Here is a 68,787-nt window from a genome sequence, read left to right on the forward strand (position 1 = left end):
CTTGTTCATGTCCAAATCCAACGTATCGAAACATCGGAAGGATTGAGATGAGTGCACTTATGCAGCATACAGGAATAAATGAAAAGGTGAATAGACAATGAGATGAATGAAAATTAAGCCATGGAGGGCTCAAAGAATGAAATGCGTAACGGCTGTAAAAAAGGACTTTGAAGAAGCACAGAGAAGCCCATGAAAACTCGGCGTTTAGCGCTCACCTGCCTCAAAAGCCCTTTAACAGTCAAAGGCTCACCACTCTTTTCTCCCGTTTCCGAACAAAATCCACAATTTGTAGCGGGCAAAAAGCGGTCCCCATTCACTCCCGTGCGGCTTCCGGCGGCAGCTCGCGGTCCATTGAGGAGCCGGCGGCGGCCGGTCGGCAGCTCGCGGCAGTCGGCCGCCGTCAAAGGGTCGATTTGTCAGTCGCGCCGGGCCGCGGACAGACTACCGACCCGGCACACCGAACTGGAACCAACCCGGTGATGTATCACAGGACGTGACCAGGCGACTCGGCGTCCGGCTTCCTGACGTTCCGCCGCCGACCGCTTCAGACGGGTGACAGAGGGCTCCCTCCGGCTCCTCCTTTCTGAGCTGCTCGCCTCACTTCTGGATCCTCTCTCTTTCCTCCCTTACTCACCTCTCTCGACCTTTTGGACCGCTCCTTTCCTTTTGCTTGCCTCTTCCTTTCCTCTCCTCCCTCTTCACTTCTCATTATCTTCTTGCTTCTTTATCATATCTATTTTCTGTTCAGCTCTTTTCTCTTCTCGAAGTTTTCTCCTTTATACCTTCTTTACAAATTTAAGCAAAGTTTCTTTATTGCGAGTCAACGCTTGACTTTCTTCGTTAGTCTTCATATATAGGTAGGTCCTTCTCTGATCTCCTACCCTCTCTCTCCCCTTCACCCTCTCTCTACGCACGTCGTCTCTCCTGCTGCTCCACTGTCAACAGTCGCTCGGCGGTAGGTCTCCCCGACTTCACTGGGCGCCCGCCACTGTGTCCACTGTCCGCTGTTCGGCGCAATGGCATATTGCCGGCTCACTTCGTGGGAGGCCGAAGGATTAACTCGGTGAGAAACAGCTTAGTCGGCCCATGGGAGGATTGGAGCGCTGAAGTTGTTTCCGGCCACCCTCGGAGCCGCTTTCATGGCGCGGCGAGAGCGCAAACAAAACGCCTTTCGAGGCGGACGGTAAGTCAGAGCTGACCCAGCTATTTAGTTGGCGCTTCTCGAAGGTTAGATAACGAGGGATGTTCTTACGAGTAATTTTGCCTAACTCGCTGATAAACGATTCGCTCAGGTATGCTCGTTCCGGCTGTTTTTCCAGTGAAATGGCACCACATTGAGAACACGTGTTCTCGTGTAACATCATCGATCAACCCTGCAGAGGCCACTCACCAGCCTCCGCGTCGACAAATCGCCAATTGAGACGCGCCTAACTGTGCCCACCAGTGTGTCGAGGACGCGGCACCTTTCCTCGGGTCCTTGTTGGACGTCCTTTGGCGGCCGATCAAAGACCAGCCGCCCCCATTGACCAGCGCTGCGGTCTGCCGCCGGGTCCGGGGGTAATCCTTCCGGCGCGCACGGGCAGACGGCTGGGCGGCGGCGGCCCCCCGGCTGACGGCACGACCACCGCTCGGTCCGTCGGCCTTTGTTACTGCTCGGGCGGTACTCTGTGCCGTTTGGGGCTATTCAGGAGGCTCCGAACGGCCTCCGAACAGACCGCGAAGGGCTCGACCCGAGCACAGAGCGCGCGCCGCCGCGCCGCCGCTGGACTCGGTCAGCTGAAGGAGGGACACGTGGACAGGTGGCTGAGGGGGCAGTGAGAGGGACAGGAGGGACAGACAGCCTGCCGCCGAGGGATCGGCGGGTCGGCGGGTCAGCGGGTTAACCGGACACTGGCTGGTCTGACCATGGGTGAAGTATTCCTTACGGAATGCCTCATCGATGGTCTACCTACTATGGTCTACCGTAGTTCTTAGTCATATATGGTTGGCCGTTGGCTGAGTCGACTTTCATGGCACAATCGATTGGCGACTTTTGACTGTTTGGCTCTTGAGAGGGGATATTATACTTACGAATGGTTGCAGGTTATTGATAAGCCAAAAATGCAAGTCACTGTGGTAGTTTAAACTTGTTTATACCTTTTGGTGGGCCTTTGAAGGTTGCTTGCATGAAAGCATTATGTTGTGGTGCTGATATTATCCGTTTTCACGACGGACATCTGCAGTACACATTTGGTGCACATCTGGTACAGATTAGGTGCAGACTTGGCCAAATCAGGTTCAGTGTGTCTCTTAGCAGCTATCAGCTAGGGTTACACTAATTGCTTATATGCCTGCTTTGTCGTATTATCAGAGAGCATAACCGATTAAACACTGAAATGAATTCATAAAATAAAGATATTTGCTATAAAAGAGATTAGGTGCAGATTTGGTCAAATCAGGTGCACTCGCCGCATAGCCCGTTGTGAAAACGGCTATTTAGAAGATGCTCCTTTTTTGCATTTCCCAAATAATTGGAAGCAGTACCCAGACCACAATACAATAAATTTCGTCAGCGAGCACATCACTTATCACGTGACTCGTCACTTGTTTTCGGACACGTGACCAAAAACGATTTTAGGACGTTACCCCGGACCTCGTTGACTGCTCAGTGCGCGCGTATATCGATAATATTATCAGAGAGCATTCTGAACTCTAGACAGAATAACAAAGGCAAAACGTCCACAGAAAAGGAGAAAAATGTACCTATGCCCGACAGCCTCGTTAGCTACAGCTAGCTTAGCTATCTTAGCAAACTAGCAGGCTTTGCTCCCTACAATACGGTCTGAGCCTAATGACAGTGCGGTTAGCCGACGTCCGGCGAGACCACGGAATGAAAAATCGGAAAACTTTTTGGCATAATAATGGTAGAACCAAACATTAGCGGTAATTGATGGTAAAAATGTGTGGTAGATATTTTGTTATAAATTTGCAACTAATGTGTATGGTTAAATTAAGACCTGAGTCACTAGTCTTATGAAAAATTTATGCACCAGCAGTCAATTCAGATGCAGCCAATGAGCGAAACTTGTCAGTTGCCAACCCATTGGGTCCAAGAACGACGGTCTCCTACCGGATCGAGATGTGCCGGGTCTCGGCCTGGACAGTTCCGCCCTGGACCCCCGCACGCCCGGGTATGGGCGAATGCCGCAGACCCGAGCAGCAGCGGCCCAGGCTGCTTTGTAGAGTCGCTTTCAGTGACTTCAAACGGGGCTGAGCCGCACATATCCGTAGATTAGTTCCAGTTTGTAGACTGAATGCTGCGTGACGAAATCACAAAATCGTTCATTAACTGTTGTGATCCGCAAAAGAAATAAAATATAAATAGCCAAGCCAATAGACGCAGCATGTTAGGATCATATGCCGACGGGAAAATCGGTTGCATAAAGTAAGGACGTCTGAACTAGAAACGGTGCGGTACGGTACGGGAAAAACGGCAGCCAAAAGAAAGAAACTTTGGTAATGATGTTCAGCTTGATAACTCAACACAACGCTAAAGCAATCATATAGGAGCCAATAATCAAACGGATATATACCTACAAAATGTATCACCATCTTGAGGCTATACGACCAGATAATGCAACCAAAACAGTCAAAACAAACATACCCAGCATTCTCTTGAAGCTATGCGCCAGCTTGCTGTGCCCACAGCTAAACTTCGGAAGCAGCAAGACAGAGACCCCCTAGACAAGCGCGGACAATGGACCAGTCTAGGCCTCGGCCTCTCTCCGCGCTGGAGGAGGCCTCCGCGGTCGACCGGGGCCTCCGGGCCGAGCCTCCGGGCCTCGCCTCACCTGTAGTCCTCCTCCGAGTACATCTGCGGGTGGTGCAGCGGCTGGCCGTGGTGCTGAGGATGGTGCATCTGCTGCTCCTGGGACCAGTAGTAGTGGGCTGCCGCCGCGTGCTGCTGCGCGTGCGACGGGTGCAGCTCCGCGTGGTGCTCGGGCCGCATTGCCGGGTGCATCTCAGGGTGCATCTCGGGGTGCATTTCAGGGTGCATCTCGGGGTGCATTACCTCTGACGGCTCCGGCGGCAGGTCGGCCCGCTCCTGCTGTAGCTCCTGCTGCGACTCCTGGCGGTGCAGCTCCTGGTGCTGAGGATGCTCCTGGTGATGCTGGTGATGCTCCTGATGCTGCTGATGATCTGGATGTAGCTCCTGGTGCTGCTGATGTTCTGGGTGCATCTCCTGGTGCTGTTGATGCTCTGGGTGCATCTCCTGATGTTGTTGATGTTCCGGGTGCATTTCCTGGTGCTGCGGATGCTCCTGATGCTGCTGATGCTCTCCGTGCAGCTGCTCGGTGTGCGGGTGCGGCTGGCTCTCCAGCGGCATGAAGCCGAACTCTGTGAGCGGCATCTGCCCGGTGGCCGGCACCGCGGCCCGCTCGTCGTAGAAGGCGTACATCTCCTGTCGGGCCGGCTCGGTGGCCGCCGCACACGCCATGGGTCTGTCTCCGGCCGGCGCCGTCAGAAACACCCCTCGCCGTCAGAAACACCCCTCGCCGTCAGACGCGACCCCTCACCGGTCACCCGCTCTGACCCCTCCGACCGCGGCGGTCCGCCGACTGGAGAGCCAAACTCACCTCAGCTGGGCCAGTCGGAAACAGTTTCAACCAAAACTGTTTTAGGTTTTTGCGACGGTGCCGCTTCCTGTGAGGATGCCCTCCGTTTCTTCCCTCTCAGAGTCCAAAGTTCAGCCGTGGTCCCCAACTAGGAAGCCTTGACCGCTCCAGTATTTCCCAGTCTGTCGTCACCGCCGCTCTCCGCCGTCGGTTACGATTCTCCCTCCAGGCACTGTGGTGTCACAGTTTCGTCACAGCTCCACCCACAGTCCCGACCTTCTCAAGCCGTCACACTTCCTCTGTGACTCACAGTGTCGGCAGCCGTCACGACCGTGACGCGTCGTCACACTGCTCCGTGACGCTCGCGACGCTCGCTGACCAGTGCCCACCCGGCGGCGGTTCCCGACTGAGTCCGCCCCAGGTGAGCTGAGAGACACACTGGCAGAGGCGCCAGTCAATAAGATAAGATAGTGGCCTGCCGATCCGCGCCTATCGGCCGCCCGCCGCGGATGGCCAGGCAAACAGAGCCGTCTGCCGGCCACAGAACGGACGGCCCATACATAGTCGCCGACTACGGGACGGCACATAGTCAGCATAGGCGGCACATACGAGGGATAACTGGGATGGGGCGGCTCTTAGTCGGCATGGCCGGCACATACCCGGGATAGGAGGGGGCACGTAGCCGGGATGGGGGCTCACTGTCGGTATGGGTGGCACACAGCCAGTATATAGGCGGCGCATACCGGGATAGGCGGTAGTCGGCACATACCCGAGATGGACGAAATACATACCTATACTCAGGACGGCCATTGCGACACATACTGGGATGGGATGCACATAGTCGGTATGGGTGGCATATAACCGAGATAGACGGCACAATAGTCAGGATGGGACACATACCCGGGATGGGGAGGCACATTCCCGAGATGGGGAGGCACATGCCCGGGATGGGGAGGCACATACCCGAGATGGGGAGGCACATACCCGGGATGGGGAGGAACATACCCGAAATGGGTAGGCACATACCATGGATGGGGAGGCACATACCCGAGATGGGGAGGCACATACCCGGGATGGGGAGGGACATGGGGTGAGAGGCACATACCCTGAACGGACGACATATACCCGGAGTTCCATGACACGGCTCGACACTCCGTGACCCACAGCACCACAGCACCCACACCCACAGCACAGTGGTGTTGTACTGTGTCGTACCGTACCGTGTTATACTTACCATGCCGTGTCGTACCATGTCGTGACGTATTGTACCATGATATACTACATCGTACCTCCCGTGTCACGGTGCATGTAATATGTCGCATTGTACCGTGTCGTACCGTGTCGTACCTCCCAGTATCATGTTGCATATACATACATACATATGTGTACTGTGTCCTACCGTGCTCACTTACTCACTTATGGGACGAACATCTGAGGCCAGAGAGGCGTCAAGGCTTCGGTAGCCTCTTAGCTGAAAGCTTGTAGTTACTGGTTGTTCATAATCAGTGCATGCCGACCTGGACAGTCAGATCCTCGTCACCGCTTCTCCAGGTCCCGAAGTTTCTCGGTCGGCCGTCTCCCCAGCTGGGCCGGTGGGTCTCCCCAGCTGGGCCTATGGGTCTCCTCAGCTAGGTCGGCAGGAGCTGACATGGTCTATCCACAGGAGCTCAGCTGGCCCAGCGTCACCCTTCCCCGCTGCTAACTGACTGAGCTCCCGGCTGACTGAGTGGGCCTTCAGCTGAGACAGAGCTATAGATCGAGACTCTTATCTTTTCGGGTCCCCTGCTGATCAGGGGCTGGGGAGGGGGCGAGTTCTGTGGGCACCGACTCGTATGTCGCAACACCCAACGGCCAACAGCGGGCTGGACGGAGGGGAGGAGACTGGGGTCTGGGAGTCATGATAAGCGAGGGATCTCTGGAATGATCCTGATTGTGTCATCTTTGTAGTGGCTGTGAAGAAAAAAAAGATCGTGTCCGTCATAGCCGACCATAGTAGTGCGTTAATCTTAGTTTAACGTTATATACCTTGATTTCATCATTTTGTTTTATCTTCTTTAAGCTATTTTATCATGTTTTTCATTTAATCTAACTTACTATTCAAACAGAATCCGTCTGTGAGTCTGTGAGTCTGTGTGTCCGCACATCGTGTAGTGGGTTCAATTAACCCCGCCCACAGGGCAGACGGTATGTCGTAGGAAGTTGAAAGTTGCACACCTTATAGGTGACAGAGCGGGTCAGCGCCTTTTCTAGGTTTCGGCTCGCTGGGGTGCACGGTTCGCGCGTGGGGCGCGCTGGAAGAACGCCAATGAAATTTTGATCGGTTCGTAGATCTTCATTGAGAGCCGGGGTCGACAAACTTTGTGGACTAAATGCATGCCGATCGGTGGCGGGTGCCTCGCATTGGCGGATGGGCAAGTTTTTAATTTGAATGAAAAGTGGCGAGATAATGTATAGATTATAAAAATGCACCGTGAAAGGTGACCAAGTATAAAAATGCACCGTGTTTGCCGCAATGCGTCACATTGGTGACAACTGGCGTCATTTTTGCCGCAAATCGCACAGTTTTGTCAAATATGGTCCGATAAGGGTACAATTTGTTGCCAGGATACATGCTCAGCCAACAGGTTCAGATGCGCCGCGTTTGTCGCAATGCGCCACATATGCCACAAAGCGCCATTTCCGACAAATACGATTAAGCGTAATGGAATGGCACGAATAGGGGCAGGGCTGGGAACACTTTAAGTCTGATATTTAAGTACTGATTGGATCCAATTATTCTGTGACCTGACATGACCCGGCGGTGTTGGTAGGGGGGTAGGGGTAGGGGTAGGGGTAGGGGTAGGGGTAGGGGTAGGGGTAGGGGTAGTGGTAGGGGTAGTGGTACGAGTAGTAGTAGGGGTAGGGGTAGGGGTAGTAGTAGGGGTAGTAGTAGGGGTAGTGGTAGGGTAGTGGTAGGGGTAGTGGTAGGGGTAGTGGTAGGGTTAGGAGTATGGGTAGTAGTAGTGGTAGTGGTAGGGGTAGTGGTAGTGGTAGTGGTAGATGTAGTGGTAGGGGTAGGGGTAGGGGTAGTAGTAGGAGTAGTGGTAGGGGTAGTGGTAGGGGTAGTGGTAGAGGTAGGAGTAGTGGTAGGGGTAGGGGTAGGGGTAGTGGTGGAGGCAAAAGTAGAACAGTGGCCCGGGCTGATCCGATCGGACGAGAGGCGACCTATGTGACCTGGCCTGACCTAAAGTGACCGGGGCTGACCCCTTTGGCCCATCTTGACCCCGTATCAGCGAAATTTCATCCAACAAAGCCCCCAGAACAGCTCTTTTTTTCTCTTCACATTTCCGTCCATATCTATGCTTCTAGCCAACATATCGATTTGAAACGAACACCATTCGAAAGCAAATTGGCTGGTGCCGCAATTTTTTCCTACCACGCAGCAAAGCAAGTGGCGCAGCCGCTTGTCTATATTACTATTTGAGGAGGGTGCGTCTGTCCGTTACCGAGGTCCCGACTTGGTCGTGCTTTGCGTGGACTACAGGCCAGACCGGTGCACCTAGCCCGGTGAAATTTGCACAACTTATAGATCAAGGATGCGTGACGTGCCTTTGAGGGGTCTCAGCTCGATCGGATTGATAGGGAGCGCGTGGCGCGTGCTCAAAAAGTGCAAATTCGCGTCATAGACTTTACATGTATAAATCGGCGTGCGAAATCGGGCGAAAACGGCTAATTTTGGCCGACACGGGTCCAGTTCCCGTGCAATATCTTGGTGACCAGGGGTCCGACCGGCACGGGGAAAACAGCATCGTGTACAGAATTGAACGGGCTATTGAATGGTGTGCAATGCAGAGGATAGCACGCGCCACGTGCACCGGAGAGGGCACTTTTATTTGAAAAATTGCGGTTTTTGAGGGATTTTGGAATTGATTTTATTTTTAGGTGACCGTTAAATGGAGCGAGTTGAATCAACGCCTATTTGCAAGAGAAAGGTACCGCCTCTCATATAAAAATTGTGAAAAGCTGATTGATCCAAATCAAGGTGGTGCAAATCACAGGAGAAAATGGTGTTTGTCAATTTTGTGCCACTTTATTAATCACACGGGGTTTGCTGCATAACCTGATACCTTTGGCAATTGAATATGGTACCATTGGATAGAGCATTCAATTCTGTCCAATATTCACTCTTCATTTTTGCATGATTAGCAACAGTATCCTTAAAAATGTAAATGTTCCAAACCATTACATTGTCATTTTTAGCGAAATTCATCGATGGCCCTCAAAAGACTTCGCGCCAGTTTTCGAATCATTCTAAAGTAGAACGCATGATAATACGACACGGGCACCTCGATGCGATGTATCTTTTTGTTTTCTTACAAAATGCTTGGCCGTCAAAAAGCAATCGAACGAAATGGATATCTATCAACCAAATCGACACAGACCAACCCAATACCCACGGGTAAAAAATCCCCCCTTCGCGTTGCGGAGCACGCGGGTAACCCTAGTCATATACCATTTAATGAAGTTTATTTATCATTATCAGTTTCATTGCTCTGCCCTGAGCCGCAATATGAGCATTTTGCGCAAATCAATGTGAAAAGTCAGTTAAAGAAATAAAGTGAAATTAAAATGTCTTTGCTAATGTTTACTAATAGATACGCAAAACAAATAAATCGAAAACCAATTGTGCCTGTACGGTTGTGCCGTCCAATTTTAGCGACTAATTTGACGTGTTTACTGCTCGGCTGAATTTATGATGCGGTGCCCCGTTATAAGGTTACTCGCTGAATATTACGGCTCCGGTAAACTGGTAAATCACTAATGCCTTGACACCGAGCCACGATACTGAAGTTTGCTCTAGAACTGAATCGAGCCCATGACCAGCTGATAAAGACGAGACACGTTTTTATCACCGGAACACCAGAAATCCTATAGAGGGAGGTAATCAAAGGTCACTTTATATTCCAACAAGCCATCCCATCCCGTAAACGTTTCCTGAAAAAAAAAATGCAAGATTAAAACCTGACGATTCTGGTTCAGCCATGGTTAACGCCCGATTGCAGAATGCCATCCTAGACTCCAATTCTGTCCGCTTTACTATGCTCAAGTGATAGCAGGATTAGTCGATGAATGCATCGGTCGTTCCCCCGACTCTATCTTTATTTGAGTTGAAACGCACATATCAACTCACCGTCAAGCTCATATCACACATGACACTAATGCCATAAATCAAAACATATCGCTTCGCTATGCAATGCGTCATTCTTCCGTCATCATTAATTCCGTTTCCCTCTTTCTTTTCCTTTGCATTTCCCCCTTTCTATCGTCCAGTTAGTTCGTACCCGTTCGTTGGTGTTTGTAAATCCGTTAGACCTTTGTGTGATTCGTTATCGGGTCGTTCTGAAATACGCCGATGTGCGGCTGTTACGGAGTTTCTGCAGTAAGCGACTGGCTGGGTCGGACGGCCGACGGTCTGCCGGACAATCACGCAGTGTTCACCGGTGGGCTGAGTGCGGCGGCTCTGTGTTCGCTGCACGGGTGTGCTCGGCTGTTGTTGTGGGAAGAGAATGCGTTGAGCGCGCTAGTGAGAAAGATTGGTGCATAGCCCATAGGTGAGTGGAGTAAGTTGATTCCAATATTATTGGAGATTGACGACCGACATCTTTTTTAGACTCGTTAGCCTCTGCGTTATAACAGCGACATCTCGAGACTCACTGAGACTTAAAAATAGATGACTTCTATTGTTATAAGACTAGCATTTCATTTGATCTCAACGTCGTAAATCACAAGCGTCACATGATTTTGTCACATTGTAAATGCCAATTTCCGTGTGTGACCCGCACTCTGAAGCACCAAAGAACTTGGACCGAGTTGGAAACATTTAGCGATATGTCATGAGCCAGTGCACTATAAACAGCCATGACTGGAATGTCTCTCATCAAGTGCGGCACGTACGGCGTTTTACGTCGTCCCTGCCACTCGTCCTTGCCACTCGGTTTGCCGAATCCTTCACAAACTCGTCAAAAGAAAACATCTCTTGACGTGAATGGTCTTCGAAGCGTCCTCAAGTCTGAAGTCCCTCCTATTGACATCGAGAACTAGCGGCTTCTTGCCAAGGAAGTATTTGATCTCCACTTAGAATCTGAAGCATGCTCGGTAAAGATTTCTGAGCCGTTTACGACCCAGCCAATTAGGTACTCCAGCTTTCAACTCTACCTGTCCGCTTCGGACAGCCGCTACTCCGCAGCCGCACGCCGTTCAAACTCATGAACTGCGGTGCAAAGGGCGATCTATTCATAGCACAAAATGCACGTGAGCATGGCTCTCTTGATCCGCGGTGCCCTTGCTCTGCCCTGGGCGGCCCGTAATCCCGCGAGAGGCCCGCTCCGTGTCGGACTTTGACACCACGCGCCGACGATAATAAATCTCCGATCAGTATGTTGATCTTCGGGCCTATTTGCCGGCGCCCGTGTCCAAGTCCGTATCGGCTCCTGTGTAAATCATGGTGTTTATCCTCCGCCGGCTATCGCATAAAAGACGCGGCTCTCACTTAGCCGCCGAGGCTATCGGGCCAGATTGGGCTAATGTTTCGGCCTATCGAGGACGGCGGCAAACATTGCATTATCGAGGTGCGGCGCGGCCGGCGTCCGACGGTGGGCCGTCTCGGGGCCGCGGGCGGCGCCTCGACTGGGTCACTCGGACAGTCGGGGAGCAGACTCGGGCGCACAGATCAGAGAGGGGTGTTAGGAATAATAGAATACCCCGCACAATGCGAACAGCCGCTCTGATTGATGTCTGGGCGTCCGACAGCTGCGACTTTTCCCGTTGTGCGACTGTCGAGTCTGATAATCCCAATAATCGCAGAAGAATTAGTCGGAGGCAGAAGTTACGACGCATGTCGTGATTACGTTATCTCTCCGGTTATTCACACAATGCAATGATTGAAACAGTCAGTACATCGTCGGCCATTTTCTGCGACGCTATCTCGATAGCGCACGGCACTAACGTAATGCACATGACCACAGCTCGGCGCGGCGATAGGCGGTGCACACGGCACTCGCCGCCGCCGGTGAGACGGTACATGCCCCGCAAGACCCCCCGCTGAGCGGAGAGGAGTTGGGAGGACGGCCGAGCGGGACGGCCGGTAAGAGTGCGCTGGCTTATCCAGATGTAGTTAATGAATGATACGAAAGTCAAAAATGCATTCTGATGAAACTGTAGGTATGTGGGGATAGTTTGATTATCTATATAAGACAGTATTTTATGTCAACATACCTTCCTCCAACTCCCGTGAGCTCTGCCGCCACCGCCACGTCTACACTCTCGTGCTGTGATTCTCGTTCTGTATTTGCCGCTCCAGAATACCCCGTCCCGCGACCTTTTGACCTCAGACGTCACAGATGTCAATCCGGACAACTGCGCTGGGCAGCGGTCCCCGTGCAGAAGGACCCCAATACAACGCATATCACCGTCCCTCTTCAAATATTTTCATATTTAATTTGGTTCATAAGCTAGTGCTGATTAATACCGTCGAGCAAACAAAACCGACGCCAAATTCCAGTCCGCTTACAGACGATAGCATACCTATGCATGACCGTCCCACGCCATCAGCAAATTCGGCCGGCGTTAGCTGACCACTGAGAAAGCGAACACTTATCTACCGTCAACAGGCCGGGCCTCTTGAGCGGCCGGCCGACTGTTAGCGAACCACTCGGGGGTCTGTACTTAGCCGTATCATCGCCGTGTTCAGACAGATAGCAGGTCTGATGCGCCGGACAAGAGGCCGCGCTTAGCCAGTGGGCAGTCGGCGTAGATAGGCCGCAGATTTTGTATTTGTAGCCGATGACCTAAGCAGAGGCGGATCCAGCTCAGAGGTTTGGGGGGGGGGGGCAAACCATAAAAATTTATCGATTCTTTCCATGCATCGTCCATAGGCGTAATGTTAAAATCATGCCTTTTGGGGGGGCAAATGCCCATTTTGCCCCCCCCCCCCTGGATCCGCCACTGGACCTAAGGAGTGGGCGAATGGGTTCTACGTCGCAATAACCATGCATGGTGTTGTTCAATGTTGCTGAGCAGGATGGCCCTATATGGACGGATAGGTATAATATAAGGTGGCGTGCATTAGCCCGTACCGGCGCCGTGGTCGTATCAAATCAAAGCGAGGGGAACGTCACGTCCCCATAACTTCGTCGCTAGGCCAAGCAGTGGCAAACGGTAGCCTTGACTTTAGAAAGGATGGCGAGGAAAATTATCTAGAATGTTGTTTAGTCAGAGATCAGGATTTTTTTTCGCTAGTTCGATGCCTTTGGGCAAGACGGTTCTTTCGAAGTAGGTCACCAGACATGACCTGGTGACCTGACCTCAGGCAACCTAAAAATCAAGTTCGCAATAGCTAAGAAGTGCGGAACAAGAGCGTGATGAATACTCCGTTAAAGATATTCACAAGAAATGACGAGAGAGGTCGTAACTCGTGACCCCCCCCCCCACCCCGACTAGTATTTTCACCTGCCAAAGTTTGGTAGGATTCTCCGAGTCTCATCATTTTAACTGTGTCGGAATAACTCGACACATGCCCAGCTAAGTGCATATGTTACAGAGCGTATGGAAACCCAGTCCGTTTGCAAACGGCCTGGCCCAGTCAGGCCGTTTGAAAACGGCCTGAAAAAGCCGGCCGTTTGCAAACCACCTGAAATATCAGGCCGTATGAAAACGGCCTAGGCAGTTTGAAACGGCCTAGACATTTTGAAAACAGTCTAGTCAGTTTTCAAACGGTCTGGCGAAGTACAACAGCCTCTGAAGATTGAACTTAATGGATCCAGGTTGGTCGATGATCAGGTTACATCCATGTGAATGCTTGCGCATTCCATGCCGAATGACTCGTCTACATGCGTCGAACATTTTCTTACTGTGCTGATGCTCGGCCCGGACGTTTTTCGACAATATTACTAATGATACAAGTCCACGGTCCGCCTGTGTACGGCCATCCAGTTGATGGAGCCTGGTGAAGCCACTACTGGTGAATTCTGGTGAAACGTATCACTACAAGACTCCCCGATTATTTTGCGGCATAAAACGCAGGAGCGCGCAATAGACATCAGAGTTCACATCAGTGGCGCGGGAACCGGGGGGGGGGGGGGGCTAGCGGGAGCTGAGCCCCTCCAACTTTTCGGCTGGGGGGGGGGCTCGTAATGTATTTGAGCCCCCCCCCCCCCAGCTGGAGGAATCGCCAAATCGGAAATCTACCAACATAATTTCATAGATTCATACGCACCGGTGAGAAAACTAGATTTGGAGGTACCCTAGGTTGATCTCTATTATCATTCAGCCCCCCCCCCCCCCCCAGTCTGGAAGAAGTTCCCGCGCCACTGGTTCACATTAGAGTCCTCACCGCGCCCGGTCGACCGCCGGCGGCTGGCCGGTGCAGTGGCGTACGCCGGCAATACTTGACCATTGCGGTGGAAGGCGAAACTTTGAAGTCCGGGGGAAGCCCGGGTCGACCGGGCGCTATACGGGCAGGGTCTCAGTTCTGCCAATCTCTTTCTGACCAGGCCTGCATTCGTCATCGGGAAAATCAGGGATAATTTTCCAGAACTAGCGAGAATCATCAGGGATCACGAGGTATCGCGATAACGAGACATGCTGAAGATGGGCGCTCAACAATAATTTTCTGACGGAGAATATCCGAGTGACAATATTTTTCCGGATGCCGAATGCACCTTAGGATTTCATGGTGCCATGTAATGTCATGAAACGGTCGTGCTTCAACAAACTCAACATTGTCCAGCTGTAACTTCATGCAGACCAGATTGTTTTCAAAATGCCTAGACCGTTTGCAAACGGCCTGGTGTCTGGAAAGTTGTCATACGGCCTAGACGGTTTGCAAACGGCCTGAAATTTCAGGCGGTTTGCATACAGCCTGGAATTTCAATTTTCAGCCCGTATTCAAACGGCCTGACTTTTCAGTCCGTTTGCATACTGACTGGGCTGTCCAGGCCGTTTGCAAACGGCCTGAATCGGGTCAGGCCGTTTGCAAACGGACTGAGTTTTCATACGGCCTGTAACACATACATGCCTACCCGACTCAATTATCTAGACGTTTATCGCTCTGCTCATTTCAATTCAAGACGGTACTTACCTATAAGAGCATAATAAAACGAACAGCAATCCAATCACCAAACAGGTATCACAAAACACCAGCTGAGGGCATGCCATTGAGGCACTCATCGACACCGGATTGTTTTAACAGCTGAATCGGCAGGAGGTGTCACAAGTGCCGAACAATAAACGGGAACGGTCAAAAGGCCATTGAGCGCTGACAGGCTCTCCACGCTGATCCGACACGCCGATGACGTCACCAGTGTCCCAGTGTGACGTCACAATGTGCCAGGGTGACGCCATTAGCATACATAGTGTGACGTTTCTAATGCCTTGTTGCAACGCCATCGGTTCTCTATTTTGACGTCACTAGTATCCTGAAATAACTATGGTTCCTCATTTGACGTCACCAGTGCGTTCGTTAATTTGACGAAGCGAGTGTTCAGTTTTATGACGTCACCAGTGTCCTGTAATGACGTCACGATTGTCCTGGTGTTTGACGTCACCAGAGCCCTGTAATGACGTCACCAGTGCAGTGTGCCGATTTTAACGTCCCCTGCCTATTACCCTCGGCTCGGCCGTTCGCAGCTGACCGATGCGCCCCCTGTGCAAACATTGTCATTTTACGGGGAACACTGCAACTGAGCTGGTTGGATGAGTGTATCGGCAAACAGCGGGGATCGAGAGGCCACTCCAGCTGAGCGCCGACCCTTCACACTGGAGGCCACTCCAAAACCACCGGGTGTCACAGGTGCGGGACTGGAGGCCACTCCAAAACCACCGGGTATTACAGATGTGGGACTGGAGGGCACTCCAAAACTCCGGGTATTACAGCTGTGGGACTGGAGGACACTCCAAAACTCCGGGTATCATCGCAGCTCTCGAGCTGGCGATCAGTCAGATCAGATCCAGTTTCCAGCAGGTACTCGATTTGTGACTACAAACGTTTAGTGCAAACTAATGAGTCTATTTTCGGAGATGACAAGTCGTGAAAATTCGTATGCCTACCATTTCGAAGAAGTAATTCGCCCTTAATGCAGAAATCTGCTTGAGATATCCTTACTACTCATCCAGCAGTATTGTTGACTTCAGTATATCAGGATTACTTGATGTTTGCGTTTATCAGTTTTGGGCTAACTGCGACGCTCTTGTGTAATTCAGAACACTTGCATGACATAACGGTGCCATAAAGTGGGGTTACGCCGATTGCCTTTGTACCGTTATCTTGCTTAGAGTCCTGATAAGCTACACAAACGGCGGAAACAGAAACCGTTACTTTCCTATCCCATGTCAACTAAACCATTTACGACGCATGTGGATGCTAAAAAATCGACAAACTTAGCACATTTGCAGCTCGTGTATTCAAACAATTTGTTGATACAACATGTCTATATTTGTCATCTCACTTTTCACTCAAATGCACTCTCAAATACTACAATTTGTCAGGTTGATCATATCGGTTACAAAAATAATTACACACGTACGTCATATGTACAAGGCACTTTATGTGGCATCATTTTCAACAAATGATATGCGTAAACAAAATGTAATTAAGCCTGGGAGTAATGCTTCGCAGTTGGGCGGTCGCCGCTGGGGGGAGGGGTCGGCGGTCGGGGTGGGGGGAGGGGGGCGGCCCCGGGACCGCCGGCGGCGACACGACCGGTCTCGGCGAGATCACAACACTCGGAGCGCCACACGCCGGCCGGAAGACGGAGCGGCGCGGCGCGGCGCGGCGCCCGCAATAAATAACCACACCTGTATCACGTCGGACTGAACGGAGCGCTGTCAAAGGTAGAAACTCGCGGTGGAAAACAGGGGTGGCGCCCGAGCGGGTCCAATATCGACAGGGACCTCCGAGACACCGACAACAAATAACAGATCTGACTGACCGGGCACGGCGGCTCGAAGCGGAGTAACACAGCATCTGCGGCCACCCAGAGCGGCGGCCCGCGCCGCCCGGCACTATGAACTCGGCGACCGAGGCCCGAATAACATGAGAGGAGGCGCCGCCGCCGGCACGACGCCTCCGAACAACCTCACAACGCCGCTACAGCGCCGGCCAAAACCGGTAGAAAAGCACATCCACCGCATCGCGGGCGGACTTGAGCATGAGTCGCCCGGCCGGTGGTCCCTCCCCGAAAGACGGTAGATTTCGGTGGAGGAGGACCGGGCCTGGAGCGACTCAAAACACGCCCCGCGGCTTGCTCAGACAGCCAGCGGACTGACGTGCGATGTCAGCGCGTAAAATCATCAAAACTCGGTCAGTTCGACGGCCGGCGGCCGCAGACCGGCCACCGGCAGACTAGTCAAACAATAAGTCCTTTAAGATCACTTCTCTTGCTGAGACGGTCCGATGACTCGGCCGGAGCCGTTCACTCCGGTGGCGCCGCGGTGCGGCGGGCGCGCGAACTAACGCTTCAGGTACAGTTCGCCAGGCCCGAGCGGCCGGCCGGCGCGCCCGCCGCGCGCCCGGTGGCGCCATCTTTGGACTGGAAGAGGGGAGCGCAGGGCCGGAGGGGGACGCTCAGTCGTCCTCCTTCTTGTCCGGCTTCAGGTCCACCATGGCGTGCAACTCCTCCGGGGTGTACCTGCAGAGAAGAGAGAGGGGACGTTAGTCGTCAGTGGAGGGAGAGAGGGGGAGCCGTCAGCAGTGCCCTAACTGCCCGACAGAACAACGGGACAGAGGGCAGCCAGGGTCTAACAACACATCCACAGCTCGGTGCGTAGACCTAGCACAACACGATAAACCTTATGATATTAATATCAATTCGTAGATTATAAATCGAGCGTACCATACCGTCGCTCACCGTCAATTACCTATTCAGAGCTGAGCTAGCATCAAAAGAAACAGCCTGACAAGAGCAGTCTCAATCATCGACGCAGGTGAGTAGCTAGCGCTGTAGTGACTGTGATTCTGAGTTGCGACTGTGGGTAGTGATTGTGAGTTGTGACTGCGAACTCACCCGAGTAAGCTCTGCAGGTCACAGACGAACCGGTAGACGTAGCGCTTGCCGGCCGTCTTGTGGATGATATTCTTGTCATAGTAATATCGCAGCCCCCGGCTCAACTTCTCGTAGTTCATCTTTGGCTTGTTCTTGCGGTTACCCCACCTTCTGGCCACCTGCGGTCACAGAAACACGGTTAGATGTGCCGGTATGTTACAAGGACTTGACAAATATATGCAGGGACGAATATATCGTACGAGCTGTCAAGCACAATGATGAAAGGCAAAACATCTAACTTTTACAGTTTATTTTTGCGGCTAAATAACGTTTCAACTTTATCATCAATCATCACTTACGAACTTTAAGAAACAAATAGAACCACTCCGGATAATGAGACCTAATAGATAAAAAGAACAGAGCATCTCGAGCAGCTCTATTAGTTCCCCTGCCATCCACCAGAGCTCTCGCTAGTTCCCTATCATCCGCCAGGTGTCTCACCTCGTCCGGGTCGGTGAGCTTGAACTCCCAGCCGTCGCCGGTCCACGAGATGAAGTTCTGGCACGACTTGTCCGTCAGCAGCTCCAGCAGGAACTGCCACAGCTGGATGGGTCCGGAGCCGGTGAAGCAGGGCCCGGCGCCCCCCTGCGGGTACCCCGGCGTCATCATGCCCGGTTTGACCTCGGCTTGCAGCGGCGAATCGAGAGCCCGGTGGTGCGGCGGCAGGAAGGCCGGGTGCGGCGGCCCGTGGCCCATCAGCTCGGGGTGCCACTCGGCCGCCTGCGGTACAGTCTGGTAGTGCTGCTCGCCGCCGAAGCCGCCCGCGCCCGGCCCGTAGTGGTCGGCGTAGCCCTCGTAGCGCGAGGCGGGCGGGTAGAGCTTGTGCGGCGGCCGGTACTTGAGCTCCAGCCCCGAGGCCGGGTAGAACTCTGGCGAGCCGGACTCGGCGTACGGTGGGTGGTGTGGGTCGGCCATGTGCGGGTACTCGGGCTCGTAGTGCTGCGGCACGTAGGCCGGCGGCTCGTCGCCCATGCCCTGCATCGGCTCGGCCATCTGCGCTCCGTATGCACCTGTCGAGAGAAGGAGAGAGCCGGTCAGGTCAGGTCAGGTCACCGGCATCGGGTGGTAATTTCCGGTAGAAAACACGGACCGAATGACGGCTGATTTCAGACATCATCACTCACAAAGAGGTCACCGGTTTCATGTCGCACGGAGTTTACAAAACAGTACGTCATGCTGCTATATAAGGTCAACAGTCAACGGTCGAACATCGGGCAAAGTCTCATGACACAGCTCAGGTCACATCGACAGCTCATCAAAATCTCTCCCAAACACCGGCTACCCAGCCGGCAGGGCCTGAGCCCCCTCTTATTCCCCCTTCTCGGCGCCCCACCGCTCAGCTGACCGCCAGTTCACCACACGTGCTCTGGGCCCGCTCTGCACGGCTCTGCACGCTCCTAACGAGCGGCTGGGCCCGGCGCCGTCCCGGGCAGACCCCACGGACGGCGGCGGCTCACAGACCTGTCCGACCGCCACCTGGCCGGCCACTACACGACGGTGTGAGAAGATGGATGGCTGCGGGTCGGCTCCAAGGCTGTCCAGAAACACGGCGGACTGGCCGACTGACCGGCGCTCGGAGCACCTCAGTAATGATCCGCGCCGCGCTGTGCCGAGCTGCGGTCCGCCGCAGTGACGGCGACAGGCCAGACGTCGCGACACCGTCCGCCCCGTCCCCAGACACATGTTCGACATGTCGCCACGGTCCGGCCGGACCGGACCGGTGAACGGGGTGATATCCACCGGCCCGGTACCGACTACCCTCTCGCGCGTACATCACCATGTACCGTGACCGGTACCGAACAGCGCAGCATGGCTGCAGCGCTGAAAGCCGCGCACCGAAGCGTGCAAACGCGATACAGCCCCCGACAGACGTCAGGACATTATGAGAGCAGCATTCACCGCAGAACGGCCGTCGGTGAAAACATTCAATTCGTCCGATATAGCGCAGAATAGGCAAATCTAGTGCTGTGTTGGGGATAGCTCATTATCTTAGCAGTGAAATGACCGTGCAGCCACGCCCAGATAAGCCCTGAGGTACCCAGAGACATAAGACACTTCATTCCAATTCTGTTGAACTGAAGGAAAGTGTTGGATAAATCAAAACAGAGACGACGCTATCTGATCTGAGGCCGAGTCTCGGCGCGACGTGTCACTCGTGACAAAGCCTCCACCCCCACCTCTATCAGCACCAGAGAGGCAGCAGCAGCGGGGCGAGGAGCTCCCAACAATGGCCCGGCCCGCCGCCGGCCTTGGCTCCAGAGTCGTTTAATTAGATCGCAAACAGACCAGCGCCGGTGCAATTACCGTGCGAAAAACGAGCAGCGGCCCCGAGCGGCGCGGCCGGCGGCGGCGCGCAGTTGACGTTCCCGGCGCGGGGTGCGTCAGAGTCGCCGCAGAGCCCTGAGTCGGCAAAATCGGCCCCGAGCGGCCGGTCGGACGGTCGGTCGGTCATTCATTCGGGACGGGCGACGCAGGGTCCGTGGACAGGGTTTACGGTGCGAGCAGGAGCCGCCGGCGCGGCGGTGGGCCAGCAGGACCGACCACTGAGTGAGACTTTGCAAGGTTCAGCGGCTATCAAAATATCGGAATGGGTTGGGGACTGACAGCGACGTGTACTCACACGGCTCCGAGAGTTGGTCACACACGTCACGGAAGCGGCCAAATGCAACACCGGGACCGCCACCCACCGCCGCAGTCGGCACTCCAGGCACCGCTACCACCGCCGCCGCCGCCGCCGAGAACGCCACTACAACTCATTCAAGCCCCGCCGGCGGCTCCGGCGGCCGGTGGTCGGTGCCAACACGGCCGGGAGTAGCCCACCGGAGGGGGGGGGGGGCGGTCACTGCCGTGGGCGCCGGACGGGTCAGCGGCCAGCTGCCCAGCGGCTGTCGGCAGCTCGGTCAGCCGGAGCTGAGCCGAGCTGTTTGGTCGTCAGAGAGCAGGCAGTGAGCGGTGTTCTACATCAGCGATCGGGACATTACACGGTGATCCTCACTTATATCGACTAATAAATTCGATTTCAGCTCTTAGACCTAAAACCCCCATTCATTGTCTAGGGGTAAGACAGTCGATATCCATTGGCAGGCCGGCCCCAAACAGCTGACATCAGCGCAGTGGCCTGCGCTGTCCGGACTGTGTTTATCTGTCCGAGACCGGACAGCGACGGGCGCGACAGCTGGATACACTCGTAATAAATATGTCCGTCTACCTGTCTGAGTGTCTGTCACGGCCAGGTCCATATCTCTTCACCAGCCACGGCGTGGTTGGGAGGGAGCGTAATCCAAACCGACTGCAGGAATCTGCCAACACCGTCTCAGCTGTTCCACTGGTCTCCAAAACCCTCTCCACCGCGTCCCACCGACCGTCACCGCACCCCACCACCCCTCCAAACCACTCCCGGGCCGCCGCGCGATGAGCAGCAGCTCCCCATTTCACTGTCCCCGGCCCGCCGCTCTCCACCCGTCCCCTCGGTAGCCGTCTCCGGTTACCCTGGATTTAACCCTTTTCCCACGGCGCCCGGCCGCGTCCGGTCCACCTTCATCACATCCGGCGGGGGAGCAGCGGCGCCCAGACGCCCGAGCGCGGCGCCCGTTCTCACGGCGGCCGACAGCCGCTCTCTCGGCCGCGCCGACACTGTTTTTGCGCCGCTGATTGGCCGCAGAAATGACAAATTGACGGAGCGCTCGCGCGCAGACGGTGGGCGGCAGCGGCCGGAGAGGACCGTCATTACCGGTGCTTCTCGGCGGCGCGGCGGCCGGAGCGGCCGGCCGGCCGGCGCGGAGACCGGCACCGGCGCCTGACCCACAGACCGGCACCGGTCGGCCGGTTCCGGCGCACGGCGGTCGCGCGCTCATGGGATCCGGTCGGGCGACCCGCGCGGCCCGGCGCGCCAATCGCCGGCTTCCGGCGCGCTGTTGACGCCGTGCGCCGCGCGCGAGCCGCACTGTTTGACCGCGGCGGCGGCAAACAGCGGCGCACAGCGACGGAAGCGGCGCGGCGCGCAGCCTCCGAGACTCGGCGACCACCACCGCCGCCGCGCGGCCCGCCTGCCAATTGCCGACGTTTATGAGGTGCGGGCGTGCAGCGGGCCGCCGAGGCCGGGTAAAGTTACAGCGTCATGGGCGCGCCGGCGCGCCGGCCGGCCGCACGTGCTGCGAGGTCAGGCGGCGAGATCAAAGACGGCGCGCCGGCGGTGCGTTTGATCCGCCACCGCCAAACGCCGAACAACCCGCTGTTTGTCCTTTTTAGCAAATGAAAACATTTAAATCCCGGCTGTGCTTACATTCGAGAGAAAAACCGCGCGCACCACCGTAGACGACATCGCAATTGGAACAGACGTCAGCACCGCTGAACGGGATCGCGCCCTGAAGTTTACCGGCGCCGGACGCTAACTAACCGGCGAGCCGAGCGCGCGGCCGGGCCGCAGCTCCCCTCAGCGGCTGATGACACGCCATGAGAGGTTATCGAATCAATGCGCCCATAGAGAGCGCGCTGCTTTTGATCTGGCGGCGGGGTCTCAGATCGGGCCGCTCAGTCTGATACAGAGTGTAAACGACAGCCGAACTCTGCCCGAGCGACGACGGACGGCGCGGCAGTCGCAGCCCTCAAGAGTTACACGTTAAATCAGTCGCATCGCGGGCGACGCCGCGCGGAATACTTGCCACGGGTGTCGAGCGGCAGCCCACAATGGCCTCCAATCTGCGCGTCAACGAGTCGCTTCCGGCGCGCCGGCGGCGGGGGCGAGTCGCGCTGCGCACCGCCGAAAAAACGGCCGCCACATCGCATGAGAATGAATGGCGAGCCTCGGCTGTGTCTGCGGCGGCGGCGGGCGGCGCGGGGGTGACAGGCGGTACTCCAGGGACCGGACCGAGCGGGCCGAGCGGGCAGACCCGGCGCTGAATGGAGTGGCGAGTCCATTCATCAAAACAGGCCCGACCGGCCGACCGCACAGCTCCGCCGAGAAGGCACAAAAAGACGGCTCAAATTTGTCCTATCCACGAGCGTGCCGCGCGTAAATAAACACCGTAAAATTGACGTCCGACCGGACAAAGGGCTGTGAATTCCGCCCTGGCCCGGCCGGCGGGGGTCGGGAGGGGCTCAGAAGGGGCGCGGACCGCCGGTCGGCAGATGGAGAGGAGAGGAGAGGACAGGCCTGACGGGCCGGCGCCGCCGTCCCCCTGGACCGGGCAGTCATAACAAGGTGACAGTTATGGGGCCAGTGAGGCGCCCACATTCCTCGGGGGCCTATTATTGACAGACGGCCGGCCGCGACTGGACACCACCCGCAGCTGCAGGCGCGAGGGAGCGAATGGTCTGGAAGGACCTGTCACCACCGAACGGCAGCGTCGTTATTAGGACAGTCTGATTGGCAACTAACGTCCATCAGCTTTTGTGTCGTGGATTTATTACTTCATCATACGTCTACTGGCCGTAACAAACACTGGAACAGGGGCAGATCTAGACCGGATGTGCCTCCTCTAGAGAAAGCCTGAGAACTAAGGCAAGGTGAACACCACCTGACCCTCGGTCCTTCGAGGATAACTCGCCGCATCGAACCCATCCACCACCGTGCGTGCCCGCGCCAGGACAGGTCCCCCACCAATTCAGACTTCCTGTGTGCCTAATTATACTACAACGGTCGAGTTTAATTATACCAAAGCCAAGGCTATCATCCTAGTGTTTTCGGGAGCAATTTACTACAAAATATGAGCCGGAAATGGGATAAAACTTTACAAAAATGAAACCGTAGAAGGAACGGAAATGATAATGCGTCCTATTAATTCGAACAACTAACTCCAAATGCTGACGAAAAGACAAAAACATTCTGCGGCGATCACTCTGTGCCGGGGAACGTCCACAATCCCGCGTTATTAGTATCTTCATTGTGTCGGTCCCGTTTCCATTGTTGTGCCCGCGACACAATGGTCGGCAGGATTATCCGAGCTCCCCGCCGGAGTGGGTTCGAGCACCTCACACAGGGGCCGGGCCCGGCCCAATTCAAACGTGACCACGACACGGCCATCAGCCCTCCAAATCAAACCCTCGGCGCCACCCCAGTTCCCCGCGCCCGACAAATCCCGCCCTCCCCGGCACACCGGGGGAGAGCGGCACACCGGGGAGAGCGGCCAGAGGGGAGTAAACGCGAGCTTCCGCCGGAAGCCGGCCACCGCCGCACTCCCCGGCACCTTGAAATTGGCGCCGGCGCGCAAAAACCGCCCTCACACCTGACCGGGCGGACTGGCGGGACAGGGGCGGGGACGGCTGGGACATGAGTAGGGACGGGGACAGAAGCGGGGCGGGACAGGAGCAGGAGCGTTAATATCTGAAACGCTACTGTCTGATGAGAGAATAACGCCCGTGACCGTTCACCAGAGTAGATCAGCGGTCAAACCAGACCCGTAGGACGGTCACCTGTTGCAAAGCAGGCGCCTGATTCAAACCCTGGACAATGAAACTACCGACCTACACTGCACTATAGACCCGTCACACACAGGCGTCACGGCGTGACGTCACTGCGTCACGTCACGGTCCACGGCCGGGATTACTGGGCCGGGCCACCTGCCGGAAACGGCGCACCAGAAGACGCCGACCAACGGCAGACGCACGAACCGTCGGCGGCAGACACCGAGCCAGGCGTACAGACACAGGGCACACACGGGACTACCAGAGACGGGCTGCTGAGACTGCTGAGTGCAGACGCCGAGCTGACAGAGCCAGACACGACAGCCGGGGTGACAAGGAATGCCAGCAGAGGGAGACTAGCGGCAGGGGGAGACGGGGATTCCGACACAAGGGGTGGAAAGGGAGCTTTGGAGACGCTCGAGACAGACAGCGACGAAGAAGTCTCAATGAGCGCTTACTTTGCACCTGTTAGCCATGGAAAAACAGCCGAAGGAAGAAAATAAGTAAGCCTTTTCTCCATTCCCCCGAATACCTTCGGACCCGTTCGACGACTCTAAATCCGACCGGTCTCCACCGGGGCCCAGTCATTCCGTCGCCAGGAAAGTCCAGCCGCCGTCATCGGCCGCCAATTACGACCCGGTCCGATCCGCCGTGTCACCGCGCCGTCGCCCTGCCGCCAGCCGCGACACTGCGGCGGTCCCGAGCTCGGCGAGAGACCCAAACAATGCCCCCGCCGGCCCATTGAAGCCGCGCGCCACCCGCGACCACCTGGTAGGGCCGCCCGGACCGCCCCGGCCCGGAGCGGCGCCCAGGATCCGGCGCGACCTTACGCTTCCGGCGGCGGGGAGGAGCGCCGCGTGCGACGGCCACGACGCGTGCAAAAAAGGGCCGCCGGTGTACCGTCGGCGAGGGGCGGCGATCGACTCCGGCTGGTCGGGCCTGGGAGCCTGGAGGGGCCGCGGGTGCGTCTGGACGAGACGGAGCAGCCGGCAGGCGGAGCAGGCACCAGCTGGTCGGCGGAGAGCAGGCCGACAGAGGGGAGCGGGCCACTGGGGCAGCGCGTCCAAACACCGGCCCGGCCCCGACCGGCGGCCACGGGACGAGCAGACGCGCACCGCGGGACGGGCGCCACAGAGAGAACACATAGGCCACTGGGAGTCGGGAAGCTCTTACCCACAACTCATATTGAAGGCAATTTTAAAAGCTACATAACTTTTAAAAAATATTGCTTCCCAAAGACATGCTTTAAAAACTTAAGCTCTTGCGATCCGAAAATCGTTAGCAAGGGTCTGAATGGATTCGCCATCGTATCGGAGCCCCCTAGATTAGTCTGTCGACTCGGAGTACCTGTCTGTCGACTCGGAGTACCTGCGCGGGCGAAGAGATCGGCGGCGATCCTCGGTGCGGCCGTCAGCTCGTGACGCCAGTCGCGCTTGTGAGTGGTCAGCATGGCGTCGTCACGCGGCCGTCACCGTCACACTGGTCGCGTCACGTCTCACGTGTAACGCGCGGCGGGGCGGCGGTGCGCGCGGCTCGGCGGCTGGCGGCCGTGTGGGTGCCGGGGAGCGGCGGCGGGCGCGACCCGCGCCACAGAGTCGCCGCTCTTCCGGCCCGGCCCATTTCCAGCAGGCACACTTCCCATACTCACTGGGTCATTGGAGCCCGATCGCGCGCGTCGGTAGCACCGCCGTGTCGGCCGCCGGGTCTTCCGAGCACCTCTGTGACCCGAGACGGCCTGGGGCCGACCCCGCGCCGACCCGCCGCTGACCTCTGGCCATTGAGGCGGCCCGGCCGGCGGACAGCCCGGCCGGCGGCCCACAACGCCGCTCCGCGAATGAAGATATGTGTGTGTAAGTTCATTGTGGGGCCGTATTAGAGTGGCCTAATGACCACTGGGTGCCCTACTGACGCCGGTTAGAGTTCGACGCGCACGGTTCGCATGCTCAGTCAATTTTGCACAAAAGTAGGACGCTCATCAGCGCGCACGATGCACGAAACTTTCTGAATGCCCGGCCGGCGGCCGCAAAAGCGCGGTGATGAATGACGGTCACGATAGATCATCTGTCCGTCAGAACGCACCCCATTGACGAGCTGGCCAAAACTCATGAACCCCACTTTCCGGCCCAAACCGGCCCCAGAAAAACGCTCATTTCGTGCTTCAGCGCGGCCGCACTTGGCTTTTTAGCCGTCACACAAAGCCCGGGCAGTGCGTGTCAAAAAATCGCCGATCGCGCAACCTCTGCACCTTTTTACGGGGGCGGGGCACGCTGGCCCCGCCCAGGGGCACCGAGCGTGACGTCACTTCCGGCGCGGGACAACATCCGGCGCTCGTTACCGGCGGCGCGGCGGCGGGCCACTGTTTTACAGGGGAGAGGCGCGCGGGTCCGCCTGGGAAACGGAGGGGCTCCGCCGGAAACCGGGGGCGGCTGGCTCCAGCTGGCTGCCGCCGAGAGGTGGAGGAGGCGCGCACCCGGCACTGTCAGCCGGAGCTGTCCCTGGCCGTCACAGCCGGCGGCAGACAGACACAGACAGCCACCGGCGCCCTCCCATCAGCCACCGGCAACTCACATCCTCCCCGCAGGAAGGACGCGGCCGCACCGCCGCCGGATCTGTGCGTCGCTTCCGATGGAGACCAGTTTCACTATCGTTCGTAACGTGAAAACGCTGTGTGACGCGTTACGGCGCGGCCGTCACGGCGGTCGTCACGGAGGCCGGCTCCCACGGTATTCTGTGGCACCGTGTCGTGACGCGGTGCGTTACAAGCCGACGACGATCACGACGAACAGGCTCCAACCTGAACTCGGCGCTTATTCAAAACGAGCCTCGGACGAGAACACTATCGATGAATTATTTCCTCCGCGGCTTATTTCAGATGCAAACTCAAGTTCACGTTTGCGTGCTAAATTTGGCATTATGTCTTGTCCAATTTACCGGCGTGGTTGGCGACAGCGTTTCAAATGTCAAGCCGTGCTGCCGCCAAAACTGAAAGCCATGCAGAGCGAAAAGTTCAAGGCGGTTGACCTTCATTCAAGTCAGTACCCGGTGCGTCGACAGGCGGCGGAAACAAAGAGTCCGACCTCGTCCGCCGAGCGGAACCCCCCCCCCCTTCGCCAGACGCCGGCGGAGGGGGGGGGGGGCACCTGCCTCCCACCTGTCACCCTCGCCAGGCCCGGCGGAGGCGCCCGTTTTTGCGAGAGGGACGCGCCGTGAGACGCCCCGATGGGTCCAGCGACCGTCTCGTGTGAGGGTGACCATATCACGAGAACGGCCCCCAGTCAGGGGAACGGGAAAGTCTAGAGGACAGAGAACGACTCACGGGCCGGCAGGTCAGAGGGTAGCCAGAGACGGTGGGTGATCGCCAGCCCAGCGATGTACCGACAGTCAACCGAACTGCACGATCGGTGGTGCTATACCTGGCAGGAACGAGCCCACTGATCGACTTGGCATGATGTCGGAAATAGCTGGCCCGAGCCCGGAATGAGGCGGTGTCCAGCAGGTGGGCCGAGCGAGTAAATCAACAGTCAACTGATCCGCCACTTCCGATCGGAGGAAACAACTATGCGACGCGGCTGCCAAGCGGGTCGGAGTCGGCTCAGAGACCGCGGGCGGAGCGTTGTGCGGTCACTGAGGAGCTCAGGGTCGGAGTCGGCGCCGCCCCGGCCGCTGCGGCATTACCAGCGACAATGGAGAGCTCAAAGCTGATTCCGAGTAAGCGCCATTGTCTGTGGGAATATCGGTGGACGCTGCTCCCAGGCCGGTCATCTGTACCGAAGGACGCGCTACTGGCTGTGCGGGGAGCCAGCGGAGGGTCGGACCAGCGTGGCCAGCGGAGTCGGACCAGCCCAGAGTGCCAAAACTGGCAAACTGGAGCGCCGGAAGCCGGGCCGCTGCGGGGCCACGCGAGGTGACCGGCATTGGCGCGCCAAATGGCGCTCTCGCCGGCCGGAAATGGCGCGCCGGGCCGACAGTTCCGGAGCTGAGGTGACCCTGGGTCGTGTCAGGTCACCACCTCGTGACACTTATTTGTACCACTTAGACACGGTCGAACCGAGCGAGGAGCTCATTAGCGAAAATGCGGCGCCGTGGTCACAGCCGCTCGCACTCATCAAAAAGCAATTAAACGCGAAACTAAGCCATCGCAGGTGAGGGACTGGCAGGGGCCTGTTCGCTCGCACGGTCCGGTTAGACGCAGCTCTCAGTCCTGCCAGCAGGCCTGACGTTCGTGGGAATCGACCCGACGTTCTGACATTCACGGCCGCATCAACGCCGTAACGACTGCACAATTAGGACCGCCGCTACGAGCGGTGAGGACTGAGAGCCTCGACTCCACAGCTCCGGTACCGGTCGAGCAGGGCTCAGCCTCGGTGACAGCCCCCCCCCCCCCGGCGGACCCGCCGCCCCCGCTCTGGTTGCCACGCCCCCGTAGCATGGCGGTGGGGGGACGACCCCGGGGCATTAGGTCCGACTGCGATCGGCAGATTCCGTCAGCAGCGGGCTCGGATGGCACCTGACGACGCGGCGACAGCGTCAGCAGGACGCGGACAATCGGGACAGCGGCGGGCGGCAGGAGCGATAGGAGCGGCAGGAGCGGCAAGGGCGGCAGGGCAGAATTAGAAGCAAGGGCGGCAGCAGCGTCAGGGGCGTCATGGTAGCGTCGAGAGGCAACACGAGTACGGGCAGTGGCAAGATCAGGGGCGGGGGGCAGCAGGGACGGACTAGGGGCAACAGCGGCAGGGGCGAGGACGGCAAGAGCGACAGAAGCGGCAGCAACAGTAGGGGCGTCAGTAGCTGCGGCAGGGCGGTGGCGGCATAGGCGGCGGAACGGGGGGGGGGGCACCGTGCCCCCCCTTGAATTCTGCAAGGGGGGCACCAATAGCAAGGTGCCCCCCCCCCTTAAATTTGATGTATTAGTACTAGGGGCAGATTCGGGGAAAACTCCAAGGGGAGGGCCATGAATCGAAGTGGTGCCCCTACCTATGCCCAAAATTAAAACCTCAACGGATTTCGGCCACTTAATTTTGGTGGTGCCCTATTTTCAGTTTTTTTTATTTTCTTTATTTTTGGTTAGTCATGTGATGACTGGTGCCCCTGCACCTGCTAGGCCGCTGATGCCCCTGGAAAGACTGTGGTACCTACCTACCCTGCCCCCTTACAAGCCTACGGTGGGCCCTGACATGACTTAGGTGCCCATGGGCCCTGACAGGCCTGTGGTGTCCTTGCTAAGCCTGTGGTGTCCCTGGGCCTTGGCAGGTTTGTGGTGCCCCTGTTAGAACGCAGGTGCCCTTGACAGGTTTGTGGTGCCTCTGACAATCCTAAATTGCCAACGACAGGCTTGTGGTGCCCTTGACAGGCCCATGGTGCCCTTGCGAGGCCGGTGGTTCCCCTGCGAATCCGATAGTGCCCCTGGCAGGCCTCTGGTGCCCCTGGCAGGTCTGTGGTGCCCCTGGAAGACCTGTAGTGCTTTTGCTAGGCCGATGGTGCTCCTGACAGGCCTGTGGTGCCACTGACAGGCCCGTGGTGCCCCTGCTAGGCCTATGGTACCCCTGGCGGGCCTGTGGTGCCCCTGTCGGCTGTCAGGCCTGTGGTGCTCCTGGCAGGCATGTGGTGACCCCAGGCCCTAAGTCATGACCCATGTGACCTCCACCCTGGGATTCGCCACTGATTAGTACCATGCGATGGCTTCTTGGTAATTTGTTACATGTAGGATTAATGGAATTTATCAAACGAGAATAAGGAAGAGACAAACACATAGGTACTTGGGGATCAGCTTAAAGTTAACCACACATACGGGCAGGGGTGTAATTTTCCTAAAATGATTGTGGGTGCCCAGCTGTAGGGGCGCCCGGCGCCAGGCCGTTTTGGGGCGCGATAGATATTCTTTATGTGGGAGCCTAAATTAACACCGAATTTGATAACATTGCTAGCCGAATGGCGCTTCAAGTGACGTGTCTGACTAAGCAAATACACGCTTAAAAGTGGAAACTGACCGGAAGGACGTAAAAAGCTGTAGAGGGCGCCATCCAGTAGGAGGGGCACCAAATGTGGAGGCACCAGACGGTTACGACTTACGAGGGCGCCGTGAGACGATGAAAAGGGCGCCATTCTCTTGGGAGGGCGCCGAGTGATTGAAAACGCTATGTGGTCCAGGGGCGCTAAGAGGCGAGAAGGGCGCCGCACAGTCAGTAGTGCTACGTTGGTGGGGACGTTGGGACGCCAGATGGTTACGAGGGCGCATTGAGATCATGAAAAGGGCGCCATTCTCGTAAAAGGGTGCCGAGTGATTGAAAACGCTATATGTGGTTCAGGGGCGCTGAGAGGCCAGAAGGGCGCCGAACAGTCGAGGGATGCACGGTGAACAGAGACCTAAGGACGCGAGACGGTCAGGAGGGCGCCGTTAGACCATGAGAATGGCGCGGTGCTGTCAAAAGTGCGCCATTCTCCCAGAAGGGCGCCGAGTGATTAAAAACGCTATATTATCCATGAACGCGAGACGGTCAGGAGGACGCCGTTAGAGCATGCCAAGGGCACCGTACTCTCGAAAGGACGCTTGCAGCCTTGTAAAAGACTTGTGGGTGCATTTTCATCATTGTGTGGGCATACATAATTCAGGATTGTGGATGCATATGCCCCCACAAAGAGATATAAAATTACACCCCTGCATACGGGGGTGAACTGCCATTTTCGTTTCGTAAAAAATAAAATTAAAAAAAAAAATCATCGTGTCAGGGCTGTGACGAAAAATAAGTGGCCTAAATCCTATGAGAAAACAGGATTTGGGGGTACCCTAGGTTTGGCCCCTTGAGCCATGGTGCCCCCCCTTGTCTCAAATCGTTCCGCCGCCTATGGGTGGCGGCAGCCGGCCGGGCGCCGCCATGCTGCGGTCACGGACCATGAAGGTCAGAGCGGTGGTTGACGGTGACGCCCAATGCCAGCTCGTCGGACCGCGACAGCGCGCCGCGCCGTACCGCACCGTACCGCCAGAGCCAGGTGCGCTATGGAGGGGAAACACGGCCAGTGGTCTGGGCGAAAAAGGCCAGCGCGGCGGAAAAACGGCGGCCCTGGGGTGGAAGTAGGAAGGCAACAGGAAAAGGAGACATGAGACATTGGTAGAAGAAATACGAGCAAAGCGGTGGGTGAAAAATGAAAGAGTGAAGGTCAGTAAAACAGAAGCAGGAACAGGAAACAGCAGTAAAGAGAGACAAACTGTAGAAAACGGAGAACTGCGGTGACGAGACCAAATACCAAATGATGGCAACGACGGAGGCAATATTACACGCTGCAGACGCTTTGTCAGAAATATGAAAATTGAAAGCAGAGTAGCCCATTGCATCAGCGAACTAAAAGTTGACAGGCTAAACGGATAAATTGACAGCGAAATCGCCTCGTCGACGTCTACCAAAACAAATTGCCGACGAAATATTATGCATCAAGAACAGCCTCGCTTCTCAAACCGCAGCCGATGTCGGAATGTCCAGAATGTTTCCCACGCAACTCATACGAGACAGATTGATGGCTTGCATCAGCTGCAAACCTATGCACACCGCCTGCAGCACCGGCCCCAGGAGGCGCGAATCACCTGTGAACATCTCGGTATGAACTCGCAGCCCCCGCCGAGTCGGGTGTCACTAGCGCCTTATTTATGGACCATTTACCGGCTATCGTATTTCCCAACACATCAGCTACCAACCCACCGACAAACCGCAAAACAAACAAACCCCGATAACCCGCGATGGGAATCGAACCCACCACCTTTCCCTCCGTCTGCCTGCGGGCGTTACTCACCGCCGAAGGGCTGTGTGTGCTGGCCGTGCTGGAGGTGTGCGGGTGCCGGCGCCGGCGCGCACGGCGGGCCCGGACTGCCGTTCATGGGTGTCGGTACCGACTGGGGAGGCACCGGCGGCGGCTGGGTGGCCGCCAGCGCGTGCGAGGGCGTCAACTGGGCCGGCGGCGGCTTGGCACACGTGTCCAGGTAGCGATGTAGCTCCGGGTCGGCCACGCTCTCGTACAGACTAGTGGGGATGTTCTCCAGAGACGCCTTGGCTTGCTCGCACTCTGAAACAGCACACAGATACGAGAGTTAGGCCAGGGTCGAAACAGTTTACCGACGCGATTAGCGCGATCAACATGCACGGTGGGTTTGAATACGTGACGGTTTCGGCGGCCAAGAGAAGCTGCTCGGGGTGCCGGTGGACACGGGTTTACCTGGCTGGCTGCAGACAGTCGGTGCGTTTAGTTAGCGGCTGTCGGGGCGGCAGTGGCCACTGTCCGCGCGCCGTGGGCACTGTATCACATTCCTGAGCGCCCGCCAAATCTGCCGGCGGGCGGCGCCGGGAGCGGCTGGTGCCCCGGGCGGCGGGGAGCGACTGGTGCCCGCACCACCAGCGGCGGCACCACAGGTCAGCGGGGCCGTCACCGCGCGCGTCACCAGCTGCAGCGGCCGCCGCTCTGCACCCCGTCACGGGCCGTGACGCGCCGTGTGACGCCGCGGGGAGGCGGCGGCTCGGCGCTGTTTGCTGCGAGAGACGTGACCGGCGGGCTCGGCACGCAGCGCCGCCGGTATGGTAGGAGCTCGGCGACGAGGTCAGGTTATGTCACAACACACCTCAGAGCGGGGGATACAGAGGGCTGGGACTGAGGCGGCAGCTCCGGGTGGCACCGAGGAACTGTGTCACGACTGATGCTCCGGGTTGGGCGGACTGATACCCATCCCGTGCATTTACTGATGGAGACACCTCCACAGAGGTTTGAACCCGTCGTTCTATAACAGTTTTACTTCAAATACCACCTAACACCATTCACAAGTCGGACGAGTCAGACGTATTTTCCGTGAAACAAGCGGACTTGCTCGCATGTCTTCACAGCTCCTTGACCGACTTAATCCAAAACAACGGCTTTGGAATTTTTTTCTGTGTTCACGGTTTTTAAATAATCCCGAGGCGTTGCTCGGTGGCACCGTTAGCAGCCGGAGAGGGTTCAGGTTCTATTGCGGCGGCGGCGTTAGACTCAGACCGGGCTGAGGTGCTCACTGCTCACCGGGAGCGCAGTTTGGGGGCGGCTCAGAGCCTGAACGGCAGGTGCACGCTGAATCACCGGCTACACCTGTCCGGCCGACACGGCTGAATCAGAGCAGGCGCTTCATAGTGCGAGGATTAGGGACGCTAAACTGCGAACAAATCCTTCAGTTGGTGTACAGATAGCTTGTTCGAGTGGACAATGGGCATTGGGCATAGGTACTGCATTTGTTATATATTTGTGACAACATGAGCAGTTCTAAAAAAGTTAACTTCTTTCTTGGCAAGAGACGAGGTTGCAAGGGAATGAATGAACCGTCTCGACAAATGAATGAAAAATGAATGAAAAATGAATGAGCCGTTGATCAATGAATGAACGAATGAATGATTGAATGGTCGCCAGCCCACAAGCTGACAACTTTTCGACCCTGTCGATCATGTGCCCACAAAACTCTAACAAAGCCGCCTGCTGAACCTGCTATAATCCGTTCACGACACGAGTCGAGCGGCGGGTGGCGACAGGAAAAGAACGGGGAAAACTGCCCGGCGCCCTCACAGCGCCGTCAGCTCGGCGCGGTGTCGTGACGTGACGCCGTGACGGCCGTGACGTGACGCCGTGACGACGGCCTTCAGTTTGGCGGCGTGCACACCGCGACGCTATGATTCCATCAGCCATTTATAGCGCCCGTGGCGGGCGCGGAGGCTGCAGGGCGTCGGAAGTGCCCCTGGCCTTGGCTGACACGCCAGCTGCACACTCAGTCCAGAGGGGAGCGAAGAGAGGGTGGCGGCAAGGGTGGCGACGGCAGCCGACTTACGAACGACGAGCGCTCACGAAAAAATGCTGTCGTCGTTTGGCACATGCTGCCAAGGTCACTTAGGGAGGATCGTAGGTACAGGACTATAGAGCACGCTCTGTATCTAGGGACAAAATTGCAGCGAATAATTGGGTCAGCTGTATGTATTCAGGTGGTTGTTCTAATCGGAAATTCCATGTATTTGTTGCTTGTTTTCTCACATGACACATAACAAGCACCAGGTGCCAACCAACATCTTTAGACAATGTATCATTATCTCTTAATCCAGATGCCTAATTGCGATTGGTGTTTTTATTCACACGGATCTATTTTCCGTAATGACGGAGACCAGTTCAGTGCCAGTGTCCTGTTATGCCTTTGTCATTTTACCTGCTTGGCACTAGGACCGTCAGTTAGGATTTCCGGATATGAATCACCTGGGTTAGCCCAATTCTTTATAATAAAAAACAAACCAAACTAAGCACAAAGGCGACTCTGAGAGACCCCGGCCGTGCTGTTTAAATACGCCGCGACCTGTCGGCAGTGTAAACAGCTGCATTTGGCGGCGGCGTGTGTCAGCTCAGAGGCCTGCACGGCTCGCGGTCGGGGGACACGTCCCATTGACGGGCCCGGCCCGACCGGCAGCCTCTGAGGTGGCCGGCGGTCCCTGGCAGAGCGACATTGCCGGTGGGGACAGGGACAGGGCGACGGCTCCATTCATACACAGAGCCAGCGGGATGGGCGGAACACGAACTGGCGCAGCGAAAACTCCGGGATAGGAGCAAGTCTTCGGAATGTGGACTAAAAGGATTTGGCACATTTCAACACGAGAGCTGCTTAGAGCTGCCCAGACAGGTGGGGTTGCGCTTTGGCATCCTGGTTGGTATGGGCAGAATGCTCCATGCCGTCGGGTACCGTGCTTCATACGATGTCTGAATAGCCATGGCTCGTCTCGTCGTTCATTACTCGTCGTTCTGCGTCGTCCTCCATGCCGTTCTCTGCGCCGGTCTGTGACGTTACCCGCCATCCTGTGTGCCATTCTGAGTACCGCCACCCTGTGACATTATCCGTCGTTTTATCCGCCGTTCTCTGTGTGTCGTTCTGTGTGCCGTTCTGAAGCGGCGGCGGCGCGGCGGAGCCACCAAGGCCGGCGGCAGCGGCGCGGCACGGCCGTGCCATTGTTTGGAGTCACCGCCGCCGGGCCACGGTCACCTTGGGGCTACCGACGCGCCGCTATCGGCGAAATGCGCCGATTGCGACGATTGCGGCGCGCATTATGGATGCCAGGTCGGTGACGGACGCGCGGTGTCCGAGCCGGGAGCGGTGGCGGAGCTGGTGGGATGGAGGAGCGGCAGACACGGACAGACACGGACAGATACCGGCCAGTCGGTGGACCCGCTTGCCGCTCCCCGGGAGAAACAGCGGACCAAACTCGATACCATTGTCAGGATCATCCTTGAAATTCGCTTTCATCTCAATGCACTTTAAACGGATCAAGATCATTCATCTTTGATCCGCGCCTGCAATAGCTCGCGTTCACAAATCATGTACAACTTCAACCGGAATAAATTTAGCTACGGAAACACTCGAAATAGATCTGCAAGTTGTTGCCGTCTGGTTCCCAAGAAGCATGCAACGGTCTCTCCCAGATGTGTTGACCACTAATCTGGACCCGACAGGCTGCCAGGGCTATTCAGTGGACAGGGTTGCTGCTAGGGGGCAGGGTTATACGTGGATCCCTGGAAAAGGCAGCCCGGGGCGGAGCTTTAGCCGCGGGTCTCAGAGGGGGCGGAGCCGCTCCGAGCGGGGAGTCCGCCGGGATAATGATCGCCGGACGCTGACAGGTGTAGCAGCTGAGATAGCGCGGCGCCGCTCAGAACCCTCCCGGACAGGGATATGGATCATCCCCGGCTCCGGCCACCTGCCGCAGCGCGGCACACGTTACGGCACAATCCCGCTTATACTCGAACAAGGTTCTGTGATTGCATATGCATGCCAAATAACATAAAAACGAGAAATACACACAAGGTTTTTACACAATGCGCCGTTAATTACAACACATGTCTAAATAAGGGAGAAGTTTCCGAGCAGTGAAGTGCGCAGAGTGGAAAGGTCGGAGCGGCGCAGACAGAGAACAACTGTGCAGTGCAGCGGAGTGGTTGGCGTTGCTCTGTCTGTCCTGCATGCCGCCCTCGGCCGGCCGCGACTGTGGTCATCAGCTGAACAAATAAACTGCCGGCCATCTGGAGGGGCTGCACCGGACCGGCGGAGCACCGCACGCAGACAGAGCGGCGGCCGAGGACCGGAGCGGCGCGGCGACCCGACACAACCCTGCCCCGCGGCCCGCAGAGCGCGACCCGGCCGAGCCGAGCCGAATTAGCCGCGCCGCGCCGGCTTCGAACCCGGATTAGAGGCATTTCCGGCGGTGGCGCGGCGCCGCTGTTTTTACCGCAAATATTGACACTTTAATGCACTTTTGGTGGTCGCGGCAAACAGCTCTAGCCACAAATCACCGGCATCGAAGTCATGTTGTCACAGCCGAGGCTCGGGATCAAGAAAAACAGGCCCGGGGGCGATGAGGGCGCGAGAGCCGCTCGGCGGCTTCCGGCGCGCGCTGGCGCCGCTCCTCGGTCCTCGATCCCGGCGCGAGCGAGCTGCGTGCCCCACCACCTGGATCACCGGAAGTCGAGGGACGCACTGTCCCCCGGCGGAGGCCGCTCCTCAAAGACCGCTCCGGGGCGGGCGAAGGAATTCCGCGCGGCATTCACCCGGCCCCCGGGCCCATTGTGGTCTGTGCGCCAAAACCCACCGACATAATCCACTGAGACCGAGAAATGCCCTGAATGAGACCAGATTGGGTTAAATTACGCGCCACTGGACACCGCCGCTTCCGAAACTCGCCGCTCCGCCGTGCCGCAGATTCCGCGCGTCGTTTTTGGTGACGGCTTCAGTGCTAACCACGCCACTATCTAATAACCGGAGACGATTTTCCGTCCGCGTATCTGGGTGTCTAATTACGGGCGTCCCGAGCGTCCCGCGCTCAGAGAGAACGACCTTCCTCTCAGTGGGAGCGAGCGGAACAGATCGCTCATCTCGGCCCGGTTAGTTGCGACAGAGACGGACCAGCAAAGGACACCGCCGGCGGCCCACAGAAGCGGCGGCCCGGCGCGTGCTGATGTGCGGAGATAGCCGACGAGAGGAAGATGCGCCGCTCGATTTGACCGGATCCGGTGGCACCACGGACGGGAAAAGTGTCAAACTTTCCGCGCTCGGCCGACGGCCGCCGCTGGGCCTATGTCCGGGAGGGTCGGACATCCTGACAGGCCTGACGGACTTCCCTGTCTGTATCTTCCCATCGGCGAGCGTAAACATAAAAATAGCCAATAACAGGGTGTCCATTCACACTGAATATCCGTGTTCGAGTTGGGAGTTCTGAACATGTGTGCATCTGTTTACTATTCATTTTTTTCCGCAATGAATTAAGTGAATAATGGTGAGTCACCATTGACAACTGTTACACATGAGCTTACCCCTAGCAGACCTTTTAAAATCACGCACCATTACGCATTGAAACAACTACAGAGCAACTGACTTGCAAGGACACTCGGCACTATTATAAAAAACTCGCTAGTCATTTCCGTCACAAATTCAAAGGGCGTTTGAATCAGTATCATACGATAACGATTCGTGAACTGCATGTAGGTATTACATGCTCTGGAAACCTTCCATGAGACCACAATGGATTCCATGTATCATCCACGCATTACCACTGGTTCAGCCGGCCGAAATCAGGCGGCGCCCGTCCGACCCCCGCGCGGCGTGGGACAGCGGGCCGGGCCGGGACAGTGGGGCCGGGCCGGCCTGCAGGCCTGGTTTTCAGCGCGTGACCAGCGCGGCGCGTCCCATCACCGTCATGGGGCGCGGCAGATCCCCCGACTTCCGGTGGAAACGGTGTCAGCCAGGTCGGGCTCGACGGCCCGCCGCGCGCACCGGTAACCGGGCGGCTCTCTCCGCCGATGGACCCCAGCGAGGACTGGGCAAATAACAATCACACACAGCGCTGCCGCCGGCGGCGCCCGGTCACGGCGTGTGAAAACGCGTCACACAAACACGCCTCCTGCGCTGACCGGTTGCGCAAACGGACCCGCAGCGCAGCGCAGCGCACAGCGCAGCGCGGGCACAGCGCAGCACCGAGTCCAGCCGGACCCCCGGCTAACAGTGGCGAAACAGAGGGGAGCGGGTCACTGCTGACACACATTGTCCTCGAACCGATAGTGGAAACCTCGAAACTCGTGATGTGATTTGCATATTAGTACTGATGTATATTGTTTGTAATTTGGGTGCAGTAGGCAAGCGGCGTGGAACCGCATTCCATTAGCGTATCCTTCGTGTGAGTTCACACGATCGTGTTCGTGTGAATTTGCTCCTTCGCTATTTGCCTTGCAGCCCGTCATTGTCATGGGAACACAATGGCGTGTCCTGCACACCCTCTCACGTGCATACCGAGCGCCTAAAATGACCCGACCACGACAGAGACATTTCTTATAGGGCAGAACAGGGTCTCGAGAAATTAGCCAGGCAGCAATTATGTAGGTATTTTGCCTGTTTGGCCGCGCAAAAAAAGAAACGGAAGGAGTAGCTTCATTTGTATATCGTGTGAACTGTGTACTGTGTAATTTATATCCATACGCTATCCCATCAATGCAAATTAGTTCATTAACTCATTTCGGTAGGACAGAGGCGAAGCCGGTCTCAGCCACAGGGCACTGGACTCGGGCAGTGATTGGCCGGACAATGGCCGTGCCGATACGATCGTCTGCGCCGCAGTGCCGCGGTCAGTCGGCCGGCCAGTTCCGAGCCACTGCCCTGGGAAGGGGTACGGAGCGCCGGCCAGTTCCGAGCCGCTGCCCTGGGAAGGGGTACGGAGCGCCGGCCAGTTCCGAGCCGCTGCCCTGGGAAGGGGTACGGAGCGCCGGCCAGTCAGGTGCCATGGCAGCGTCCGGTGTGAAATGATGTCGGCCCGTTCCGCAGAGCGACTTCCGACAAACAACAGCAGCCCACTCGGGCTGCCCGCAGCCTCCCTATCACTCATAGAGACTGTCCGCCTCCAGCGCCCGCCTCGCCGCCGCCAAAGTGGAGCTCAAGAACAACCACCTGACGAGCTGATGATTCCCAGAAAGCAAGCGCTTAGACTCAGTAAGAGCATCATCACGATATGCTAAATGCATTCTTTTCCAAGCCGGCGGAATGTCCAGAATCTCATCCATTTCAGTTTCTGATGTTATCACCAGTTTCTGAGATCCCTCATGTCTCAGTCTGTTGTAGAATCACCCGGACCACCCATCAGAGGCGCGTGCCGACGCCAACAGAACAGGTGTCCTCCACTCAGAGCCTTTCGCCAAACTCCGCAGGACACCTTCACCGGCGCCGGCTCTAAACAACACAACGTCCTTCCCTGCGCGGACACACGGCGGTGCCAGGAGGCGAATGTTTGCCGAATTTTCGCCCGCACCACGGCGCTAAAGAGCTCGACGTGGTAGCGACTGCGGCCGGGTGCGACACGGAACGACAGGGCGTTGGCGGCAGTAGCGATGGCGATAGCGATGGTGGGGGAGGCGGGGTGAGGGTGAGGCGATGACAGCCGGGCGCCCCACCCTGTGGGCGCGGCGCCCCACCAGGCGCCCTGACCACGGGCCAGAGGGCGCCGGCCAGCAGGGGCGCGCGCCCGGGCCGGAAACAGCTGCGCTCGAGTGACCGGCCGATTGACTGACAATTGTCCAGGTGGACGTGCTGTTGTGAGCCCTCGGCGACCTTTCAGGGGGACAGCGAGAACAACACCTCACCATGCACTTCAGTGGCCCTTCGGTGACTTCCATCAGTCCCTTCTAACCAGCCGTCATCTGACTGACGTCTCACCACACGTCACATGACAGCGATGATGAGCTAACTTCCTGGCGGGCTGGTCTACTTCACGCCATCCAGAGCAAACAAGTGAGACGTGCCTGTCAGTCGGATGACCAGAAAAAGAGACAAATCATGATTGATCGTGATCTGCCGCAGCGCCCGCCTCAAGGGTTTCTGAGCGAGGCGCCGTCCGCCAGTAGTGAGATTGAGCCCACCAGCCAACATCCAGCAGCTCACATTTATAATCCGGTGAGACCGGAGCCGTCAGCTCGTTTCGACAGCCGCGTCAAACGTCTCTGAGTCAGAGCGATCCATCTCTGGGCCGCGCCCTGCCCCGGCGGCGTCACGGAGCCATCAATCAGCCCTCTGCGCGCGGCGACCACCGGCGGCAGCGCCGGCGACTCACCGCCGCCTCCGCGGGTGGCCGGGCCCACTCGGCAGCTGCACCGCCTGTGATACGCCACCGCCGACTGTAAATATTTGTCATCATCAATCGGAGCGCGCCTGCAGACGGCGCGGCGCCGCCGCGTCCGGCCCCGGGCGCAGCCGCAGCCTCCACAGCAGCCGCCGCATCTCTGCAGCGGAGCGGGTCAGGAGGCGGCGTCATCCCAGAGGGCCAACCCAGCCCCTGCTGTGCAGCGGAGCGGGTTAGCAGAGGCAATGACATGACCAGTAGCTGCCAACGGAGCGGCTAAAGCACTGGCGTCCTACATCGATCAGCTAACCGCAACAAGTCGACCTGGAGTATGGACAACGAGGTTCATGACCAGATGCGAGTCATTTTCTCAGAAACACCGGCTCATATCCTTTGAAAGCAGCTGCCGCAATTGTTACAACGGCGGCTGACATCTATCGACTCATTGCATCACACCCATCGAGTGAGCGCGTTTGAAGTGTGCCGATTTTCCCGGAGAGATCTCATGACACTGGGGTGCAAAACTTTTACGGCGGATCACGTGCTGATGGTGTGTGCACGGGCCCAACAGAAGCCACTTGGTGCAACGCCTTCCCGACTGCAAGTTACAGAGTGAAGCGATTCGCGCGACGCGTCTATCTTGACCGCCGCACTGCACAGAAGCCGCATGACTGTCACTTTGGACAGCTGCATTGAGTGCCAACTGGCTGACGCGGTGCATCAGAGCTGCCGACTTCTGAGAGCTGTTGGAGAGAAGAGAAAATGGAGAGCAAGGAAAGAAGAGAGCAGAAGAGAGGAGAGTAGAGGGCACAAGAGTAGAGGAAAAAGAAAAAAGAATAAAGGAAAATGAAATTAAAAAAAGGCACAAGAGGAGGGCACAGAAAATGAGCAAAGTGAAGACAAGACAAAAATACCGGCGTAAGACCGTCACCAAAGTATTGTGACCCTTCCGACCCCGGCGCACCCCTTCCGTGACCTTCACGGTGACCTCTGTCGGGGCCACAATGCTGGCATCAAGTGCCACCGACTCCGGTACAACGACATCGATCCAGTGACAACGTGAGGCGTAGAAATGGGATGCTATGCCGCCGTTTGGAAACACGTATCACCAGCTAAAAGATTCCAGTAAGGTTCTACGTAAGGCAGGCCAGACGTATTCAGTAATGTGTGAATAAAACGTAACAAAGAGGCAAGACATGGTTTACTTCAATCTGTGCGAATCAAATAATCCGCTGTAAGTGGATTACATCCTGCAGAAACAAAAAATATCTCGTTGGGATATCCCAGCCCGGTGTACACGGCACAAACTTCTGCACTGTTCCCTGTGTAGGACTGATGGGTCGCTGCTCGAAACAGCAGCTCAGCAGGGCACCCGTCACCGACAACAGTCCGTTACAACGTGTAGACGATTAATCATACGTAGTGCTACAGTTGAAGTGGTTTGGAAGCCTTTTTCTGGTCATCACTTTTGACAAAGACCGGTTGTACGGCAGAGGTTGCCGAGCAAAGTACATGATTGTAACGTAGCGCCAAGTATCGCGAAAAAGGAGATAATGATTATGTCAATCGGTTCCCTAGGATGTTCTACTAAAATGACACGTAAAGAGTAGCAATAGAGAAGGAACAACACAGATTCGAGGCTTATTTTTCAAATGAGCTATCACAAAGGCGAAATAAGAGTTTGAGTTCAAATGGCATATCACCTAAGAAAAGTTAATATTCTTACAGAGTGGACGTACAGGCACACATGTTCAGATGTATCCATTGAGGAGCCATCGACTCCGTGGGGTACTCACCACGCTGAAGATTCTCCAAGTGCTCCCACAAAATGTCTCCCATCCACTGAGGAGTTCGCTCCAAAAAGTTATCTTTGCCCATCGCGCACATTTCGCGTCCGGTCATATTGAATTTGTCTATTTCCACACCCTCCATGCAGAACTCGTTTGTGGCCCAGCACAGCCAGTGCACGACATCCATCTGGGTCCATTGCCGCGGATCTGAAACGGAAAAGTGCAAGTCAGGTCAGGCCGGGTGAGGGTCGAACCAGCCCTGATAGAGTCAAAATAATTTATGCATGAAGACGGAACCAAAAGTAAGTCGTTGTAATCCTAGTCAACTTCCCGCAGGTAAACTATCGCCAGTGACAACTAACGCAGAAATTCTGCAGGAAACACTTTGTTTCAAACATGTTTACGGGAAAAACGGTCGAAAGCCAAACGGACGCAGCGGAACTCAGCGCCAGGTAAAACCGCGACCGGCCGAGCCGCTCCACCGAGTGAAGCAGTCACCACGTCGTGAACTTGAAACACGTGTAATTTAGATGCCGCACTGCTCGTTATTCGCAAACAATGCGGCCGGCGCTGTGTCAGCGCAGTATCATCCCATTGTCTTTGTGCGGCCCGGCCGCTCCGAGTCGCCCGCCGTCCCTGCAGTCGGTCTCACACCGGGAGCGGCCAGCGGCCAGCGCCGCCGGCAAAGGGCGCAATAACTTGTCCAGAAGGAGACCACTTATCGCGGGCCGGGCAGGGGCCTGGGAACCAGGCGCGCGGTGGGACCGGGCGCCCCGGCTCGGCCCCTCCGCGCGGCGAGCCCGACCGGTATCTCCGACACCGTCCTGTCCCGGGCCGTCTTGTGCAGTGTCCAAACTAGTTCCCGTCCCGCTCCAATTTTGGAGACTGTATCGAAAGCAGCCCTCAGCCGTGCCTCTTTTGCAGTAAACCGCTGCACTTTCCAAATTCGACGCAATTCGTTGCCTGTCCTCTGTCTAACCGCAAACTTTCGCCGAGCACAATCACCCTCTCTGAGCGGGGTGTCTTTGTGCGGGGCCGCGGGTCGCTCTCACGGTGCGTTCGGGAGCGGAGGGGAGCGGGGGAGTGCCACCCACCTTTGGGTATGTTGCGCCTCTCCTGCTCTTTGTTCCAGTTGTCGAAGGAGGCCATCAGAGCGTCGGCAATCTTCTTGTTGGTGCCCGGGGTGAGCGGAGGTACTTGATTCGGCAGGTCTGCGGGAGAGAGAAAATGAAACTGTCAGATAGGGTACAGGAGCACTTATTGTTATTGTGCACATTTCGGATGACTTATATAAGCTACCCTTTTATGGAATCATTCGTATACAATGTGCAAACATGTAATTACCAGTACATGTGATTCGTCTCACAGCGCCCTAAAACCAAATCACTAGCAAAAAAAACTTATGCATCACATCGTACGTCTAATACACTCTCGCATAAAAACAGAGAGCCATTCATATTTCTGTCGAAAGCCCGTTCACACCAATTGTGCCACGGCCGTGTGTTGGGTACACACCCCCGTCCAAACCCAGGCGTGTGCTCTAGCACCTTGAGGTGCAGCTTGGTCAGGCGTGGCTCACCAGGTACCGTATAATCCACGATCATTGCATGTCAGTCATGCACGCTCGCACCTCCAAAGAAGCCATTCTTTCACGCACCGCTGTTAAACACAAGAGTTTCCAGGAAAAAAGTGGACCTCTCAAATGCACTTTCCTGGTGCTACACAAGCCAAGCAAAAGTAACAAAAAGGAAAATAAACTATAGCATTACTAGCAAAAAGTACGACAGTTAAGCTGTTGGCGCCTATGTGTGCGTGTACCTTGGCAATAGCCATCCTGACGTTTATGGGCTTCATTTTCCCTTTATTTGCAGTTTCGTTTTTTTCTTTTCAAACATTTTGAGCACACATCACTTCGAGTAAACGTTATGAACTTATGACGCGACCCGGCATAGAATTGCCAAAAGCATGCATCTGTGCGCCTAGCCTGTAAGTATGTAAATATTTGCTGCGTTTAGAGCGTTCAACTTGGCTTTCCAAATTTTGGCCAAGGGTGACTGTTGTCGCCCAATATGACAACGGAGACTGTGTGCCACTGTCAGCCATCGACCATCGGCAAAGATACGATAACGCAAAATAATTCCAGTCTGTCAGAGCCAGCCCAGAATGAAGAAGCACCAAGCTGACCAAACTTTCGTCATTTGCGAGGGACCGGACAGACCAGACCAGGACATAGACCAGCAGACCAGGACATGAACCAGACCAGGACCAGACAGACCAGGGGAGCGGACCGCCGGGACCGGGGACCACCGCCGCAGCTCGCCGCCGACACCGCAGTACCTACCGGACCGTACCGTCGGCGGCGGCAGCAGCGGTAGCGACCACCGAGCGACCTCGGCCGACCGACCCCCACCGGGCCGACCCCCTCCCTGGACCCGGGCCAACATCAACCCCATGAAAACATCGACTCTACACGGACTGCGGGCTGCAGTTGCAATTGGCAATGATCAAGCGTATCGCTTCCGCCGCGGAGCTGGCTCGCGGCCTGCTGGCAGGGTCAGAATGGGCCGGGTCACCGGGCAGGGCCTCCCGGGTCTCCCTGCCTACCTCGCGCCTTCTTGTTGGGTTTGAGGAGCGCAGCGCGCGGCAGCACCGGCTCCGGCTTCTGGAACATCCTGCTGTTGAGCATGTGACTGGTCTGCGCCATGGCGGCGCGCTCGCAGTCCCACCGGTCGTCAACACTCGGCTCCGTAAGTCCAATGGCACGCGCACCGCTCGCACCGTCCGTACCGCACCGTCCCCCGCGCGACACTGACGCACCGGCGGAGGCGCGGCGGGCGCAGCGCTCCCCTCCCCTCCCCTCGCGGCGGCGGCGGGGGCGGCACGCCGGCCGGCCACCGGCGTCTCGGCTCGGCAGTCGGCCACCCGCCGGCCGCCGCTCTCCGCCGTCCCGTCACCCGTTCCCCGACGATCCGCGGCCTTCGCCTTCCGTCGCTGCCGACGATATTCCGTCGCGTCGGCGCCGGATACAGTACCCCTCCCCTCCCCGTGACCCATGCCGCCCCGTTTCCGCCGCCCGGCCCCGGTCCGGGAGTCGCTAATTACCTATCCGGGTCCACAACAACTCGCTCAATGAAGTTTATGAATGAATAGCCTCTGCGCGGGCGCGCGGTGGGCGGGGCTCGGGGCGGCGCGCGCGCTGATTGGTCGGCGGGCGGACGGTAGCAGGTGGGCCCGTGGGAGGTGGCTCGGCGGTGCGACGACGGCCGGTGAGACGACGGGCCGAGACTCGGCGCCGGGCGCAGCGCCGCCAATCGGAGGAACGGCCGGCCCGCCGGAACCGACGATCACCGACCGGGAGAGAGACGGAGAGAGGGTGGAAACGGGGAACGGTCAGGGTCACAGGACTGAGGGCAACGAGGTGGCGCTGTGAGAGCAGTGGAAGGTGGTGTTACAGGATTTGAGAATAAAATAACATTTTACTTTTTAAAAATTATTATTGTCAGCAGGCAGGCTCCCGTATCTTTTAATTGCTTTAAGTTTACAAACGTGAAACACTCAACGTTTGACCTGTGCCAAAAATTAAAAAAATCAATAAAAAAAGAGTAAAATATCACCGTTTAGACAAAACGTAATTCAGTTTTCGAAATTCCATGATCAATAATCCTGAGGAAGCATTTTAGCCGCGGATGCACAACTCTTCGAGTAACAGATGCAGAATCTTATGAAAGATGTTTTCAGAATCGCACGATGACGAAAATCCTGTTTATAACGACAAAATAAAACATAGATGCAGATGCGTCACGAAAAATCGTTTGGGTGTGGCGAAATAAGGAGCCGACATTTTCACCTAGCCGGGCCAGGGGAGTTCACGCACCCTAAGGGTTTTCGCAAATAACGTAAAAACGGCGGCGCGTAGCGCCGCTAAATTTGGCATACCCTATGAGGCAACCTTTTGCCACCTTCCCTGAAAAATTCAGATCCCTGTCATTTCAGGTCAGGTCAGGTCACCGGGTCAACAAAACCAGTACAATGTCAGGATAAAATTGGGCTATATTAGCGGCAACGGAATCGTTGAGTTTATCGTTTAATAGCGTAAGAACCGTAAGGCGTAGAGCCACCGAATTTCAAACACAACTTGGGGCAGCCATTTGACATGTGTCCTAGGTGTTTTGTGTACTAGTGACCTCAGGTCAGGTCACAAGGTCACAAAAACCGGTACATTGTCAAAATGGCACTGAAAATACGTTATTTTGTCAGCGAAATCTAGATTTGTTTATGGTTTTGATTCAAACTGGCATGATATGCTAGGCTCACCGAGTTGTATAGCCTACATCCAGTTTTTCAAGTTCGGGTTACCTGAGGTCATCTAGAGGTCACGACAAATTTTTAAGAAAATTTGTTTGAAAAGCTCCAATTGTAAAAATATGCTCCATTTCAACGTTTTTGTGTTGTTTTAGCTCCATTAAAGACGAATTCGGTGTTTGCTTGCTGGAAAAACACTTAAGTCAGGTCATCTGAGGTCAAATGAGGTCAAAATACGTTTTTGCTACTAACTTCGCACAAAATGATGCTAGAGTTTCAAAAATGGTGTCATTGTGATCCTTGTGATCAGCCGAATCGAATGATATGCGATATGATGCAGTTCGATTAAATTGAACTTAATTAATTAATTTAAGTTCACTTAAAACTTACGGAAATTTAAGGTTCACTTATGTTCGTAACAAAGTATAATCGTATCATTCGATGTGCACGAACGTGCTGCAGTTCACTGGTTCTTTTGTTTTTGCTCTATCCTAATTAGATCAAAAATTATAAGCGAAAACTTTTGACCTGTTTTAGCGAAATTTATACATCTACCTACATATACCCCCAAAACCCACTAAATATTGACCTAGAGCAATCAAATTAGCACAGGGCGAAATCTCCTATGGGCCCACATACCCTGTGACTAATTTGGCGTTTCTAAGTGCCATAGGAGCCAATTGCCAGGGGGGGTCGTACCAACCCCTCCCCCTGGCCGTCCGCGTTATGAAAAAGGCCCTGGCCTGGCGACGGTAAAGAGCAGCTGTAATAAAGCACCAGCCACCAACCCCAAGTAAGGATGAAAAAGGCAAAAATGTTCTATATAAAATCAGCCTGTGATGTTAATGTTTTATACTGGTATATATTTTATGCTGGGCCGAGCCCATTTAGAGATGCCCGGCCCAGGGACCCGGTCAACCACTGGGTCACCGGGCTGCTGATCGCATTCAATGAATTTCACCGCCGCCGCCGCCGAAAGATCAAACGATGGCATCCGCTCGGTAACTGCACTAACACTGGCTGGGAGGGCGCTGCGCAAAGCCGGGGTGAAATCGCTGCGGGACAACACCCACGACACATATACCTACAGGCAGACACACTACACTGCCATAAGGATCACGGATCTATGAAACACATCACGTAACATGTCAGTCTCATTACCTCAGTCTGGCAAAAGTCGAAAATGCCGAAAATGTATGTATCATACCAGCCATACCATGTCAGGGTCCAACATTTCTAACACATACCATTCTTTGTCACGACAGGTTAGTCAGGTCACTGAGGCTGTCATCCACGTCACAAATTGCACAATCATATCAACCACCGCATAGTTCACTTCAACCGCACCAGCCCTATCGCACCAACCATATCAGCCTCATTCCTTATCGGTCGGGAAGGGGTGAACTACCGTCACCTCAGAACCCCCACACACACCGCCCGGTGACCACAATATCAGGCCGGCAGCGGCGGTGGCGGTGGCGGTGGTCGGGTGATTATTACCTCAGCGGCAGCCGGTATCACCACAGACACTGGCGGCGTTGGGGGTAGGACTTCTGACGGCGAGTCTGTGGCCGGGACGGAACGCTGGGGTCCGTCAGGGCGGGCGGCCATGTGACGGGTCGGACAGACTGGCCGTCATCAGATGACGGGAGGTGTGTCGGGTCGGCTCGTGGAGGCCGCACGATGGCAGACTGCGTGGCACCGATGGGAAAAGATTCAAGCTTATCCCGGTTACTGGCGTTCGAAGGGCAGTCCCATCACTTGACCCTCGCCAGGGGAATGACCCGGTCCTCAAAAGAAAACGGGGAATATTTGTTTCTGGTCCCTAAAAAGCTGTTTCTGGCACCTAATTGCTGATCAGCCCCAAAATGCTTATTCGACCCTAATATCTGAATCTGGCACCTAAATGCTTCCACACAGCCTAAAGTTGCCAGATTGTCCAGCTGAACTCCGTATTTGCTTTTTGCTGATTCAGCACCAAAACCAAAACATCCAGCACCTATTTTATTCCACGTTTGCTTACCTAATACCTAATTCGCGTAATCTTCCTGATTTTATGTATCCTAACAACATGAACGTTGCATTCGGTGATGTCAAGTGCCATTTTCGCCAGTGGAGATAATGATTAATGCCATTTCTAGCCAAAAGAACATCACTAGCCAGCTATGGTGCAGCATAGCAAGACGCTCCTATACCAGCCCGCTATGTAGAGAAGAGACTAGAGATTATTGCACCCTCAGCCATTTTAACGTGAAAAGTTTGGATCCGTCACTTCCAGCCAGGCTCTCAGGTCATAAACTGGAGTAAAGCAAAATGTCAACTCTGAACAGACATGCCACGCAACCGGCCCTCTTTTCAATATTATTAGCTTTCTGCAATCATCGTCTGACTCCATCTCGATCAAACGCAGCATCCGGTTTCTACAGGGGCGTTTGACTGACCGGCCACACAATAACCAAAAACAAAATCAAAGCTTCATGCACACATATGACATAAGTAAGAAACGGATGAAAAAGGCACAACCACCGCACAACTCTGCGCGGCTAACAACGGACAATGTCCCACGCAAGATCCCGCGTTTCTTCAGCGGCCTTGAACGGAATGAAAACATTACATTTCTTTTTTGGAGCTATTTGATGACGTCAAAAAATACAATACCCGTTTTAATGGTCAAAATCGAGACAATTACTCACAAAAATGTTTCCCTTTAAGCATTACAAATAAATACTTTTAAATAGTTAAATGACATTGTTTTTTTAAACAAATCAATATTATTTGCTTACTTAAACGTCATATACAATGCTGAGATCACTACGGGGCTGTCTTAGAGTGTAGCTGCACTGGCAACCTTTAGGCTAGACTCCAGGGGTCATTATACCAGAACAACATGATTCTACCAGCCAGTAGTTCATTTTTCTACTAGATTGGTGCTACGCTCAGCATTTAGGTGCCAGATTCAGAAAAAAGAGTAAGGCGTACCGATGAATAGGTGCCAGAAACAGCTAATTAAGGTCATTTTCCATGATTGGTACTGGTATCCACCAAATAGGTGCTGAGGACCAATTTTGGGGCGAGTCAGCTTTTAGGTGCCAGAAATAGCTTTTCTGGGACGCAATTAAATGGCGTCCAAAGAAAACCCAAAGCCAGAAAACTGCTGAGGTTATAACCGGGTTAAGGACAATTAACGTCCCTAATTTCTGCTAAACCACAGAAGCTGATTCCAGTAAAGCGCCTTACAGCACATCATATCATATTTAGTATTTAGCCAGCTCCTCTTGACAACAGCCGGCCGGACCAGCCAGGCCCGGTCGGATCCAGAGGCCCGCACATGTAGAGACGGGGTCAGGCCGTACCATTTCACCTGAGGTTCCGGTAAGACCCAGCGCAGCGCACGAGTCGGCTGGCACGGGCCGACCGGCCTGGTTCCGGCAGAGCGGCACAGGCCAGAGCAGGGGTTTGGTCTCGGCGTGTTCCTGCTCCTTCCCTTCCTGTTGCCTGGCTCTGAGCTACAGTTCCAGTCGGCTCTCGCCTGGTCCTAAGACATTTTCGACTGATTTTATGGTTAGCTCTCGGCCGGGTTGGTTCTAGGCTGGTCCCGGTTGGTTTTCGAACGAGTTCCGGTTCCCTACTGGTCCTGTTCGGCTGGTTCGGTTCTGGGAAAATCCAAGCCACCAAGAGGAAGCTTTACTCCGGTTATCGGCTCACCCACCGAGGGTCAAACACACTATACAGGTGGCCGGGTGTGAATGAGACGATTACATGGATCAAACAGATTCCGAATAAACACAACGCGCTGGATATGTATCGGTGAATAACTGATCACACTTCAGCTTGGATTCAGGTTCACATCAATCCTTAGCCATCATGTTCATGGCCAAATTTTAGCATCATACACCAGTATAACGCCTTTTGGGGCGACTAACGGAGCGAGCGAGAGGGTGGGCCTTGCACGTGCGAAATTTCGAGGGGGTACCTCTAACTGACTTTTGCACGGCACCTTACTAACCGGTCTGTAGCGATGTGCCAAATTTGAGCACAATCGGCCCAGCCGTTCTCGAGATCTGGAAGCGGCACCCTGCACGTGCGCACGTGCAGAATGGGTCCCAACTGACTTGTGCACGGCACCCCACTAAATGGTCCCTAACTGTGTAGGTACCAAATTTGAGCGCCATCGGTCCAGCCGTTCTCGAGATCTGGAAACGACCCCTGCACGTGCGCACGTGCAGCAGCACCCCAACTCTGGCACATGGATATGCAGTGCCTAGTGGGTGCCTACCTACATGCCAACTTTCAGCGCAATCGGCCAAGTAGTTACCGAGATATTGCAACAATTACTGAACTGACACCTCTTCGTTTTGCACGTGGCACGTGCATAAGGGGTCACCCACATGCATCGGGAATAGTCCAATACTTGGTAGAAGGAAAATCTACATGCACTCGTATTATACTTTATTCACACGAGACTCGTACCTGGAGATCGGTGTTGCCTGTTGGACAAAGTTACTGCAGATCCGGGGTGTAGCAATGGATTGCTGCGACATCGAACATTGCTCTAGCTCGTCGATTCAAACTGACATTCATATGAAATGTATCAGTTCCACAAAACTCCTGCTAAAACTGCCGCCAAACTTCGGCCGGCCATATTCAGCGGATTGGACATAGGACAAACTTTCTCCGATGATAGTAGTTTAGTTTCTTCAGCTTCGATGTGAGGGAGCACTCAGATCAAACGGTTTCCAGTAGCCACTGCCGCACTCGCCACAGTTCTGCATATAGTTTGACAGAATCTGGGTTTTCGATAGCGGTCATATATGCAGTTCCATGTATTGCTGGAACAGCTCCGAGCGGCAAAACTTGGCGGCGTATAGAACAATGCTGCGTACCAGAACTCGAGCTGTTATATCGAATTGCATCGTTGAAGTCGCTAACTTACGCAGTCCACTGGGTAAACGAGTTATTTATGTCCCATTTAAGATCGAATTTCTCATTTGTATATAACATGCAGTTTTCAGTTCTCACAGCATAAAGAGCTATCTGTTACGACTAAGATGACGAGCCTGAGGCTAATATTTCTCAGTGCAGCTTGGCCCTCATTTATGTCGGACCATTATCAAACTATATACGGGAAGACGCTCCATACCAACATGAACTCGCCGTTGCTGATCCTATTCATCACTCTGACCTCCCGCTCACGCCGTTCAACGGACGGCCTGCAGCGTTGCAGCCCAATTCCACGGGACTGCCATGTGTCCTCCCCTGCCGTACATCACCCCAGTCCCCAACTAATACCCGTTCTGGGAACCGACCCGACCCGCGTCCCCGAGCGTCCGTCCGTCTTCTGTCGGCTGCCCCCGGGCGCCGCGCACCTGGTGACGCAGGAGCCAGGCCGCCGCGCGGGCACGCTCCCACCCGCTGCAATGAGCCCCCGCCGCCGGCCAGCCCGGGCGCTAATGGTGGGAATTCGGGGCACTAATAACGCCGGCCCAGAGGCTATTTTGGGAATTATATGCAGAGGCGATTAAAGTGCAGAGGAAAGAATAGTTCATCAGCGTGGAGTGAGGCTGCAGGTAAATCAACGCGTCTGTTTGTAGCCAATATTGTGCGTGCTACTTGCAGAAGTTTACGACTAAAACCAATGGACCGGTGAACAAAGAAAATTGAATAAAGTAATATTCGGATGCATGTGAGTACAAAAAACATATTTTTTTCTTTCAAATTCAGTACACCCGAGAGGAAAATTTTGTCGCAAATAATGGCAAAGAAGTCTAGGCACTAAGGCATCTCACCAACAAATCAATTTGAACATATAATAACATGAAATAATGCAAAAAGGGAGCCTTGCAACGAAGACAGAAGAGTCATCGATAGTTTGTTTGGAATGCAAAATGGAATGCAAACTCACTCCGCATTTCAATATGAACCACCATCGCTTTGCCCAGACGACGTGCAGTCTCGCAGTCGGACGATGCGCAGTCTCGAATAGTGCGCATCAGAGGCAACTACGCAGTGCGCTCACCCCGCCAACTGCGCGGCCAACGCGATCGCAGTTGCGCCCTCAACTGCGATAACACATCAGTAACTGAATCACAAATGAAATTCAGTTGGACAATAGAACATGCTATGGACACATGGCTTATCCATTGTGGTCAGACGTTTACATTTGGATGAAACTAAAAATAGCAAATCTAAAAACAGTATCTGTTCACTGTCCATTCCCACCACCCACGCACTATGTCGTTCACCGTTTGCGCACTGTCGCAGTAATCTCCACTCAGCCGGTTCGCCGAGGGCTCGTCTCTTTGTGAGCGCCTCTCGGCCACGATCCATCCCGTCTGTCCGTCCCGATCCATCTCCTGATACCGTCGGAGCGCCGCGTGACACGTGTTAACACGGAGAGATGTCAGCCGACCGGCCGACCCAGTCCAGTCTGTCCCCCGTCCGAGACAGCTGTGCAACAGAGCCGCATCCGAGCTGGTTTATCTGAGGGGTTCGGGATTGAGCGAACAGAGCTGTCGACAGGTCTGAATGAGTCGTCCGACCATCTGTCACATGTCAAACGGACGGTCGTCAAAACTCGGACAGACAACACGCGACCGCCGACTCGTACACGGTCTGTGAGTGGAGACGGTTTGTTTTGCTCGGACAGCTGTGGACACGCCAACTCGGGAGAGCCGCTGGTATTTATAAATTGGATAGCGGGTTTGTGTACTCATGGGGCCCGGGTTGCATGCCGTCTCTGCCAGACGTATGCAGCGTGATCTCACTTCCGACTGCCAATCGGCCGCCGCAGAGTGGAGAGCTGACCAGGTCCACACGGCTCCACCAGTCCCCTGTTCTCACACAGCGGTACACGCTGACGTCACACAGTGTAACCCACTGACGTCACCACCTCCCCGTGACGTCACTGGCTGCGTCACGACGTCACGGAGCGTGCGACGCGCCGGCCGCGGTGCGGCATTTCCACACAAACAGCCATGAACTGGCGAGTCGGCAAGGTCAACGGGGTAGAGCGTTTTATGGGCCCTTTGTGTGGTACCGCCAGCGCCCCGCGGGGCACGGCGGGTCCCAGGGACCCACGGGGCCCGTGAGGCGGGCCACCGGGCCCCGTGAGGCGGGTCAGCAGAGACCAATGTCCAGGTGTCAGCGCGTGACCCGACATCGATTGTGCAACTGGAATGCGATTGTGAGCAAATCAGTCAGGAGTGTGCAAATAAGGTTCTGGAATACCAGCGGCGAACAAATACCGGCACCGGAAGTCCAACAGGCGGAGCGCGTTTGAGTCGAGCTCGCGGGGCGCTGGACGGCGCAGCCTTTGAGCTGGAGGAGCGATCGCGAGGTTCTGGACGGCGCGGCCTTTCAGGAGCGATCGCGCGGCGCAAGGTGATGCGATGGAACTCGGGTGGTGTAGGGCGACGTGGCGAACGGGCAGGTAGATGGTCGAAAATCAGACACCAAACGCACAAGTGACGAGAAGAAACCGGTTTGCTTGCAAAGAAATGAGAAAGATGTGCAATCGAATCGCCATGATTATCGATTGATGCAACGATATGAAGCGCCAAAAGTAGTTTCTTTAGATTCGGTGTTAACAGACGACCTCTGTCAACACTGCCTGATAGCATTGTCAGTCGAATCATTAATTTGGTCAAGGTGTGAACAGAAACAACTGGAAACCATAAATACGAGCAACCTCAAAACACCTCACACAGGAGGACGCAGGGTGAGCGCCAGAATATAATGTATTAATTATCCCTTCCCATTAGGAGGGCCGGGGCGCCGCCGGTGGTCGCCGTCCAGCGCCGACGGCCGAGAACTTCATTAGGCCATTCATCCGTCCACGTCAGCACTTCATTCAGGGCCGGTGGCAGTCCTCCTCCTCTCCACCTGAGCCCCCTCCCCGAGCCCCACCAATCCGACATGGATCCTCTGCCAACACCGCGCGGCCGACCGCAGTCACAGGCAGGTTTGGCCTGAGAAAACACATTGAACGCTACGGGCTACATGGGCCGCCACCGCGCCGCCGATGGCCACGCGTGTCAAAACAAATCCCACCGGCCACCACCGGAAACCAAGCGGTTCCGGCCGCGCTGGGGGGGGGGCGGGGGGGGGGGCGTGGTGTGCGGCTCGTCTTCACATCTAAACAACAGTCGGCCGGGCGGTGGACCGGCCTGCAGCGGTAACGGAAGCCGTCCGCGCTGACAGGGCCAGGTCAGAGGGGACAACTGTCCTCCCCTACCGGCCATGGCGTGCCGCGACAGGGGGACGGCATGGCCTGCTGCTCACGTGCCGCCCGGGGGCACGGCATGGTTCTGTTACTTTGCCTGACCTGAACTGCTAAAATGAAACTCGGTCTACCGATACCTTTAGGCGGTGACTCGTCGCCCCGTCAGTGGCTCACGGTGCCGACACTCAGTAGCCGCCTGACAACCGAGCAATGCACGGCATCGTGTCAGCGCCCATTCAGTAAGAGCAGCCCCGCATCCGAGCCCATTAGAACACCCTTGGCACTCCAGCCCGACATAGTTCCTTGGAGACAGTCACCGCACCCGAGCCGGCCTGTTCAGCATACCCCGACAGCCACCGGAGCCGCCGCTCCCCGGCCGATCTCACATCACCTCAAAGGGACCGGAATTCCTGGCTGAAGCGCCGCCGCGCCGCCGCGCCGGACGGACGGACGCCGGCCTTGCACATCCGATCCGCGGCGCACGTGGCGGTCTGCCGGGCCGAGGGACAGCGGATGGTGGCCCGCTACACTGGGGGACGGCGATGGATGGGGGTCGGAGGGCTCGGTTCGTGACATGTGTCGCGGCCGTCAGACCGGGTGATAATGGGGTCGTGACGGCGCGCCAGCCGAGCCGGCCAGTCGTGGCTGATTGGACGGAGCACCGGTCGGATCACAGTCGACAAACCTTGGGCACGAGGCAGAATGTCATCGGAGCAAAGAGGTTCAATTTAATGTCATGCAAGAACAAAGATATGTAGCAATCTCTCCTTCCATGTCTCAATGAACTATTAAACGTTCCCTGCCGGTGTGGGGCAAACATGCCGGCGAGTCCAGTGTCCACAGGCGGCCCGAGAAATTCCTCCCATTGCTGACCGCAATCCGCTCGCTCGGCGGTGACCAGAGTCAACACCCAACTGTCCAAACTTCCGTCATCAAACGTGAGCCGGCTGTGTGGTCAAGCTGGGCGAGTGTCGCGGCCAGGAGTGACTGAGTTACCGGAGTGTCGCGGTCGAGTGTCGCCCGAGTTTCTTGGTCGAATCGCCCAAATTTCTTCGTTGAGTCGGCGGACTGTCTTGGTCGAGTCTGTGGACCCGCCGCGGCCCAGCTGGCCGGCAGACGCCGCGGCCGGTATCGGACGCTCCATCAGCGCCGGCCGGTGTCCAGGTCACGTCTGTGGGGAGCCGGCTGTCGCCCGGTCGGCAGCTGCCCCCCCCCCCTGCCGACCGGTCCGGCCGGCCGGCGTCTTGGGGCGCGTGCCGGTCGGAGGGCGGGGGAGAAGGGCCATGTGGCCGCCGTGTGCCGACAGCTGGACAGTGGCCGGCCCACCTGACCTCTTTGTCCCCGCGCGCCGCGCCGGTGCCGCCGCGCCGCACCACGCCGCAGTGCGCCAATTATGATGACGCGCGCCGCAGCTGACCGGCCGGCGGCGGCGGCGGTGGCGGCGCAAATGAAGGAGCGCCGCCGGCGCTGCCCCAACGGTCGGCGCCGGGGCGCGGGAGGTTCCGCCCTGGATCCCACCGGCCCCGGGTCCGCCCTGGATCCCACCGCGAGCTGGCGCGCTTTGAACGCCGCCCGGCAGGGGTGAGCGGGCAGTTGGCGCGCAAACGTCAGGTGTTGTTTGCGCCGCCCGAGCACCGTCTCGCCATTTGAAGTTGGGCGATTTGGTGGCAGCGCTCTAGCGCTATTTGTCGTTTGGATAGCCGTGCCTAACATTGGTCACACCCCCTTTGTAACCCGCCCCGCTCACGAAGAGCCACGTCCAATCGCTGACAAAAATGCGACATTCCTGGTCACGGCTGTTCCATCTGTCACCGGGTGGACCACGGACCGAATTCCGACAGATTATCGGCCGGTCTATCCCTCCCCCCCCGTCTAATTTCCATTCGCCGTCCCGTCCCCTCCTCCGTCCGCCACGGCCTCTGATGGACCGGTGGCCAATCATACCCAGAAATGGGCGAATTTCGGCCCATTGTATCGAATAAACAATGGAGTCGGAGTGATTCCAGCCGGCCGGACGGTTTGGGTCGGAGCTGCCCGCTGATGCACAGCCGGCGGCGCTTCCTTTTCCCGCGGGTTCAGCGTGTTGTTTCCGTGAACCTGGGCGTTCTCTAGGTCATCTCCATACCCTGGGGCGCCTCCTCGCCGTACCCACGCCTCCAGGGTGTCTCCGTGCTCCATGAGGGTCTCCGTACTGTCTCCAGAGTCCCCGAAGGGTATCGGCGCTGTCTCCGTGTCTCCAATGCTCCGAGGCGTCTCCAAACGGTGGCAGCGGAGCGGACCACCACACATCGGTCGGCCCGTGCCCCGCGCGGCTCACCCTAATGCGCTTAGTGACCGTGTTTCAAAACGGGCCGATTACCCGCGTCCAGCTGGCGGCGGCGTGGTGTGGCGAGGTCCGGCGTGGGCTCGGTTTGGCGCGCGTCGCGACCCCACGCTCAGGGCCCGCGGTGCGCGCGCGCCCTGACCAGACGACGTAGCGCGCTCTCCCACCGCCCGGTTGAACTGAGGCCATGAACGATGGTAATGACATTACCTGTCCGACAGGCCGGCTCTAATCCCACATCTGAATACAGACCACTCTATTCAGGCTTCTGAGCATGTAATTTAACAAAGGTGATTAGGACTGGACCACCAGACGCATCCAGACTCAGGCCATGATTGGTGGAAATGGTGTACGGTTTGCAAACAAAAGCGGGTATTGTGAAAATAATTTCAAACAAGGCCAACACGTTTAGCGCATTGTACCCACAACAACCGCCAATACGGTATAAGCCAACGCAGGATGCTGTTCCATGGATGAGATAATACTATCTCATCCATGGCTGTTCCATGTTCCATATCAGCACTGAGCCACGGCTGCTGGAACGTGGCTCTGTATGCTATAGCGTTCACCATAAATAGTCGAAATAATTGTGATGAAAAAAACTGACCAATCTGGAAGGACATACGACTTGTTGGTAGCGTTTGTTTCTGTATATGCAGCAAATATAATGCCACTTTGTTATTCCATCTCTGTTCTCACTCGTAAAAGAAAAAATGTGCGGGTATGAAATATGAATAGATACTTTTAACCATACGGGAGCCGTATCGATGCGTCCCAATTCGCATAAATGCATCATTGGGGTGGAATACACTTCACAAGAGGCGAAATGGCTCATAAAACCGTCTGCCTCTAAATAAATTTACACGTAGGTACTGGTGGCCGGCGGCTATGAGCTCCTTGCACGCGGTGCCCCGGCGTGCCGTAAATTCGGCGGCGCGGCCCGGGGCGCGGCCGGTTTACGGCGGGCGGCTGGCGGCCGGTGAGCGGCCGGTGGTTAGCACGTGCCGCGCTCGGTGAGCACATGTTACCGGGCAGGTGAGAGGCCACCGGCGGCCACATTAGCGTCCGCGGCAGACGGCCGCCGTCTGCAGGGGAGCCGCGGCCGGCCGCGCGCCGCGTGCCAGCGGTCAGCAGGGGTAGAGGCATGTCATCATCGCCGGCCGGCCCGTCTTTAGATCCGCCGGCCGGCCGGCCCCTGGGTGGCCGGGGCGGCCCACCGGGCGGCGGCGGCGGCGGCTTCTGGGGCGCCCGCCGAGGGCTTATTGTCCCCGGCACCACCACCAACAGGTGCGCACCGGGCCGACCGACCTTGACCACCCGCGCAGAGGCTACCGCTCTCCACATCCACCCGCCCCGGTCGAGGCTATCGCGTCGCGCGGCTGATGAAAATACAATCTCATTATTGTGACGATTAGCCGTCCTTTTGTCAGTGGCGTGTCCTCGCCAGCCGGCGGCCGGTCCCCTCCCGGCCGCAGGAGGCGACTCAAAGCGGCACCAGCGGCCTAATTACACGCCGGGGTCGCCCCGGGCGGCGGCGCGGGCCACCACCGGGCTCACTGCTACCAGTAGCAGTAGCAGCAGCCACCGCGGGGGTCGGACGATGAGCGAGCGATGGTCGGCGCGCGCGCAGAGGGCTATTTGGAGCGGTAATGCGTGGCGTCACTGGCTGTCAAGGCTGTTCCGACAAAGACTCCTCGCGACACTGCGGTCGGTCGACGGCGGTTCGGTGGCGGTTTGACCTCGCGGCGCCGGACACAGGACAGGTGATGTCCAGTGTCCACCCCCGGCGCCCGATGGCTCTCCCGCAGCGCCGCGGGGCACGCAGGTGCCCGTACCGTGACACACGCCGGCCAGAGCCGCCGCTAATCAGTCCTGAACACAGGGCGTCGGCGAGCCGGCGCCGGACCGTGCTGCGCGCGCCACCCACCCTGTTGGGACATCAGAGCGCGCTGTCGCTCAGTGCTTTTGTCCTGGCGCGACACCAGGACGCCGTGTTTATTTGACAGAGCATTGCCACACCGTCACGGGCCGACCGACGGCATGCATTGTGCGGCGCATCGTGTAACATCATGTAAATCACGAATGTGCATCAAATGTGCGCAAGAGCAGCGCACTGCGCGATATCGCAATACAGGGCGACGCCACAGTCAGTGAAAAGATAAAAATAAACATCCAGCTATCTGATGGTTCAAATTCACGCCGCATAACAAACAGCGAGAACCAGAGGACATAAACAAATAACAAGCAGGTTCTGATAATTCAAAATAACACCCAATAGAAATAGTGACACCGTCATCATTCTTATGATTCTCTGAACTGCGGTAACCCATGGAATAGCCGAAGAACGGGTCCGAGAAGCATGACTAAGCGTGCTGGGAATCCCTGGATGGTAGTTCTCGGCCGTATCGGCGGCGCGAGCTGGAAGCCTCCTCATGAGCGCGAGGCCTGCGCTGTAGGTCCGGGACTGGCATTGTGAGTCAGTCTAGCTCGGTGGCTGCCGCAGCTGCGCGCCCCCCAGCGCCGGCGCTGAATCACAGACTGAGCCTCCCAAAACGCGGCGACAATTACGGGCGCGCTGCGGTCGAATTTCGGCTGCCGATCCGGAACAAAGGAGCGGCCGACGGTGCTCATCACGTGAGGTGCGCCCGCCGCCGGCTGAGCGCTAATTTGGTGCTACCTTGCAATATAGCCGCAGATTGGATGAATGTCTGACGACGCTGGTTAGCCAGACTCGAGCTTATGATTCACCGAGTGCGAGTGAGGTCATGGACTCCTCATTCCGCTACAAAAGAAACATCCAGAAATGAGTTAATTATTCACATGTTCAGAGATGTTCAGCGTTCACTAACTCGGAATACCAGAGAGCTCTAAAGCATCAACGCCTTAACCCTATTAGTGGCAGGCTCCTGGCTACCCCTATTAGTGGCAGGGGGGGGGGGGCTGTTTACGACCCCCCCTTGATATCTCGAGATCTAACGGGCCGATTTTCAAAATTCAAACGGCATTCGATTTCGCTCAACGTGATCTACATTTCTAAAAAATAAAAATTAAAAATGTCAATAGGGGGGGGGGGGGGGGTAGAGGGGGGTAAAAACGGGCAAATTGCAGATACATTTTAGACTGTTTATCACGGCCAGGTTTCTGAACCAATCTTAACGCAACTTTTGCCGATCGATAGAGAATGAACCAGGAATTCACATGGATCCTAAAAATATGCATTTTCAAAAATCATAGGCGGATACAGATCATTGAGATTGGGGGTACACAAAAAGTATAGTAAATAAGGTATTTGTTGGTACTGTTTCTAAAAAGGGCTGGTAATGGTCTTGTTATGTTACAATTTTCTTATGAGAGAACGACTACAATTGTATTGGTCATGCATAGGCGGTGTCAGGGCACCTATGTTGGGAGGTAAACATAACCCCCCTTTTTGGACGCCTGGATCCGCCTATTATAGCAAAAACGTGCCAAAAGAGGATGCACAATAACTGTATATGTTATCACATGATACCTTTCATTCACTGTTCGTAAAACTGATGCAGCATCGTGATCTTCGCCCAAATGACTCGCTTCACGAATAGGACCCCCCAATTCCCAGTGCTCTGGAGCCGCCTCTGGTAAAGTTATGAACTTGAAATTTTCAGGGAATGTGCCCAATTTAGTTTTAGGAAAAGTCAGAAAATTTCAGCATCGTAGCTTCAGCGGTTTCGGAGATATTCCCGAAAAACCTAAGGGGTGGATAAAAACAACCCCCCCCCCTGCCACTAATAGGGTTAACCATATCTGTTAGTCATTTGTTCTATAGGTATTGCCTGCAGCGATTTGCGATTCCCTCACCTAATATTCATGCTCTCACAACTTCCAATTTTGTTACAGTCATGTCTTTCTTATTATGAAGGTTGGTTCCGAAAAATGAGCCACCTATGCTTGCCGATCATAAATAATTCATCCGCATAGGGCTCTAACGCTAAAGAATAAGGCATAACGATATTTAACGGGGTCACACAACAGTTATCCCTAGATCAAATCAGACAACACCCACATTTATATTGCAAAAAGCGGACCCATCCGCAGCTATTGATGTTCTACGTGTGTCAGGAAGCGGATGCAGCGGTGCACAGTGCACACTGTGCACAGGTATATACCGTTCATTATCCGTTATCAGCTAATCACAGACTCCATCTATCACATTGCGGGTGTCTGTGACAGACTATAGGTGGAAGTTGCAGAACCCCGCCTGGCGGCTGGCGCACTCCTGGGTCAAACGGGACACAGTGGCCTCATTGGGCTGGATCTACATAAGCACTGCGCAGAGTCGTATGACGTCATAGGACAGCACAGCACAACATAACAGCGGCAGAGTATAGCAGAACAGAAAAAATCAGAAAATATCAGAACTCCTCAGAGCACGACAAGGCTCAACCGAGTACGACCAACACTGGGCGGTACAATAAATACCAAACTGGCCTTAGGACCAAAACATCCAGTAGATACAGCCAGTACGGCAGAGCATGCCCAGCACGACCAGCACGGCAGAGAACGCCCGGCACTTTCCTGCAGAGAGGAGCTCGCCGCGCCACGTGGAGCGCCGGAAGCGCCCGATTTACGCCGTGCCCTGCCGCGTGTCCCCGTGTCCGCGGTCTGTCCGCAGACTGTCCGCTCGGAGCTGTCCGGAGCTGTCCGGAGCTGACCGGCAGTGACCACTATCCGGCCAGCTGGTCGGTCAGAGTGTCCTCCGCTAACTGAGCGGAGTGCGCGCAGGAAAGGGAGTGGCAGGACGCGGTCGGTCCGCCGCCGACTTCACCGAGCTGGCCCCCTTCCAGCGGCTGCAGCGAGGCGCAATGACGGAGAGCCAGCCGACGACATATGGAGGATTAGATATATGAATTCATGAGATTTAACTGACGAGACGGATTTGGGAGAGGTGGTAATGCGTAACTCAGATGTGAATTATGTCTTTGTAACTTAGATATGAGCCGGAATTGTTAATTATTAATCAACTGAGCATCATTCATAAATAGGTCACGCTCATCGCAGACTGTCCAAGATCTGTAAACCCTACAAACTAACTAATATGAACGCAGACAACAAATGTTTCCATGCATAATGTTTTATGTTGCGGTAGGTATATCAATCCAACGTTCCTAAATCTCAGGAATCGAACACAAAACAAAAACTACTGTGTCACTCTCGGCGACACATTACCTCTACCGTTGTCATTTCTGTTGTGTCTTTGTTACATCCTGAATGAGAGAACGAGGTCCGCTCGTTTTTATCCCTGGACATAAAGCCAAACTTGATGGCGAGTCTCCATTTATCAACTGCACCACCCGTTCTCACGTAGTTCACAGCCTGCAGTCTGAATGGCTGTTCTGTGCGCTCCACACGGGATCAACACGCAGGGCGGGGCGTGTCAGCACCCAGGTGACACTGTCATGACACATGACTGTTCGTGACACGTCAACTAAGACGCACCCCAAAGTGACGGGCGGCGGCTGATTTGATCGGTACATAGTGTCGCCGATAGTCGTGTCAATGCTGAATTGCAATCATTAGCCGTAGAAATCAGCCGCGATAAAAGTGAAACGGAGTCTCTGATTGCTGATACGGTTGTTCAGGTTTGAGTCAAAGATTGGAGTTGGACAGCTGGATGGGTATTGAGGAACCTTCAATCTTCCAATAGTGATCGGATGAAATGCTGTTACGAAACTGATATTTCATACAAAGCCGCTTTGATGTCATATAAGAATTTCTTTTGAAATATTCAATGAGAAATTTAACTAATGACGCTTAACTATCCATACAAATGCATTACGATAATTGTCATCAGGCAGATGTTCTTGGGTAAAGCAGCAGGCTTCGAATTACACACAAGTTGCCAACTATCCAGTCAGCAGCTGGTTGCAAGCCGGCGGTTTTAACCGTTGCACGAAGTCCTAGCTAAAGCTGTCGACGGCTCCACCGATGCTACACGGCTACACCCATATCCGGTAAAGTATCCAACCATACCGTGTCAAGCCTCAAAGCACACTCCGTCCAACCAATGGCTGTACCTCATTTACGTATTCAGTCGTTAGTTACCCAAACAGTCTGTAACACCGTACTCGTTCGGTAACTATCGCCATAACAATATTTTTGCTTTAAGTGCGTGACAAAGTTCCTCAAACGCTCAGAGAGCTGATATGAAAACTTGAGAGGTTTGCGTGACCAAAGTGAGGATGGCCAACGGACGACGCAGGCCCATGAACGTTCAGATCACATATCGGTCAGCGCCAATTTGCACATTTATTTAGGTACTCTCACAAGCCGATGGCTTCCGTTTCATGTTCAAAACTTGTAAAAAAAAAATGTTTTAAACTGACATGATTCTTATTTTTTTAAGATTTTAAAAGACGGTATATCTTGAAAGAGCCATTTTGATTTAGATCTTTCTAATGGCAAAGTTTCACCTGAGAAAAGTGCCTTCAAGGAGGCACAATACACATTGTCGTAACCTTTGACATCATATAGCACACAGCAGCATGGTTCATGAATGGGTATGTAAAAGAAATTGTGCGGTTAAAAACATACCGACTGAAAGCAAAAAACAACTACATACAAGTCTGCTAACAAATCCTAACATCGTGAACCGCGTACAGTCTTTTTGAGTTTCGACTTCGTGCACGCTGCACAAGTAAAAATATTATTTCGCAACATCGTGGAGAGTGACATACGATTCCAGTAATTCTACTCGGGCGACCGTTAGAGATAGCAAACCACATGTAACGGGATCATTCCGTATCTCAGCCCTACTTCGTCATGACCACCGCAATCTCCTCACTTTCATGTTTTGTGCCCTGCCAGCCTTCGTTGGCGGCTTATCGTTCGCCCAGCACAAACAGAAGGCCACCACCGTCCACCGATTATATCTCAGACCGTACTGCGATCCCACACAATACAATAACCACCTATCACGGGAATCGTGTCTGTTTACAACAATAGAAAACCCCCGCGGGGGTGTTGTGCAAGCCCGCGCACCCACCGGGCGCTCAGGGTTCCCTGGAGACCGCCGGACCGCTTCACTCCTGATCGGCCAGACACCGATCCAAGATCGGATTACCGGCGGCTTATTCCACCCGATTGACCGCACGCGTCTCCAAGATAATCCGGTGTGTCTCTGGTGAGCCCAAGCTACCGTGAGGTGGGGGTGGAATGGAACCATGTCCGCCGAGCCGATCCATAACGACACAGCGTGACGTGAATGGTGTGCTCGAAGACAAGAGGCTTCAGTGCAGCGTTTGATGTAACTCATGAATGATGATAAATGGCCCTTTCTGACTTTGAACATTCGGAGATCAAATCGATTCAATATCAAAAGATGAATAATTCGACATCAGTTCAATGGTTAGCGCTAGGTTACGCAAATGTCAGTAAATAAATCCAGAGCTGTCAAAATAATAGCAGCCATTCTCTGAACCTTATCGCTGTCCCTGGAAGGCCCAACTTATCTGGACATCACTTTATCCCCATCTCAGTCCTTATGACATAATTGCATGAGGTGCGTTGAATGAATCCTCACGACTCCACGTAACAAAAAGCTGGCCAAACAGTCTCCATTCTCGCTAACTGAGGTCACCAGGCTCGCGGCGAGGTCACGCGGCCGGCGAGGTCACGCAGCAGCCGCGATGCGGCGGTCGCGTGTGCCCGCCTCCGCGGCACCGGAAGGTGGTAATCGGCGCGCGCGCACGTGCGGCAGATATGGCGCTAATGACGAGGACACAAATGGCGCTCCGGCGGCGTATCGCAGCGCGGCACGACGTCGGGCGCGGTGGCTATTTTGTTTGTAATTGTTTTTGCTCAGCGGTAAATTCAACCTACGCTGTTGAAATAAAATTCGTTCGTTAAGCTATTGCAAAAAAAAAAATTATAGAACAAGAGTTGGCCTTGAAAAAAATGTTCATGGTTGGTCTTTTTTCCGGTGTTAAGGCCTCAAATCAAGCCTTTGGGTTGGGTACATAGCTTGATTTTGAATCTTAACCCGCGCACCGACGGGGGGGGGGCGGATATCCGCCCCCCCTGAGGTTTTTCGCGAATAGCGGGAAAACCGCGGCGCGTAGCGCCGCGAAATTTGGTATGACTATTCCCTTATCAATTTTACACATGGTGTGCAAGTTTGAAGCTCCTACCTTTCAAGGTCAGGTCACCAGGTCACTTTGAATGACCCAACCTCAAGTCACTTTTTTGCAACTTTGTCACCGTGCCAGAGCTACAGTAGATGTCGGAGGCCTTTGAAAGTCGCAGGATGTTATTAGGTCATTAGTAGCTACAATTTGTATATCTCGGAATTTTGATATCGGTGACCTAAGGTCAGGTCAATTTCGCGACCTCCCCATTATAAGTCAATGGGGGAAAAATCAACTCCCTGTTTTTACCACTAAAACGGGTCGGAATGGCCCCATATACCATACATGACTTCATATACGATCAACCTTCACTACCTTGAGGTCTGTTTTGCTGTTGGGCAGCTGTGAGGTCATGTGACGTCATCAAAGGTCACCAAAGGTTTTTGGCCAATAACTCCGTACAGGAACAAGATACAGACGCGTGGATGGTCTCATTGTGTTCAGCTCGTCAAGACGCATCGAATGATATACATGATGACCTCGAGGTCACGTGACCTGAGGTCAACCTTTGACCTTGACCTTTCGAGGTCAACATATATATCATTCGATGCGGATTGACGAGAGGATCACGATGATGCCCTTAGTTTGCTCCTATCTTGACTAATTCGAAAGTTATTCGAGAAAAACTCTCTCCATATTTAGCGCCGCCATTTTGGCTTTTTCGACCCCTGTGACGTCATCTTTGACCTGACCTGAAAATGACCTTAGTAAAAATTGTAGATCTTGACCGTGCGTATCCGATGCCGTTTACCGCTTGTCGCTATCTTGCTTCGTTCTCGAGATCTCAGGGGGGGCGGTCATCCGCCCCCCCCCCCGTCGGTACTAAGTTGGCGCAGACCCCCGTCGGTGCGCGGGTTAAAGACGTTTGTTTTCGCCGCGTGCATGATTCTCCGCAGCGACTAGCAAAATTAGTTTCCCGCGGAAAATACAATCCAAACCGTCTATGTTGCCTCTAGTCCGCTCAGGCACCCGTCGTCAGCTCAGCCCGGTCCGGTCCGGTCCGCCACCTGGCCCGTGTCGCTCCAGACGAGCCGCGACACGGGGACGGGCCAGACGCCACTTTTTGCGTCTGCCCAGCGGCTTATCTCCAGCGGCAGATGTATCTGTCAGCAGCCAGCTGTGGACGGCCGCTGCCGAGAGACGAATTCGACCGGCGATTTGCAAACGGTAATAGCTGGTCTCCGGTGGTCCAGACACAGTAATGAAGACAGAAAAATTCACTTAGTGAGGGGTTTGGATGGGAATTGTTAGCGATGTGACCGATTGGCATGCTGTTACGCTTTATCGTCCGCTGTTACGAACGTTTAGGCATCTTGACATGACACAAAGAGAGCTTACGTCTAACAAACTTGTGTCGAGCATTTGAAAATGACAGCGACAGTTAAGGCCGAGGTGGTCTTGCAGTCTCGCATCCACTGCGTATTCGAATTTTGCAATAGAAGGAGTGACACTAACTGCAGATAATTATGTCTGTTCGCGCGACCTATTACAACGACATTCTTACAAAAAGGGACTTCAAAGATCAAATGTCAGACCTTGAACGTCTATGCGATAACGAAGACGCCACGAATTGCGTGACACGAGATCATCTTTCTCCCAATCTAATCATCCATGACTGCCGGATTTGGCAATTATTCGGTGGCGGACGGACGGGAAGCGAGGATCTTCAGACAGACAGCTGTCAGTCAAAGCGGCGCCTCGCTCCGTCGAAACAATAGCGGCCGTCCGACGCGCGCGATTCCTTCTAACGAACCCCCCGCCCTCTCCATCAGGTCGCTTAGGATCCGCTCCTGGGCGAGCTCTCACCAGCAGCCGGCTCCGACACCGCTAACATGAGAGGTAAACGCCTCCCGACGCGTCGAACGCCTTCTGGAGACGCGTGAAGGTCGGGAGCGGCCGGTATCCGAGGACTGTGGGCTGTCCGAGGACGGCGCTAACCAGACCGGCGGTAGCTCGGTGAGGACGTCACGAGCCGAGGACGGGAGGAATCGGTGGGAGGAATCCATTACCGGCGACACTCGGAACACCGCGCCGCGCCGTGGGGGGCCCAGCCGCCGAGAGAGAATGTGAATAGGTGGCCGTTTGGGTTAAATGGTCTGGTCACTTTAGGATGGATTTGGATAGAACGGTGGCGAAGATTCTCACGGGATGGCTAGCGTAACGTGGTCGGCGTGCCTCTACATGAATGACAACAAAATTAAATGGAATGAGGTGCCATGAACAATTTTGATCTTATTTGATACTATATAGTGATCACGGCTAATTAAACCACTTATGAATATGATATCTCGCTGTGAATGTTGTATCTTTGGAACGAAGAACGAATCTATGTAAAGGCTTTCTTTGAAGTTTTATCAATGTGTTATTTTCATATGAAGTGCTGACCTTCAGGCTTCACATGACAAAAATTAGCGAAACAAATAATAAATTCAGCCTTATTGGCACACAAATTTGAGGGTGTGCTCTGTCACTTTGACAAAAGAACATTCGGACAATAAACTTAGCGCGATTGTGCGATTGTTTGACAGCGTGTCGGAGACGGCCGTAAACCGTCTGTGCTCAGTTTGTGACCGCGATAAACCGTAATGGCTGCTGGAAGGAGCGCTGTTCGCGTCATTATCGTCCCGGGACGGCGCCTTTTTGTGACCGAGTGATTTAGAGGCATCACAATCACCGTCTGATGAAGAGCTGTTAGAAGTGGCTCGGCCGGCCGCGCTGTGGGAAAATCGGCCCCGAACACCAGCGTAAGGGCTACATCACATTCAGAGGCATTAATCATTCGGGGTATTTCTGAAGGTAACGACGGGAACCGTCGACACTTGGAGGCCACCGCTGGCGTCAGGGGTTAAAGGGTGACATTAGGGGCCGCCAAGTGCCTCTCGCTCCTTACGGGTGTGTTTGGAGGAGGACCGAATGTTGTCGCAATCGGCGATATCGCGTTTAATCACAAACATGACGTGAAGAAAACCACTGCGCAGCTGCGCGACTCGAGCGTATCGAGCTGTAGCGGCGGGAGTGAAGCGCAAACACGGCCGCTTATCCGCCCGTCAAACATCGCGTGCCGGGCGCCCCGTCCTCCGCCGCCCGGCGCGGCTTTCACCTGAAACCGCGCGATAGGTGGGCAGACGGCCGGGGAGCCGGGCCGCCCTCCAGTTCACACCTTCATCCCGGCCACCCAACATTGTGAAAGGCCGCGCGCCGCCATTCGCCAAACATTTGCTCCCTGCGGACTTTGAGTCCAATTCGCATTCAATCGGAAAGCCATCTAACCATTGTTATTCAAATGCAGTCCGACGCACCGGCTAAGCTCCGCCCACGCCGGTGCAGCGACCAATCAGCGTCGAGCTGCCGTGACCTCGTGGCCGATGAGTCACGAAATCGGCACAGCTCGGCCAGCCCCAGCTCGGCTCGGCTCGGCTCGGCGCAGACGGCGGGTCGCTCACTGCGGCGGCCGACCGGCCGGAAATGCCGGGCACGGGTCCCGCCGCCACCGACGGTCCAGCGGCGACCGACGGTGGCACACCCCGGGGGCAGGCCGCCGCTGACCACGGTCCCACTGCAGTATACCCCGGGGACAGACCGCGACCACAGCGGGCCCCGGGCCGCGCCCCGCACGCAGCCGACGGCGTGGGAAGCCGTCAGAGCTACCAAGGATAGATCGGTGGCACCGTGTCACATTGATACGGGGTTTGGTAGGGCTGACGGTAACCGCTACTGACAGGTGGAGCCGACAGGGACGAGCGCAGGTGGAGGGGATTGGTTGTGGACAAGGGCAGGTGGACAGAGGTG

The 68,787-nt window shown here is 55.5% G+C and overlaps 2 protein-coding genes across 5 annotated transcripts in view; both read right to left on the bottom strand.

Annotated features, from left to right (window-relative positions):
* The window catches only part of LOC122382529 (homeobox protein Nkx-2.5-like), a 13,700-nt gene extending 8,686 nt beyond the window's left edge, over positions 1 to 5,014 (bottom strand). For 2 of the 4 annotated variants that reach the window (XM_043367985.1, XM_043367984.1), the window contains exon 1: positions 3,831 to 4,992. In XM_043367985.1, the coding sequence (XP_043223920.1) occupies positions 3,831 to 4,477 (647 nt within the window). In that variant the 5' untranslated portion in view covers positions 4,478 to 4,992. Of the gene's footprint in view, positions 1 to 3,830 lie in introns of all 4 variants that reach the window. The other 2 variants (XM_043367982.1, XM_043367983.1) reach the window with 2 other exon arrangements.
* Positions 5,015 to 16,010: 10,996 nt separating this feature from the next.
* On the bottom strand, positions 16,011 to 44,852 carry LOC122382562 (protein C-ets-2-like). Its single transcript, XM_043368061.1, has 7 exons — positions 44,595 to 44,852; positions 43,085 to 43,201; positions 41,997 to 42,197; positions 31,859 to 32,128; positions 18,116 to 18,684; positions 17,636 to 17,793; positions 16,011 to 17,260 (listed from the first exon to the last, which is right to left on the bottom strand). Exons 1-7 carry the CDS (start codon positions 44,692 to 44,694, stop codon positions 17,197 to 17,199), a joined length of 1,479 nt encoding a protein of 492 aa, XP_043223996.1. The 5' UTR covers positions 44,695 to 44,852; the 3' UTR covers positions 16,011 to 17,196.
* Between the last annotated feature and the right edge of the window lie 23,935 nt (positions 44,853 to 68,787).

This window comes from Amphibalanus amphitrite, unplaced genomic scaffold, assembly GCF_019059575.1.
Source record: "Amphibalanus amphitrite isolate SeventyFive unplaced genomic scaffold, NRLGWU_Aamphi_draft 000142F_arrow, whole genome shotgun sequence".
Lineage (NCBI taxonomy): Eukaryota > Metazoa > Arthropoda > Thecostraca > Balanomorpha > Balanidae > Amphibalanus > Amphibalanus amphitrite.

Excerpts from the sequence above, each read along its gene's own strand:
- LOC122382562 (XM_043368061.1), bottom strand. The coding sequence starts at position 44,694 with ATGGCGCAGACCAGTCACATGCTCAACAGCAGGATGTTCCAGAAGCCG. Across the intron at positions 18,685-31,858 it reads GCACACACAGCCCTTCGGCG|GTGCATACGGAGCGCAGATG; the intron begins GTGAGTAACGCC and ends TTCTCTCGACAG. Across the intron at positions 17,261-17,635 it reads GACCTGCAGAGCTTACTCGG|GTACACCCCGGAGGAGTTGC; the intron begins GTGAGTTCGCAG and ends TCTTCTCTGCAG.